Consider the following 72,089-nt stretch of genomic DNA (forward strand, 5'->3'; position numbering starts at 1 on the left):
ATCAACTTGAAAATTCCTCTTAACCCACCAGTTTATTTCTAACACTAGGTGATTAAATTTATTATCTTGATTATCTATCACAGATTTATCTTGATTATCTATCATAGATTTTTACCTCTCAGTTCTTCAATCTAAGATTAAAAATAAAACCCAAAGGGTATCAATAATGGTTATGTAAATAAGCAAATAATATAAGAATCAAAACTTCTATACATTAAAATCTAGTTAAAACTAGTCTAAATTCACAAATAAAACTTAAACTATTATACTCAACTCTGAAATCTTAAGTATATACTCACTCATGTTTGTGTTTACAAATAGAAAATATGAAATAGAGCAAGAAAACATAAAAAAAAGGCTAAAAATAAAAGAAGCTGAAAGAAGATAATCTTAATCTCTGAAAATGGAAGCTAGAAATGTTACTGTGCAGGTGGCCTTCCTCCAAAGATGGTGTGGTTCATTCTTTCCTCCTCTTATTCATTTTTCTCTTTCTTTCTCTTTATGGTAAAAATGAGAATATGATGCTTATATATCCCTTAAAGTTTTGCCCTAAAAGTGGTTTTTAAAGGGATAAAGACAAAAGGTGTAAAATATATGAAATGAGAAAACCCTTCCATGTCAGCAAATCTGCCAGCATCATCCAACATGCCTCACGTTGATTTTAGTCATTTTCAACATGCCTTATGTTGATTCAGAAAAGGGGCTTTATGATTCTACATGACTAGCTACACGAGGCATGTTACAGTCCCTGAAACTTTGGGTGAGTTTAGTTCCAAAAATTCTGTCTACACAATCCAGTATTGCATCTACATGCCTCATGTTGATTTCTACTGGCTGACTCTTATCTTCACACGCCTTTCAACATGGGGCATGTTGGGATCCTTGAAAATCTTGGCCGGTCTTCTTCCTTCGGCAGATTTTCTTCATTTTTCTCACCACTTTAAATTTCCAAATTACCTTGAATTTCTTTCATATGTACTTTTTTTGCCTTTAAATCATATTAAAAACTATCAAAAACATCAAAAATCCAAAAATCAAATATAATAAAACTAAAATTAACAAATTAACTAAAATAAGATAGAAACTATAAAAATACTAAATTAAAAAGGAAAAAATTGATGCAAAACTACCCTAAAATACCTATATAAAATGAGTTTATCAATTTTTTATATAACAATAATAGTATAATAAAGTAATTAACTTTTAAGATAATTTGCTTTGTATATATCTAAGATTTTCAAATCTAAACCAACTGGTCAACCACAACCATATATATTTGTGAATGCGCACTTGAGACTTTTTTCCTAACATTTGAAGATACAGATGCATCAATTAAGAAAAAGTTTTATCTTGTTTTACCTGTGGACATAGACTTTATATTTAAATCACGTTAAATCTTGTGTTTTTTTTTTTTCTCTTTTCTATACTATGTGATTATGCAATTTATATATGTACCTTATATTTGCATGCTTGTCATAACAGTAGTGCTAGCTGTGTTGGCTTACACTAGTGCCTTGTAAACAATACAATTAATTGTCTTAATAAAGGACCAATCTCAAAAGCATATGATTTAGAATTTAGCATTTGGAAAGTCTAAATTAATAAAAAGATAAGCTGAATAAAACACCTTTGTGAGGTGGAGATTATATCATAACCTTTGTCGGAAAATTATCCACTAGAATATATATATATGGTGGGTTTCTTGTTTTTATTTGTTTTTTTTTTAATTTGTAAGATTTAAACTCTTACATTTTTTATGACGCTTTGTTTGAATATATATTTATATTACTAGCTAAAATAATTTATATTACTTTAAATTTTTGGCATGCTGTTATTTCATTATTTTTTAAATGCAAACAGTGTAAATTAATAAAATTAATTTACTTTTAACTAAAATCAATGACCATTATTAGAGTAAAAAAAAAAAGTTAGGTATCTCACCACATATTAGCAGTGGATTTTTTCCATTGCTAATCTACCGATTTCTAGTTGTTGTAACAAGTTTCATTATTAATTCATTTAGCGAATGAGCAACAGTTCCATTGGTAACAGTAACGAACAATAATTTTCATTTCTAACTAAAGTAATTTAAATATATATATATATATATATATATATTGACAAAAAATAATATGTTGATATTTGCAACCGATTTAGTAATAGATTTTCATTGTTAATTACAATCAATTTATAATTCCTTCATAACTTTAATATTATATAGTTTTAATTTAAATATTATGAACTGATTTATAAATTTTAACTGCAATGTAAATTTTCACTAATAGCTATTATAAATACATTATAATGAGAGTAAAAAGTATTATTTAAAAAAAATATATGGTGAAGAAATGAATAGAGGAAAAATTATATTAATGAAAATAAAAAATAAAAGATCAATGATAAATTGAAGAAAATATGAAATTAAAATTATATTAATATATAGTGATTTTCTTTTAAGATTTTCCATGGTAGATAAAGTTTTTAATAGTTAAATTGATTGGGTTAAAATTGTAAAGAATAAGTTATAGGTTTAATCAAATTTTAAGGATTACATTGTAGTTAGTCTAAATATTAAAATGATGATTGGACATTAAGAATGATTCTCTTCTCAATAATGTTATTACATAAAATTTAAACATTATAAATATTTTTATGTATATCTTAAACCTTTTATAGATTATTGAAAATATTAAAAATAAAATTATATATATATGATTGATCCATACATGATTTGTTTGGTATTACTGTTAAAACTATTTATCACGATCCAACCTATGGGCTGGCATAAAGCTCCCGAGGCCCGTAGTAAGCCTTACTGTTCCCAAATCCATAACCCAAAACTCAAAAACTTAGGCCCAATATGTAAATAAAATAAAAATAAAATAAAATAAAATATTTTTATTCGGGTCAACCCAACTTGATAATCATCAAAAACTGAAATCATGGGAGCCCCGCTCAACCTTGATACTATTATTTACAAATTGTTCAAATATCATACAAATCTTCATTTATTAACCTTAAGAATTTAAATTAATACAGTTCCTAACAGGGTTCATACTACTGCTAAACATACGGAGTTCTAAATTTCAATTTTTAGAAAATATTAAAACAATTAAATAACTGATGTTAAACCTGCGAGAAAGAAAGCAGGTTACTCTGAAAAAGAACTTCTCCTGTAGCCTGAAAAAAAAAATAGGGTGAACAGGAGTAAGCGCTCGACATAGAGAGTAAAATACTAATTTTAAGTACAATTTCTATAGCTATTTAAAGCTAATGCATCATAAAGAGTGGAATGCAATACCTTCATAGTTTTTATACAAATCACATCATAAATAACAAAAGGGTAATGCATGGACATACTCATATAATATTCAAACAGTACATATATGAGAGCTGATCCCCTATAAGTGATGCATGGACATACCTGAACATATAATAATATTGAAGTTATAATTAAAATCAATATTTTACTCATAGACGTAAACCGAGGTCACTGTGGTGGCTGGATGGAGGCGAAATGTTGTCCCAGCTCATCTGACAATTACATTATAATTATTTAATATAATTGACTCAATACAAACTTAAAAAGAACTAAAGATACCTTAAGTTATGCCAAAAATCTAGCAAAGTTCCCATTATACCTAGGATTTACCCAATCTGTAAAAAGATCCAAATAACGCTTCTAATTCACTAATTTCCACAATCACATCTTATCAATATCATATGGCTCCTCCTGGGCCCTCCAAATCAGACAACAGTCATAAACTTAAAAAATTATATTTTAGTTCCTATAATTGACATTTTGTAAAAATCCACTCAAACAAGCTCTAAAAATTCTAAAATTTTGCCCCGCAGTCCTTAATAAAGTTATAAAGCTATCGCAAAAAGAATTGTAATTCACCCGTGAATATTTAATGAATTTTTATTCAATAATATTACTCAATTCCATAAGTTTTCAACAGCTAATATATTCTTAATTCAACCCAATTCAATATTCACATATTTAACTCTTCATTCTCAAGCTTCAACCAATCATATAAAATTTAAATACTATAAATTTAGATAATCTTATATGCCCATGTGCTAAAATCTAACCAAAACCCATATATACTCTTTCAAAAATATTTCACAATCGCTCAAAAATTCAACAAGCACCATAGAATATCTCCAAATAATTTTTCTTTCATCACACATTTTTCTTAGAATTTTTTTCTGCAATTTTTCCTGTTTAAGAAACATTACATTTAAGCACCACAAACTAAGAAATAAGAAAAATAATCTTACCCAAAGCTTATATGTGTCTCAAAAATTCTAAAAATTCATTAGGAAGTCTCTAGAAGTCGAATCATTCCCAAAGCTCGCCAAAGCCACCGCCGGAACCACCGCACACGGTGGCCGACTGCCGGTCGCCAGCAACATCTGTCGAATCTGATCATACCAAAATGTTCCTCTCCTATTCCTGAGTTCATAGGTGGTCTCAGATCGTCGATCCAATAGTCAGATCATCCTAGATCTGACCAAAAATCTTGAAAAACTCGAAACTTCTCTCCTTCATATCTCACTCATCCGACCACCAAATGTTGCAAAATGGGTATCAAAAGAAAGCTCTTGAAACAAGCTTCCCAACGCCACCTGAATCACCTCGATCGGACATCGGATGAAATCAAAATTACGCCTAGAAGTTGGCTGCCTTGCGCACTCATTTTTCTCTCTCCTCCATCACTTGCTACCGCTTCTGGTGCCTCTCCGGCTAGCTAGTGGAGTGCCGACATCGTGGGGTGGTGGGAGAACTCCTTGCCGGCAATGGTAGTGGGTGGTTGCCAGAAAAATGGAGGAAATGGGTAGGGAGAAAGAGGGTGACGAAAGAGGAAGAAGAAAAGAAAGGGGGGGGGGGGTGGATTGTCTGGAAATTGTTTTTTTTTTTTCAATCTGGAAAAGAATCTGGACATACATGTTGTCTACATTCATTCCTAGAAATAAAATTATAATATACAATAAATAGAAATAATAACAATAATAATTAAATTAATAACCATAATTAAATATTAGTGATGGCTGTCGAATCCACCAGAAATTAAATTAACTAAAATTACCAGTTATTAAATATTTTATGTAGTAAGTAGTAAATCCAGGTCGAACCCTAGAGACTGAATTATTAAATTTCGTGCACTTGTGTAATGGAAAATGAAACAAAGGTTGGGGGGGGGGGAATAATTCGCAATCCAAAGAAGAAATAAAAAATCAAAAATTAAGATCTAAAATTAAATATGAAACTCTCAAATTAAACAAACTTCAATCCAAGGTAATTCGCATTCCAATGCATTGATTTGATCATAGACAAAAGAAATACAATTATATCTTATTGAATATGTAACGTAGATTTACCAAACAGCAAGGTACAATCCCTAACTTCCCTATACTCATCAATTCGAGCCCCAACACTCTTATTGACTCTAATTATTAACTGAATTGGTATTAAGCAATCTTCATCAAATTAATAACTGCTTTAAGAAAATGAAGTAGTTAAGCTGAACAACAATTTATAAAGTATAAATCATTTAATTCACCCTATTGTTTCCTTAGGTTATTATCGAAAACTTGGATCATAATCAATAAAACATAATTCCTACTCACGTTCAATCTTACACAACAATTACGGATTATGAAGATGAACTAGCAATTGATCACATCAAACAATTAACTACTAGGCCTTTTTAGCAAATAATTCAATAGATCAAAGACAATAAAATCAGAAAATAATAGATATTCAAAAGACATAAATTAAATTAAGAACTTGGTCTCACAAATCACGCAAAAGAACTTGAATCTCTTGAACTGAATTAAAAACTTAGCTACTCATGTTCATGGCTTATAGAAAATTGAAGAAGAAAATTGAAGAAATCTAGAATGTGAATGGAGAACGAAGGTCTGATTCTTTGTGACAACTGCTGCCTCTTCTATTTATAATAAATGGCCTACAGTTAGGTTTTTAGAGTCCCTGAGGTGTTAGGAATCTTTCTCTCTATCAAAAACTGCAACTGGAGCAAAATCAGGAAATTGATTGTCGATGGATACACGGCCCATGTATCACTACCCAGCTCAGGGCTATGTAACTTACTGGAGCTAAATGGGTATGTCTTGCATTGGCACAGAAGGTTACACGGGTCTCCAAGATTTACACGGGTCAAGTTACATGGCCCGTGTACTTTGTTTCTTCTTCGGTTCTCTGAATTTCTTCTGGCAGAATGTTACACGGGTCTTTGGTTGTGCTCACACGACCCATGTACTTTGTATCGATAACGCTTCTCAATCCTTTGACCTTTCCAAGCTTCCTTCCACACTTCTATGCTCTGTAACTTACCAAAACCCTGAAAAATGCAGCAAGAGTCAAATTAATGCACATGCTAAAAATTTCTCCATTTAACACATTTATTTCAACAACTCTCTAAACATATGCTTAATAGATAATTATACTTTAATCAACTGAATTAGGTATAAAGATACCCTAGAAACACTAAATGCGATGGAAGTAAAATTAATAAATTATGCACTTATTAATTAGAAACAAGTTTAACAATAATAAATAATATATTTTATTAATTGATTTAATATTAATATTTAAAATTGATCATTTAAATAAAAAAAATATATTGTTAAATAATTTTACATAATATGTTTAGAAACAATTATTAAAAATATATGTATAAATAAAAATATTACAAAGTTATAATTTAGTTAGATAATGTTAAAATAATATTTAAATACAACATAGAAGTGTAAAATTTATAAATTTAAAAATTTTAGTTATTACAATCTTCCTCCCTTAAGAAAAATTCATCCTCTAATTTTCAAATAAACTGGAGATAAAGAAAAAAATATTATTAGAACAAGTGCGAGCATTACTCCTCCAGCTATGTAGAGATGATTAAAACACCTTGCTTGCAACTGCCCCTACTGTAGCACGCTCGCTACCATCCTTCATCTGAAACTAAGCCATTATATTTGAGTATTTGTTGATCTTTTCCTAACACACGATGCTCCCACTGTACTCAGATATGGCATGTAGCAATACTAGTCTTGGTTCCTTTCCATTACCAATTTCTGGGGCAAGTATGTAACTCTGCCTACTCTACAAAGTCTCATAAAGTGCCCATCTGAAATAACTTCTTTTACACATACCTTACTCGAGATTATTACTAATTTTGTTGGCCCTTGAAGCTTTACCTAGATCCCTTCAATATTCAAAACGTCCGCACCGTCTTAACTTCATGATACTACAAGCTTCCAATTTACTTCACATCACTAATGAGGTCCTTGTACTAACTCCTTCCTATCTCATAGGTCATCAGCTATGTAGAGTTTTATCCTAGTGTTAAACATCCATATTCTATCTATCAAACTAGAAAATAAACTGGGTCTCTTCTCTGACCTGTCAAAAGTCTATGTATCCCTAAGCTACCCAGTCAATATATATAATCATATCCTACTTCCTTTTTGAAAAGAGAGTCCTTGGACTTCTACTTGAAACTTCTTACTATCTAACATACTTCCTGACACATTGGCACATAAATCGAGGCTCCACTATTCCTTTAATCTATCATCTCACCATTATACCTTTCCAACTTTACCATCAGAACATTATCATTCCCTACTACCCTTTGTAGGAAATTGCTCATTCTGGTTAGATAGGAGCCCTAGAAACTATAAGTTCCATTTGATTAACATAGTTGTAGGAATTATGTGCTATGCCTTAATTCCAGACAAGATACTTCATGTGTTAATATAACCATATATACTGCCCATAGCTTTCCAAACTTTAACCTTAAATTTACCCATTAGCAACAATTTCATCAACTGGAATTCATCCATAACTAACACTTCCTCTAGCTTATAGTTCAAAAGGGTTGTAAGCCCTGGTAAGCAACTCGATTTAACTCCTGCCACTAATCTAATCGTCCTTTCTTACTTGGCATTAGGCACACACTTATCGTCATTTTCTTTTTAAGGGGAATATGGATGGACTAATGCTTACTAAATTCTTAAATACTGGGTCACCACAATATAATTTCCTTCACTCATGTAGTATTCAAGAGCCAAAAGTATGAGCTAAACTTGAAGAGAAGGAGAAGTATTCTCCTACAGTCATCAACACACTATTGTCTGCAGAATAAAGCTTAACCCATGTCTCTTGGTCTTCTTCTTGAAATTTCATCATCTCTTTTTATAAGATATCAGCTGTAACAATCCTTTTGTTATACCATTGATTTTCCTGACATATTATCTTGAAGTTTACTATCTCTACTTGTACTCTATTTCAACCTTTTTATGCCTACCCTCACTCCTTGCATCCCTACATCTTACTATATTCTAAAAGATACCCCTCACTAACTGACTCTTCCAAAATTGATTCCAATCATACTTGCTACCACAACTCTTATCATTGAACTTCTCAGTGACTTGTGACTACCACTCATACGTATCTCTTCTTGTTCTATCTCCTACTGTCGTTCTGTCACTTATTTTCATTCATGTTTTCTTATAAAGTGACCTTATTAGTCATACTGAAAATGCTTACCTAACCCTTAATCAGAGACCCCATAATTTGTAACACCCCTATTTGTACAGCCTGGTATATTTTACTGTTCCGGTGACCAGTGTCAGTCCGGACAATTAAGGGGATTAGAACCATACTTAAGACAACTAGAGAAGTCATAAACACAAATAATTAGTAATGTCCAATTAGTTAAGTATAAACAAAAAAAAAAAACAGAACATAAGAAGTTAAACGAGCTGAGAGTCACAGTGATGGGTGACCTTCTCGGGAACGACTGCAAAGTCGAATTTAAACTCGAATTTCAAACCATAAAATGTGACGCCGCGGTCCTTAGGACCCTTATGAACATAGTGGAAAAGAGAAAATCATGAAAAAGAATTGTTAGGTCAGTCAAATAATTAAGTCAGGGAGCCGGAAGAAATATTGAATTATTTGCAAACCGGGTTGAACCGGCGAGGGGGAATTTGGTCAATTGACCCCGAGAGCCGACTCCTGACCTAACTGTCAAATAAAATCAGGGAAAAGAAAATTTCAGAATCGAGAATTAAATTAAAGAACTAATAGATAAATGAAAAAAAAAGAAAAGAAAAGAAAAAGTTAATTACATCACTTTATGACATCAAAATGATGTCAAAAATTGATTTTTAATTCCTACCAAGTTTAACTAAGTTAAATATCTATTAAGGAAGACAAAAATACAATAAAAAAAAAAGCTACCCTCATTTTCTTCCCCAAACCAGCCGGCCTCTCTCTCCCTTAGCTCTCTCTCTTAAATACTCCATTAGAGCTCTTAAGTCAAGCTTCATACACCCTAAATTAACCATGAATTCCCCTTAAGTCCTTAAGTAAATCTTAACCTAGACCTTTGATTTAGCTATTTCATACAAAAAGAATAAAGGAGGAGAAATAAGAAGAGGAAAAAGACACCTAACAAGGTTAGTGATTTAAGATGCAAAATTAGTTTATTTGTTGTGTTTATAACTTGATTTACTTAGAAATAAACTTAAAATGAAGTGAAATCAATTGTTGAGGGACCAAGTTGATTTTCGGCCAGCATGTGTATGAGGGTATGGTTGCATGGTTTGATTGATTTAAATGAGTATATGAACCTCAATTAGTTGAATGATTATAGTTAAAAGCATTGAATTGGTTAAATATAACAAGTAGTGTGAATTAGGGTTTTGGACATTAGGGTTTAGAGACCAAAAATGTGAGAAACTTGTAAATGATGTCTTTGACCTAGTTTGAAGTGAGAAATGGTCATTTGTGACCAAATGAAGTGTGTTGGAATGGTTGGAGTTAAGGCCAAATTAGGATTGAGTGTGGTCATGCTGCTGGCAGCATGACCAAGTTACCTTTGAGGGACCAAAATGAAATTTTACAAGTCCAATTGGTATGAGACCAATTGAGAATGAAAATAGACACTAAATGACACAATTTTCATTTAGGAAGCATGCCCAAAAAGTGACCAAAACCTAGTGAACAAATTGACCAAACTTGAAAAATCACAGTCTGTCCTGTACAAATTGACCAAATGAACAGTGTTTGTTCATTTAGCCATAACTTGAGCTAGGTAGGTCTAAATGACCTGAAATTTTAGCAGTGGTTAGATGAAATATAGAGCTAAAACTTTCATGAAGAACACAAACCCAAATTATGCCATTAACCAAGTCATTTGGCCACCCTAAGTTGGTGACCTAAAACTGCTAGCACCAAAAATTGCCCAGAAAATCTGGGTTAAGTCCAATTCGGTAGCCATGGTTCAAATGGCTATAACTTGAGCTACAAAATTCCAATTGGAGTGATTCAAAAAGGAGAATAAACTTAAGACAATAGAGAACATTTTCTGTGAAAAAAGTTTTACCAAATTCCAACAGAAAAGTGACCAATGGAACAGTGCAACCTTAGACACCAAAACTGAAAATTTATCAAATTTGCCTAAAAGACTTAGAATTTGAATAAACAACCAAAACCAACAAATTTAGTGACCAAACTGTGGTATGTGGGTGAAGTTGGAATTCCCATACCTATTAAGCCTTAGAAAGTCAACAATTTGACTTGAATAGTGTAGTGAATAGTAACACTGAAACACAAAATTTAAAGAACGCCAAATTTAGCACATTAGAGCAAGGTAAAAGTGAAGTTAAATTTATTTTTGGATTTATGCTAAGTTATGGTACTGAAACACTGTGAAATTGTGTGTTTCAGTTGAAAAGAATACCGAGAAAGAACCCGAGGAACCGAGTCAAGGCCAAGAGGCGACTCGCTTGAGGTTTGTGCACAACATCAATATGCTTTAAAATTCATTTACAAGTGCATGAAATGTATATAATGCTTTTGCTTTGAATTGTTGAAAGTTTGTTGTGAATGTTTGAAATGACAATGTTTAGCAAATTGTTAAGATAAGTTTTGAAACCACAGTTTCATGACCATATATTTGAACACCTCACTAGCATGACTAGTGGGGGTAATTAGTTTCGAATTTTGATTCCTTCTCTGGAGAAGTGTTGAGGTGTGCCAGTAGAAGAGGATTTGAATGGATATCCATATATTTGAGCTAGCTAGCCTTGTGATGTGACTTCTCCTTAACCTCTGGCTATTGAGATTATATTTGTTTCGAATGGCATGATCTAACTGTGGGTTTTATGAAATGTATTTGATACTTCAAAATGAAATTGTTTGGAATAAAATCTCATAATTCACGTTTTGTGTTTAACTTGCATGCTCAGTTCAATTTTTGAATAAATGTGATTTAAATTCCGCATAAAGATTATTTTAGTATGTTGTGCACCACTGAGTCTTAGTACTCAGCGATAGCTTTTATTGCTGTCGTAGATTTAGAGACTAGAGGAGCAGCAGACTGAGCTACTGAGGATTGAGGATTTATCAGCTTGAAGTTATCGGGTATATTTTATACCCTGACTGTAAATATTTCTTTTGATGTATGTATTGCACATAAATATATGGACATGTAAATTCGGTCTTGAGCAGCTTGTACAAAGTTTGTATAAAATTGTAATAAAATTTAGTTTGAATTTTCCCAATGTAGATTTTAGTATGATGTATATATAAATTGTTTATCTTGAATGAAATATGAATGAATGATATTGATTGACAGTATTTTGAGAATTGTTGAACTTATGAATTTGAGAAATTGGTTGAGATTGAGTATGAATTTGAAGCAGTGGTTGGAAAATTATTGGAAGTGCTTTTATTTCAGGTATTTGAAGAACTGTTTTCTAAAAATACAAACGGAACTCTGCCAAAATTTTTATAAAATTTGCGAAAAAATAAAATGGACAAAAAATATTAACTAGTTTTAATTTAATTTAAATGTTTTAAATACCTATTAGAAAATGCTCACCACTTATCAAAAATAAGAAAATTATTTTAAAATCCCTTGTAGGGTACTTAATGAATTATCGGTAGGTGAAGTTCGGTAGTTTATTAGGTATTTTACGGGATCATGTTATGCCTTACAGAGGGATAAGGTGTGACATAATTGCTATTTCACCATCTCTACTCACGACCTAAGCTTGTGTACCATTTGCTATCATCCCTTTGGCTTGTTATGCCTAGTTATACCATTAGATTTACTTTTATTTAACTTATTACTTATTAATTCGCTCATCTGCTTGATAGGACAGTTCAAGACACTATTGTACACCTATAACTTTTACTTGCTCTGGTTGCATTCCTCAACTAACTTTTCTCATATTGTTAGAAGTTTAAATGGTTCTCATCCTATTGCTATCTACTCCATCTTGGAAATGAGAGTAGACAGAGTTTGATGCTGTAACTATGAACTCCATGTTTTGGCTTCTAACACTGCCCGAATTATGACCTGCTCTGAGTCCTACACTTCTAGATTCTAAATCTTGACAACTATCCTTACTCATGTAATCTCATTCTTGGCTTTCTAATATTGCCTCTTAGTTCATCCTATTTACCTTGCCCAGGATAGCAGTTTATGTGCTTCATGCCTCTCTTTGATCTCCTTAGCCTTATCCTATTCTTGGCTACTTGGTTTGTTCTTTAATTCATCTCTTTTATCTTATCCAAAATGAACCCTTGATTACTTTATTTCTTATCTCCATTCTTTTTGACTAACAGTTATGCTAGATAATTAAACTTTTAGTATCTCTGCTACATCATCTTCACCTCTATACTACTCAGAAATTGGTCTTTCGACCACTCAATTAGTCAAAACTTAAGATACTGAACACCATAACCTGTCATTCAATTCACAGGATTTTTATCCATCAGAATCTAATCACCTATGGCTCCTATAATGAAATTTATACCCTGTCTGACATACCCTAGGCAATTGTTCTCTGCCACACTCCCCAGTCCCGTTTAGGACATCATTCTATAGATCATTATATTAATGGTACTCTTCTGTCTCCCTTGAGAAGACATCACTAAACTCTACAGGATCATTGACTGTAAGAGAGGTACCACATCTACCATATTACCATAACTGTATAAGGCTATCTGCTCTCCTTTATATTATAAACTTTCCTAGAATGCCATTTGTCATGCTACATATATTATTCATAACCTCCAGTCTCCTTTAGGGAGTATAGTCGTACTTATGCTCCATTATCACATAAAGGAGATGTTATCTTCATTAAACTTTAAACAATACGTCCACCATAATGCCAACACTAACAATGATCTCATACTGGAGACTAGATGATCCCACTAAGTACGTGTCATCACTACACTGCAATCGTGATAAAAACCTCTAGTCTTGTGCCACTTATGTTATAACTTTGTGCTTAAGTTAAGATAACCGAGTCACTGACTCTAGTTATCACCCAACTGCGAGCTTTGATATTCTATCTCTAGGGTCTTAAACTGTTACCTAAGAGTCCCAAACTCTTCTACATAAACAAAACTCTGTTCTGGCATAACTATACCAAAACAGATGTTGCCTGCAAACACCCTCATCATTGTGCACCACTAGGAAGCATGCAACTTTACACAATAATCCCATGTCAATATTGTAATATGCAGCTTACAGAACAAATATCAAGAACATTGTATAGTTACTATGATACATCCCAACCTCTTACCTCTCTTAAATCCACTGACACTATACACTTACTCTTACTGGGCTATACACTGATGACTGCTAGTAGTGGTACCCTCACTCTCATCAAGGGCAGCTATGCTGCCAAAAATCACCTTTAGGTCCTCGTGCCTTACACTAGATAGGCACACCAATTGGACCCTTACTGATGAAAACATAATATTTCTTAGAGTAAATATTTTCATGGCAGACCTCAACACATCTGCTAACTCTAGTTTACATTGCCATGTACTATACGAAAAATAAGATGCCAATCTGAAGCACTTTTACACTGCCCAAGAAATAATGTAGAATCTAAAAATAAAGAATTACAGAAAAAGATGAAACAGAATCTTATACTCTGTATGTGACTCCTAACCAAACTCTCTTTTAAAACCTTAGACACATGTTTCCCATGAATTTGGAGCCTAAGCTCTGATACCATAATTTATCACAACCCAATCTATGGGCCGAACTAGCACTAGGACCTGGATCGGTATAAAGCCCCCGAGGCCTGTAGTGAGCCTTACTGTTCCCAAATCTATAACCTAAGGCCCAAAAATTGAGGCCCAACATGTAAATAAAATTAAATAAAATATTTTTATTCGAGTCAACCCAACCCAATAACCATAAAAAACTAAAGTCAGGGGAGCCCTGCTTAACCCTGATACCATTATTTACAAATTGTTCAAATATCATATAAATCTTTATTTATTAATCTCAAGAATTTAAATTAACACAGTTCCTAACAAGGTCTATACTACTACTAACACATGCAGAGCTTTAGATTTCAATTTTTAGAAAATAATAAAATAATTAAATAACTGATGTTAAACCTGTGAGAAAGAAAGTAGATTACTCTGAAAAAAGAACTCCTCTTGTAGCCTGAAAAAAAAAGGGTGAACAAGAGTGAGCGTTCGACTTAAAGAATAAAATACCAATTTTAAGTACAATTTCTATAGCTATCTAAAGCTAATGCATCCTAAAGAGTGGAATGCAACACCTTCATTGTTTTCATAGAAATCACATCATAAACAATAAAAAGGTAATTTGGAGTACTCACATACCCATATAATATTCAAACAGTATATATATGGGAGCTGATCCCCTATACAATTCTCTTAATTCAACCTCTGCCAGTAAGTACATCTCAAGCTAGACTTTCTCTTAATAGACCAAAAGCAGGGGCTAGTGAGATCATCTTGAGTCGTGCCTACCCTGAATTATCCATAAAAGGATTGAGTCCCAGCGAGTCAAGCTCCAACCACGTCTACCCGTCCTGTCCATATCCAATATCACACACCACATGCACGTCAACACACGCACATTGCTCCGAATTATCATAAAACAACATCCGTAACATTTCATCAAGTAAAGATGCAATATAAAATATGCCTAGTATTTAACTACATAAATATATATTTATAAGTGATGCATGGGCATGTCTAAACATATAATAATATTGAAATTATAACTAAAATCAATATTTTACTCACAGATCTAAACCGAAGTCACTGTGGTGGCTGTGTCACACCTTACCCCTCTATAAGGCATAACATGTTCCCATAGAATACCTAATGAACTACTGCACTTCACCTACCGATAACTCATTAAGTACCCTACAAGGGATTTTAAAACAATTTTCTTATTTTTGATAAGTGGTGAGCATTTCTAATAAGTATTTAAAACATGTAATTAAGTTGAAAGCTAGTTGGAAATTTTGGCCCATTTTATTTTTCCACAAACTTTATAAAAATTTTGACAGAGTTCCCTCTGTATTTTGAGAAAACAGTTCTTCAAATGCCTGTAAAAAGCACTTCTAAAAATTTTTCTCAACAACTGCTTCAATTTCATACTCAATCTCAATCAATTTCTCAACACATTTATCAACTTTCAAATTTCAAATCCACTATCCAATGATCATCAAAATACTAGCAATCCATCTCATTCAAATTAAATAAAATAGTTCCATTCATATTTCATTAGAGATAAAACAATTTAGATACATCATTACAAAATTTACATTAAGAGAATTTCAAACTACAATATATATTACAACTTTATACAAATTTTATACAAACTGCTCAAGACCCATTTTTACATGTCCATACATTTATGTGCAATTTATACATCAAAAGAAATATTTACAGTCAGGGTATAAATTATACTCGAAGACTTCAAGCTGAATGATCCTCAATCTTTAGCAGCTCAGTCTGCTGCTCCTCTAGTCTCTAAATCTGCGACAGCAATAAAAGCTATCGCTGAGTACTAGGACTCAGTGGTGCACAACATACTAAAATAATCTTTATGCAAAACTTAAATCACATTTATTCAAAAAATTTGACTAAACATGAGCACTAAACACAAAACATGAATTATGAGATTTTAATGCAAACCAAGTTCATTTCAAAGTATCAAAACACATTTCATAAAACCCACAGTTAGATCATGCCATTCGAAACAAATAGAATCTCAATAGCCAGAGGCTAAAGAGAAATCACATCACAAGGCTAGCTAGCTCAAATATATGGATATCCATTCACATCCTCTTCTACTGGCACACCTCAACACTTCTCCAGAGAAGGAATCAAAATTCGAAACTAATTACCCCCACTAGTCATGCTAGTGAGGTGTTCAAATATATGGTCATGACACTGTGGTTTCAAAACTTATCTTAACAATTTGCTAAACATTGTCATTTCAAATATACACAATAACTTTCAACAATTTAAGTCAAAACATCATAACTAATGTCACAAATAAATTTTCAATAATTCAAAGCAAATGTAAAATACATATTTCATTCACTTTATCACTACATTTTAAAGCATAGTGATGTTGTGCACAAACCTCAAGCGAGTCGCCCCTTAGCCTCGACTCGGTTCCTCGGGTTCCTTCCCGATATTCTTTTCAACTGAAACACACAATTTTACAATGTTTCAGTACTAGAACTTAACATAAATCCAAAATAAATTTAGCCTCATTTTTATCTAGCTCTAACGTGCTAAACTCAACGTTCTTGAAATTTTGTGCTTCGGGTTACTATTCACTACACTATTCAAGTCAATTTGTTGACTGTCTAAGGCTTAATAGGTATGGGAATTCCAACTTCACCCACATACCACATTTTGGTCATTAAATTTGTTAGTTTTGGTTATTTTCTTAAAGCTTAAGTCCTTTTGGCAAAATTGTCAAATTTTCAGTTTTGGTGCTCCTAGTTGCACTGTTCCATTGGAAATTTTACTGTTGGAATTTGGCAAAACTTCCTTCATAGAAAATGTTCCTTATTGTCTTAAGTTTATTCTCATTTTTGGATCACCCCAATTAGAGTTTTGTAGCTCAAGTTATGGCAATTTGAACCATGGCTGCCGGATTGGAAACAACCCAGATTTTCTGAGCAAATTTGGTGCTGGCAGTTTTAGGTCACCAACTTGGGGTGGCCAAATGACTTGGTTGCTGGCAGAATTTGGGTTTGTGTTCTTCATGAAAGTTTTAGATCTATATCTCATCTAGCCAGTGGTAAAATTTCAGGCCATTTGGACCTGCCTAACTCGAGTTATGACCAAATGAATAAACACTGTTCATTTGGTCAGTTTGTACAGGGCAGCCTGCACTTATCCAACTTTGGTCAATTTGTTCACTAGGTTTTGGTCACTTTTTGGGCATGGTTCCTAAATGAAAATTGTGTCATTTTATGTCTATTTTCATCCTCAATTGGTCTCATATCAATTGGACTTATAAAATTTCATTTTTGGTCCTTCAAAGCTGACTTGGTCATGCTGCCAGCAGCATGACCACACTCCCTCCGAATTTAGCTTTCACTCCAACCATTCCAACATAACTCATTTGGTCACAAATGATCATTTTTCACTTCACAATAGGTCCAAGACACCATTTACTCATTTCTTACATTTTTGGTTCATAAACCCTAAGTCCCAAAACCCTAACTTACTAAATTGTTGTATTTAACCACATTTAATGCTTTTAATCCTAACCATTCAACTAAATAAAGTTTCTAAACTCATTTAAATCCATCAAACCATGCAAATCATACTCCCATCACCTGCTGGCCAAAATTTCAGTAATGGTCCCTCACTATTTTTTTTTTTTTATTTTAAGCATATTTCAAGCTAATTCAAACTAAAAACACAACAAATAATTACAAACTTTCAAATTGATGTGCTTACCTCAACTTTAATATCCAATCTTCAATTTTTCTCTTCTTTTCTTCTTTCTTTCTTGTTCTTAAGTTGAGATAACAAGCTCTTGTAAGGTTTTTATGGGAATTATTAAGATTAAGTGAAGAAATTAAAGCTTGAGTGCAAGCTTTAATGGAGGGCCATTCATGGAGATGAGAGGGAAAGGGTGAGGCGGCAATAATGGGAAAAAGATGACCAAAATGATATTTTTTTTCTTTTTATTTCTTTTATGTATTTTAGCTTATGGAAGACCCAAAAAAAAATCAATTTAATTAATTATTACTCTTATGACATCATGCATGATGTCATGCATGATGTCATCTCCCTACACTTTTTCTTTTTCCTTTTTTTTTAATTTATTTTTCTATTAGTTCTTTAATTTAATTCCCAACTCCGAAATTTTCTTTTCTCTTATTTTATTTGACAGTTAGGTCAGGAGTCAGCTCTCGGGGTCAATTGACCAAATTGCCCTTCGCCAGTTCAACCCGGTCTGCAAATAATTCCATATTTCTTCCGGCTCCCTGACCTAATTATTTGACTGGCTTAACAGTTCTTTTTCATGATTTTCTCTTTTTCACTGTGTTTATAAGGGTCCTAAGGACCGCAGCGTCACTTTTTACAGTTCGAAATTTTAGTTTAAAATGACTTCGCAATCATTCCCGAGAAGGTCACCCATCGCTGTGACTCTAGGCTCGTTTAACTTCTTATGTTCTGTTTTTCTTACTTATACTTAACTAATTGGCAATTACTAATTATTTGTATTTATGGCTTCTCTAGTTGTCTTAAGTGTGGCTCTAATCCCCTTAATTGTCCGGACTGACTCCGGTCACCGGAACAGTGAAATATACCAGACTATGCAAACGGGGGTGTTACAATTCTCCCCCCCTTAAAATAAATTTTGTCTCTAAATTTTACCTGGTACTAATCTCTGAATAGCTGTGGGTGCTGTCTCCTCATGTCCTCTTCTCGTTCCCAAGTAGCGTCCTGGCCCGAATGATGGTTCCACAGCACTTTTACCAACGGTATTTGCTTGTTCCGTAGCTGCTTCACCTCATAAGCCAGAATCTCTATGGGTTCTTCTTCATATGTGAGGTCTGGATTCACTTCAATTTCCTCTACTGATAGTACATGAGATGGGTCTGATCAATACCTCCTCAACATAGACACATGGAAGACATTATGTATCTTCTCCAACTCTGGAGATAGTGCCAAACGATATGCCAAAGGACCCACTCTTTCCAGAACCTCATATGGCCCAATGAAACGAGGACTCAGTTTTCCCTTTTTGCCGAATCTCATAATTCTCTTCCAAGGAGAAACTTTGAGGAAAACTTTCTCACCCACTGCATACTCAATATCTCTTCTCTTCAAATCAATGTAGGACTTCTGACGGTCTGATGCAGTCTTAAGTCGATCTCGGATCACCCTGATTTTCTCCTCAGTTTGCTAAACAATTTCGGGTCCAATCATCTTTCTTTCACCCACGTCATCCCAACACAACGGGGTTCTACATTTTCTGCCATACAAAGCTTCATATGGAGGCATTCCAATGCTTGATTGGTAGCCGTTGTTGTAAGCAAACTCAATCAAAGGCAAGTGTGTATCCCAATTGCCCTCAAATTCAATCACATATGCCCGTAGCATGTCCTCCAAGATCTGAATTACCCTCTCGTGGCCATCATGCGTGGGTGGAATCTGATCTTGAAGTTCAATCTAGTTCCTAGGGCTCTCTGAAGACTACCCCAGAATCTAGAAGTGAACTTAGGATCTCTGTCTGACACGATGGATACTGGCACTCCATGCAGTCTCACAATCTCATCGATGTATAACTTAGCCAATCTTTCTAAACTGTAATCCATCCGGACTGGCAAAAAATGAGCAGACTTAGTTAGTCTGTCGACAATGACCCATACTGCATTATGACTCTTCTGTGTCCTCGGAAGTCCCATCACAAAATCCATTGTTATTATTTCCCATTTCCATTCTGGTACTGGTAGTGGATGTAACAACCCACTGGGTACTTGATGCTCTGCCTTCACTTGCTGACAAGTTAGGCATTTGGATACAAACTTCGCCACATCTCTTTTCATACCCATCCACCAGTAATGCTCCTTTAGCCCCCTATACATTTTTGTGCCACCAGGGTGCATGGCAAAAGGAGACTCATGTGTTTCCTTCAAAATGATCTTCCTCAATTCAACATCATTAGGAACACACATTCTGCCCTGGTGTAGCAATAGACCATCATCTCTGATTGAGAATTCTGGTTTCTTGCCCTGTCGGACTTCTTCCTTCAGCTTCTGATACTTCTGATCATTCTGAGTAGCCATTCTAATCTGATCAATCAACACTGGCTGTACATGCCATGCAACTGCTGTCTGCCCATCATCATTAATCTCTAAGCTGGCATGCAATGATCTCAACTCATGTACCAAAGACAAAGGAGTAACCCGTAGACTTGCCATAGTCTTGCGACTTAAGGCGTCAGCCACAACATTAGCTTTCCCTGGCTGATCGTCTATCAGACAATCATAGTCTTTTATCAACTCTAACCATCTCCTCTGTCTCAAATTCAGCTCTTTCTGGGTGCCCAAATACTTTAAACTCTTATGATCTGTGTAGATGTAACACTTTTCCCCATACAAATAATGTCTCCAGATCTTAAGAGCAAACACTATAGCTGCAAGCTCCAAGTCCTGTGTCGGATAATTCCTCTCATGCAGTTTTAGCTAGCGTGATGCATAGGCAATAACATTTCGATCTTGCATCAATACACAGCCTAACCCATTGTTAGAAGTATCACTATAAACTGTATATTCTTTACCTGGTGTAGGTAAAGTCAGGACTGGAGCTTCAGTCAAACATCTTTTCAATTCATCAAAACTCTGTTGGCATTTATCTGTCCACTGAAATTTTACATATTTTCTAAGCAGCTTGGTCAATGGAGATGCCAACATAGAGAATCCCTTCACAAATCTACGGTAGTATCCAGCTAAACCCAGAAAACTACGAATTTCTGTGACATTTCTGGGTGGCCTCCAATGGCGACTTCAATCTTACTTGGATCTGCCTTGATGCCCTCTTCTGATACTACATGCCCCAAGAAAGATATTTCTTTCAGCCAAAATTCACACTTCGACAATTTGGCATATAGTTGTTTCTCCCTCAAAGTCTGTAGTACAATCCGCAGATGTCTATCATGCTCTTCTGCATTCCTCGAATAGACCAATATATCATCTATGAATACCACAACAAACTGGTCAAGGTATGGTCTGAAGATAGTATTCATCAGATCCATAAAAGCAGCCGAAGCATTAGTTAACCCGAATGGCATAACCAAAAACTCATAATGGCCATAGCGGGTTCTGAAGGCAGTTTTAGGAATCCTCTGCTCTTGTACTTTCAGCTGATAATAACCTGATCTCAGGTCAATTTTAGAGAACACAGTTGCACCCCTCAACTGTTCAAACAAGTCATCAATACGAGGCAATGGATATCTATTCTTTATTGTCACCTTATTCAACTGCCGGTAGTTAATACATAAGCGGAGAGTGCCATCCTTCTTCTTAACAAACAACACTGGCGCTCCCCAAAGTGACACACTAGGGCGGATAAAGCCCTTGTCAAGTAATTCTTGCAACTGCACTTTCAACTCTTTCAATTCTGCAGGTGCCATTCTATATGGTGTTATAGAGATTGGGTCCACACCAGGCATAACATCAATTTCAAACTGCACCTCTCTTTCTGGAGGTAATCCTGGCAATTCATCAGGAAACACATCCGAAAAGTCACATACAGTAGGGATGTCCCTTAGTGCTGGACTCCCCACTTGGGTGTCTATCACATGTGCCAAGTATGCTTCACACCCCTTTCTGATCATCCTTCTGGCTAGTGCAGCCGAAATGATGTTTGATGGCAGTAAATGCCTCTCCCCGTGTATTACCACATCACCGTACAAAGGGAGACCAAAAGTGACTGTCTTTAGTCTACAGTCAATCATGGCGTGATGCCTGGCTAACCAATCCATGCCCAAGATGATATCATACTCTTTGAAGGGCATTTCAATCAAGTCTGATAGGAAAACATGTCCTTGGATCACCAAAGGACAGTCTCTATAAATTCTATTGACCCGAACCTCTTGTCCTAATGGACTAGTTACTAGCACTTCAAAACCCATTTGGACACATGGAACAGCAAGTGAACTGACTATGCTAGCACTAACATATGAATGGGTTGAACTCGGATCAAACAATACAAATACTTCTTGATCAGAGATAGAGAATGTACCAGCTACCACATTGGAAGTCTCAGCCTCTTCTCGCTGTCTCATCATGTAGACTCTGGCTGAAGCACTCCCTTGTGCTGATTGACCAACTGTGCTCGATCGCAAGCGGTGCCTCTACCTCTGCCTCTTCCTCGCTAACCGATCGTGAACCTCTGGGAGCAGGACTCTGAATAGATCCCTCGGCAGTAGTAGGAGATGGACCATATCTCGAAGACGGAGCACTAGTGCAGTCTCTTGCTAAATGACCCTTGCCTCCGCAGTTAAAGCAAGCTCCAGTGACCCAATAGCATTACTCCCCATGAATCTTGCCACAAGTCTCACAGGGGCGGGCAGAATGTGAACCCCTGCTCGACTGCTGACCAAACCTAGGGGGTCTCTGTCCAGAAAATCTGCCCCTACTAAATCCTCCACCTCGACCCCTGCTGGGTCCACTAAATTTCTTCTTCTTCCCAGAAGTCCCACCAGAACTCGGCTCTACTGACTTTTCCCCTTTATCTTTTTCTGATTTCTCAATTTTCTCTGATTTTTCTTTCACTGGGGTTGCTTCTGATTCTATTCTTTCCAACTCAAGTGCTTGAGACATGAGCTCTGAGAAGTTGCTGTGTCGGAATCCCACAACTTGCATCCTTATGCTGGGCTTCAAACCCGTCTCAAATCTCTTGCACCTTGCCTTGCTGGTAGTAAGGAGACTCCCTGCATAGTGACTTAAGCGGGAGAACTTCCTCTCATACTCTGCCATTGTTCTATTGCCTTGTTTTAGACTCAGAAACTCTTGTAACTTCTGATCAACATATGCATCTGGAATGTATTTCTGTCTGAACTCTCTGATGAAGTTATCCCAAGTCAGCACTGGTGGTTCAGCCAAGCTGTGGGGGATGGTCTTCCACCAATCATACGCATCCCCTTGCAGTAGAGACACAGAATACTCAAACTTCAGTTCATCTTGGCAGTGCAGCTTCTTAAATACTCTGTCCATTCTTTCAAGCCATTGCTCTGCCTCTAAAGGGTCCACTGTACCCTTAAATTCTGCAGCCCCATGCTTTAATAATTTATCATACTGCCTGGCTGGAGGCAGTGGTTGTGTCACAGGTGTCTGGGGTGGAGTTTGAGCAGGCATACCCCTAGCCATTTGTTGAAACATCGCAGCCATCTGCTGTGCAAACTGTGCAGGAAACTGCGGCATTTGTGGGGCTGGTGCTACAGATCCACTGACATTCGGTAAAGCTGGGGCTTCCCCTTGTGCCTCAGCTTCAACAGATTGCTCGACTGAGCAATCCCCTTCTTCCATTTCAATCTGAAGTTAGGGTATCTCCTGAATAAGTAACACATGGAGATTTCCCTCCGTTAGTTCATATTATGATGTAATGCACTGTATGTAACAATTATGGACATTGAGCAGTTGTACTTAACAAGAAAGACACAAATTCTCAAGTTAAAACATACTTCAAAAATTTTTTGCTCTGATACCACTAAAACATGTCACACCTTACCCCTCTGTAAGGCATAACATGATCCCGTAGAATACCTAATGAACTACCGCACTTCACCTACCGATAACTCATTAAGTACCCTACAAGGGATTTTAAAACAATTTTCTTATTTTTGATAAGTGGTGAGCATTTCTAATAAGTATTTAAAACATGTAATTAAGTTGAAAGCTAGTTGGAAATTTTGGCCCATTTTATTTTTTCGCAAACTTTATAAAAATTTTGACAGAGTTCCCTCTGTATTTTGAGAAAACAGTTCTTCAAATGCCTGTAAAAAGCACTTCTAAAAATTTTTCTCAACAACTGCTTCAATTTCATACTCAATCTCAATCAATTTCTCAACACATTTATCAACTTTCAAATTTCAAATCCACTATCCAATGATCATCAAAATACTAGCAATCCATTTCATTCAAATTAAATAAAATAGTTCCATTCATATTTCGTTAGAGACAAAACAATTTAGATACATCATTACAAAATTTACATTAAGAGAATTTCAAACTACAATATATATTACAACTTTATACAAATTTTATACAAACTGCTCAAGACCCATTTTTACATGTCCATACATTTATGTGCAATATATACATCAAAAGAAATATTTATAGTTAGGGTATAAATTATACCCAAAGACTTCAAGCTGAATGATCCTCAATCTTTAGCAGCTCAATATGCCGCTCCTCTAGTCTCTAAATCTGCGACAGCAATAAAAGCTATCGCTGAGTACTAGGACTCAGTGGTGCACAACATACTAAAATAATGTTTATGCAAAACTTAAATCACATTTATTCAAAAAATTTGACTAAACATGAGCACTAAACACAAAACATGAATTATGAGATTTTAATGCAAACCAAGTTCATTTCAAAGTATCAAAACACATTTCATAAAACCCACAGTTAGATCATGCCATTCGAAACAAATAGAATCTCAATAGCCAGAGGCTAAAGAGAAATCACATCACAAGGCTAACGAGCTCAAATATATGGATATCCATTCACATCCTCTTCTACTGGCACACCTCAATACTTCTCCAGAGAAGGAATCAAAATTCGAAATTAATTACCCCCACTAGTCATGCTAGTGAGGTGTTCAAATATATGGTCATGACACTGTGGTTTCAAAACTTATCTTAACAATTTGCTAAACATTGTCATTTCAAATATACACAATAACTTTCGACAATTTAAGTCAAAACATCATAACTAATGTCACAAATAAATTTTCAATAATTCAAAACAAATGTAAAATACATATTTCATTCACTTTATCACTACATTTTAAAGCATAATGATGTTGTGCACAAACCTCAAGCGAGTCAATTTGTTCACTAGGTTTTGGTCACTTTTTGGACATGGTTCCTAAATGAAAATTGTATCATTTTATGTCTATTTTCATCCCCAATTGGTCCCATATCAATTGGACTTGTAAAATTTCATTTTTGATCCTTCAAAGCTGACTTGGTCATCTGCCGCCAAAGATGACCACACTCCCTCCGAATTTAGCTTTCACTCCAACCATTCCAACATAACTCATTTGGTCACAAATGACCATTTTTCACTTCACAATAGGTCCAAGACACCATTTACTCATTTCTTACATTTTTTGTTCATAAACCCTAAGTCCCAAAACCCTAACTTACTAAATTGTTGTATTTAACCACATTTAATGCTTTTAATCCTAACCATTCAACTAAATAAAGTTTCTAAACTCATTTAAATCCATCAAACCATGCAAATCATACTCCCATCACCTGCTGGCCGAAATTTCAGTAATGGTCCCTCACTATTTTTTTTTTTTATTTTAAGCATATTTCAAGCTAATTCAAACTAAAAAACACAACAAATAATTACAAACTTTCAAATTGATGTGCTTACCTCAACTTTAATATCCAATCTTCAATTTTTCTCTTCTTTTCTTCTTTCTTTCTTGTTCTTAAGTTGAGATAACAAGCTCTTGTAAGGTTTTTATGGGAGTTATTAAGATTAAGTGAAGAAATTAAAGCTTGAGAGCAAGCTTTAATGGAGGGCCATTCATGGAGATGAGAGGGAAAGGGTGAGTCGGCAACAATGGGAAAAAGATGACCAAAATGATATTTCTTTTCTTTTTATTTCTTTTATGTATTTTAGCTTATGGAAGACCCAAAAAAAAATCAATTTAATTAATTATTACTCTTATGACATCATGCATGATGTCATGCATGATGTCATCTCCCTACACTTTTTCTTTTTCCTTTTTTTTTATTTATTTTTCTATTAGTTCTTTAATTTAATTTCCGACTGCGAAATTTTCTTTTCTCCGATTTTATTTTACAGTTAGGTTAGGAGTCAGCTCTCGGGGTCAATTGACCAAATTGCCCTTCGCCGGTTCAACCCGATCTGCAAATAATTCCATATTTCTTTTGGCTCCCTGACCTAATTATTTGACTGGCTTAACAGTTCTTTTTCGTGATTTTCTCTTTTCCACTGTGTTTATAAGGGTCCTAAGGACCGCAGCGTTACTTTTTACGGTTCGAAATTTGAGTTTAAAACGACTTCGCAGTCATTCCCGAGAAGGTCACCCATCACTGTGACTCTAGGCTCGTTTAACTTCTTATGTTCTGTTTTTCTTACTTATACTTAACTAATTGGCAATTACTAATTATTTGTATTTATGGCTTCTCTAGTTGTCTTAAGTGTGGCTCTAATCCCCTTAATTGTCCGGACCAACTCCGGTCACCGGAACAGTGAAATATACCAGGCTATGCAAACGGGGGTGTTACAGGCTGGGCAGAGAAGAAAGGTTGTCCCAGCTCACTTGATAATTACATTACAATTATTTAATATAATTGACTCAATACAAGCTTAAAAAGAATCAAAGACACCTTAAGTTGTGTCAAAAATCTAGTAGAGTTCTTCCTATAGCTAGGACCTACACAACCTGTAAAAAGATCTAAATAACGCTTCCAATTCACCAATTTCTACAATCACATCTCATTAGCATCATATGGCCCCTTTTGGGCCCTCCAAATCAGACACTAGTCATAAACTTGAAAAATTACATTTTAGTCCCTATAATTGACATTTTGTAAAAATCCACTCAAACAAGATCTAAAAATTCTAAAATTTTTCCCTGTAGTCCTTAATAAGGTTATAAAGCTATCACAAAAGGAATTGTAATTTTCTAATCACCCATAAATATTTTATGAATTTTTATTCAAGAATATTACTCAATTCTATAAGTTTCCAATAACTAATATATTCTTAATTCAACCTAATTCAATATTCACATATTTAACTCTCCATTATCAAGCTTCAACCAATCATATAAAATTTAAATACCATAAATTCAGATAATCTTATATGCCCATGTGCTAAAAATCAAACTAAAACCCATATATATTCTTTCAAAAATATTTCACAATTGCTAAAAAAATCAACAAGCACCGTAGAATATCTCCAAATAATTTTTCTTTCATCACACATTTTTCTTAGAATTTTTTCTCTAATTTTTCCTGTTTAAGAAACATTACATTTAAGCACCACAGACTGAGAAATAAGGAAAATAATCTTACTCAAAGCTTATCTATCTCAAAAATTCCAAAAATTTATGAGGAAGTCTCTGGAAGTTGAATCATCCCCAAAGCTCGCCGGAACCAATGCTGGAACCACCACGCATGGTGGCCAGCCACCGGTCGCCGGTGATATTTATCGGATCTGATCATATCAAAATGTTCCTCTCCTCTTTCTGACTTCATAGGTGGTCTCGGATCGTCGATCCAATGATCGGATCGTCCTAGATCTGACAAAAAATCTTAAAAAATCTGAAATTTCTCTCTCCCATATCTCACTCATTCGACCACCAAAAATTGCAAAATGGGCATCAAAAGAAAGCTCTTAGAACAAGCTTTTCAATGCCACCTGAATCATCTCGATCGGACGTCAGATGAAACCAGAATCGTGCCTAGAAGTTAGCTGCCCTATGCGCACATTTTTCTCTCTCCTCCATCACTTACCGCCGCTTCTGATGCTTTTCTGGCTAGCTAGTGGTGCACCGATGTCATGGGGTGGTGGGGGAACTCCTTACTGGTGGTGGTAGTGGGTGGTTGCCAGAAAAATGGAGGAAATAGGTGGAAAAGGGTAGGGAGAAAGAGGGTGGAAAAGGGGGAGGGGGGGGGGGGAGGAGACTACTTAAATTTTATTTTATTTTTTTTCAATATGGAAATGAATCTGGACATACATGTTGTCTAGATTTATTCTTAGAAATAAAATTATAATATACAATAAATAAAAATAATAACAATAATAATTAAATTAATAACCATAATTAAATATTAGAAATAGGGTTAAAAATAATAAATAATATATTTTATTAATTGATTTAATATTAATATTTAAAACTAATCATTTAAATAAAAAAAATAATTAGATTGTTAAATAATTTTACATAAACAATCATTAAAAATATATGTGTAAATAAAAGTATTACAAAGTTATAATTTGGTTAGATAATGTTAAAATAATATTTAAATACCATATAGAAGTATAAAATTTATAAATTTATAAATTTTGGTTATTACACTATTGTTAAGAATATATATATATATATATATATATATATATAGTATTAAAAGATAATTTAAAATTAAATTTGATAAGTTTTAGTTATAAGAATAATAAAATAACAAAAATAATTTTTTTCAAACTATTTTTTTTAACATTATTTAATATGGTGCTCTATTACTAAAAAGCAGTTTTGGCGACTAATTTTTGCCATCAGTCCCTCAATTTTTAAAGTTATTACACTTTCATCCTCTATTTTTGGTTTGTTACAATAAAATCTTTTAACTTTGAGATTTGTTACACTTCAATCTCTTAACTTTTGAAGTTATTACACTTCCATTCTCCATCTTCAATTTGTTATCATAAAACCTGTCAATTTCAAAATTCGTTACACTTCAGCCCCTCATGCCAGAAACCCCTCATATCTCTGGCTAACTTTATATGTGGCAGTGCTATATTGTAAAATAAAGGAAAAAAAAAATTCCCACATATAAAATTCATATCACCCTCTCTCCTTACACACTATCTCTCTTTCTACTCTCTCTCTAATCCTCTTAGCGCTCTTTTTTATCATTTTCCCTCTCTGTCTTTTTTCTCGATGAAAACAAAAAGTAACTCACTCTCTACTCCTCTCTTTTCAAACTAAAAAGAAAATCCCTAAAACAATTTTTTAGGGTTCCTTTTCTAGTCAATTGTAGGTTAAAAGAATTCCTTATTTGTTTCTTATCCTTTAACATGATTTTCTGTTGCTTTTCAAATTTACTGTTGACAATGCCTAATTATAGAAATAATAGAAAATTATGTTGGAAGACTAACAAACAAATGAGAATTTCTTTTTACCTGTAATAAATTGGAAAGGAACCCTAAATTATTGTTTTTGGGATTTTCCTTTTCAATTTGAAAAGTTAGGAGATTTTATGGTAATAAAATGAAGATGAATGATAGAAGTGTAACAACATTAAAAGTTGAGGGACTAAAGTGTAATAATTTCAAAATTGAAAGATTTTATGATAATAAACTAAAAGTAAGGAACAGAAATAAAACAATGTCAAAAACTGAGAGATGACTAATATAAATTAACTCAATTTTATTCTCCAACCACAATTACAAAAAGGGCTCTCAATTGAATGTGGCTTCTCCACCACCACCAATCCAACGAGCTCACATCTTTTCCTCTCTAGTTTTTTTCTGAATTGAACTGAGGAGTACGGATTAGATGAACAGAGTTTGATTTAAAAAGTAATTGATCAATAGTTTTAATTTAAAAACTTTGTTTGTTATTATTTTTTTATTTTAAGAAATTTGATTTATTTTGTTCCGATTAATTTTTGAGGAAAAAAATTGATAGAACTAAATCTAATATTTTTTTTTTACTTAATTAGTATTAGATCTGAAATCAAAATTAAAAATATAAAATATAAAAAAGATTACGTTCGAAATGAGTCTAAGATAAGCTCAAGATATAGTCCAAATCAATAAATCGAATCGAATTGATTTAATTCAGTTTTTTTTTTCTTCCTAATTTGCTTCATTTCATTGTTTTCTACTATAAAGTTTGATTTATTTGATTTTTCGATTTTTCAAACCGAATCTATTGATACTCACCCATAGTATAAACATAGGTCTTCCATTTTTCTCAACATTAGACCTGGCCAAAAGACTGGCTTAGAATCGGAATTGGACCAATTCAATCCAAAATTGAGACCAATTAAAATCAAATTGAAACAAAACATCTTTGAATTAGATCAATATTAGCTGGTTTGATTCCAAGCAAAACTGAATTAAAAAAAAAAAAAGATACAAAGTTTTAAAAATATCAAATTGAAATCAAACTGTATCAAAATCTTTGGGAAGTCCTGCGATTTGACTTCGCCAAAACTTTGAATCAACGTTTGACCGCTCTAGCAGCTTTTTTTTCAAGGATAAGCCTGAGAGAATGTAAACTTGGGTGTCAATCTCCCATTTTTGAGATATTGGGCTTACACTCTCTTTAGGCTCCGGCTTTTATGTCAAAATGGCTAACGTTGATTTTAGCTGGGCCCCTATTGTTTTGCCCATGTCTTTGCCACGTTCCCACCTGATGTGAAACAACACATTCCAACATTATCCCATGTGAGATGAAATAATCTTACTGTCAAGCTAGTAATTCATTTATAAGAAATTTGTTTTCACTTCCTTTTCTAAGGGAATGAAATTTTTGTCTTCACCAACAACATAATCACAAACAAAAGAAATAACACACTTGGTGACAGTTGTTGATTTGCACATTCTGATTTTAAATTTAGTTGAAAGAAGCGATTAGAAAAGCCTCGCAGACAGTTCACGAGGTAGAACTTGAGGTTTATCTGCTGAAGATTGATGTTCATAGAACATTTATTGTTGAAATTGAGTGAGATCCAAAAGCTCAGGTTAGTGGGGGCCTGGATGCCTGAATGCCACAGCGTATTCCTGCAATATCCAAATGATCAGAGTAGTCTTTGGGCTAAGTAAATATGAAGATAATATAAGATTCATCAATCAGAATGTGTGTTAAAAAAAAAAAAAAAAACTCATACCTAATAGTGGTTTACAATTTGTTGTTCTCTATGAGTCCTTGCACGAAGGAAAGCCTCTGTGATAATGTTTAATTTTCTTGTAGCATCGATCATATTCATTCGATCTCCTGATAGTTCTGCCGAGCATGCGAGTCCTATTTTGAGGACTGATCCAGCACATTTTTGCACATTGCTTCCTTGTAATTTCATATTTTCCATATTGACATTATTTTCTTGGATTTCTGTTTGATCATCATCAGTCTCATTGTCTTCAACAAATTCTTCTACTCCCACTTCTCCTGTTGCAATAAGCTTGGGATCGAGAACCTGCATTACTTGTCCCGGTAGCTTAGAAGTTAGACCTAACAAAGTTGTGGAGCAAACCATCTCTGAACACTTCATCAATTGGTCTCCGTCCTGTGAATATCTCCAACAAAATTATTCCAAAGCTATACACATCCCCATATGTTGTTGGCTCGCCAACTATTCCATATCCTGCAAGGCAGACATATCCAATTCCATTCTTATTTTATACTTGACCATTGTGGATATTTGATAAATAAAAGCATAGGGGGTTTTACCTGGAGGCATATAGCCGATTATTCCCTTTATCCCAATAGAGCTTGTTTGGTCTTGAGAAGAGTTGCTTGAGGTTTTGGAAAGAAGCCTTGCTAATCCGAAATCACCAAAATGAGCAGTCATGTCATGTCAAGCAGAATATTGCTTGGCTTCAGGTCGCAGTGAATGATTGGTGTTTCACAAAGGTCATGAAGGTAATGCAAAGCAGATGACAAATCAGTGGCAACCCGAAGCCTTTGAAGAAGTTTTAAATTCCTTGGCTGGCTACTACCATCTTCATTTGGATGCAACCACATTTCTAAACTTCCGTTCACCATGAAATCAAGCACTAGAGCTTTGAAGTCATTGCCTTTAAAATCAATGCTTGAGCAGTATGTCAAGATCTTCACCAGATTTTGGTGCCTGATGTTCCGCAATGCTCTGCATTCAGCAATGAAGCTCTTGGATGCTCCACGTTGTCGAAGGTTGAGTACCATCACAGCAACTATCCTTTCACCATGTAGATCAAGACTTCCTCTATATACAGAGGAAAACTACCTTGTCCAATTAAGTTTTCTGAAGAGAATCCCTGAGTTGCTTGGTGAAGCTCCTTATAGAAAATTCGAAGGAGCTTATCCAAACAAAAAGGATTGGATGATGGATTCTTTCTTGATTTTCACCAGCGGAAAACCCTTAAAGATGTTATCGCCATGAAAAGCACAATTGAACTGATAACTGTTGCAAGGATAATGGCAAGAGGAGAATTTTTGTGTTTCTTTCGCTTGATGGGGCATGCTGGTAGCTGCAGTTCCGAGATACCTCCACAAAGATTTTTTTTTTCCAACAAGTGAAACTGCCGTTATATTGCTGAACACTCCTTCTCTTGGCACTTCACCCTCAAGATTATTGAAGGAAAGATTCACATATTGCAAAAAGGGGAGCTTCGGTAGCTCCTTCAGAATGTTTCCGGACAAATTGTTTCTTGATAGGTCTAAATGTTGGAGACCTCTCAATGAAGCCAAGGATGAGGGAATTGATCCTTGGAGAAAGTTGCCCTGCATGTTAAGGTTTTCTGGCATCAAGCAATCCCGTATTGTCTCAGGAATTTCCCCATACAGTTTGTTTTGTGACACATCTAGCGCATTAATATTTTTCAGTTTATGGATTTCTCGGGGTAGGGGACCTGTCAATGTATTGTGTGATAAGTTAAGAATTGTTGATAAAGAGGAAAGACCAGTGATCTCCTGGGGTAAGAAGCCAATAAGGAAATTGTTTGCAATATCTAGAGGTTGCAGGTTTTGGCAGTTTGCAATGCTACTTGTTATGTTTCCTTGTAATTTGTTTTCACCTAAATGTAGTTCATATAGCTGGCTGAGGTTGCCTAAGGATGGCGGGATTTGTCCAGACAATAGGTTTGTATGCAAATGCAGTTTTTGTAACTTTCTAAGCTTCCCAAAAGAAATTGGTATGGTACCAGAAAAATGGTTTTCCTCCAAGCCTAATGCATACAAATTCACAAGATTCCCAACCTCCGATGGAAGTCTTCCATACATTCGATTGCCTCCGGCCCCTAATAGGCTCAGTTTGGTTGACAAATTGGCTATGGCTGCAGGTAATACACCGCCAAAATTATTTTTAGCAAAAGATAGAATTTCTAGATTGCTGCAATTTGACAAAGATGTTATAAAACTCAAATCTTGACTTGTGTTACCAGAAAATTGACTTCGAAATTCACCTGCTGCAGATCCTTAAATCTCCTAAACTGTTTGGAACTTGTCCTGTGAAAAAGTTGGCAGAGATGTCAAATATTTCAAGCTGAGAAGCATTGGTGAATGAACTTGGAATAGTTCCATAAAATTGGTTTCTACCACTGTAGAAATCTTGCAGATTTCGAAGAGTGAGGCCTATGTTCGCTGAAAGACTCCCTTTCAACTGATTATCTGGCTCCGAAAAGACATTGATAGATGAGATATTGTATAGGGCGCCAGGGATTGTGCCTATCAGATTATTTACTCCAACCGAGACGAAAGTTAAGCCTGTCAATTGCTCCAACTTGTTTGGAATATTTCCAGCCAAATTATTGACAACTACAGATAAATGTTTGAAGGACGAAAGGTTTCCAAATGAATGTGGGATCTCTCCTGTGAGATTATTTCCGTAGAGGTCAAGTGACACAAGCTTTTTTAAAGAGCCAAGTTCATTGAGAATTTTACCCACAAATCTATTTCTAGCCAATATAAGGATTCGGAGCTCTGAGCAGTAGGTGATGTTGAGTGGAATTTCACCTCCCAATCTGTTATCTGTCAGGTTGAGGTGTCTCAGTCGGGACAAGCTGCCAACTTCTTGAGGAATTTCACCGTGGAAGCTGTTGTTGCGAAGATTGAGGAACCTTAAGAATGTGAGGTTCCCTATAAACGGAGAAATGGTTCCAGACAAGCTTAGCCCGTACAGGTTTAGAGATGCAACTCTGTGGTGTTTTCGGCCACAAGTAATCCCCTGCCATTTGCAGAAGTTGACAGAATCATTCCAGGAGCTGAAGAAGACATGTGGATCATTGCCTATCTTGGATTTGAATTCCAGGAGTGCAAGTCGATCAGTTTCATTTCCCAAATTCCTGAGACAATCGGTAGGTGGTTGCAAGCATAGTAAACTGGTACAGAATAACAAAATGACCTGAAAATGATGGATTGAAGGCCAAAGGGTCGTTAAGCTTGTAATTCGAAGTTCCATTTCTATTGGGTTTGTGCAAATTCATGTGCTTACTAGGTGAACCAGTATTCTTTTGTAGTATATATATTAGTCTTTCCATCAACCAATTCTATGGAAGTATTCCAGTTTCATTGACGGTAGATTGGAATTAGAACGTGGAATTGCAATTTCCATCATAAAAAAAAAAAAAAAAAAAAAAAAAAAAAAAAAAAAAAATCTCTGCTCAACAAAAAACGAATAATCAAACAAAGACAACAATAAAAAAACACATAAATAAAAACAAATAAAATAATAAAAATTAAAAAGTTATTATACTTCTTGTCAATAGCGCTGAAAGGAACAATGCGACCAATGTCTGCATAGTAAAGGAAGACCAGCCACTTGAGGGGTTAATTATTAAAATAATTTACCATAAATAAGTTGTTAAGAAAACGCCAATATACTACAATAAATTATTTTAATAAATTGGAAAAGGCCATTTTGCTTGGTGTTACAAAGTAATAGCATTGGTCAATTGCACCTACTGCTTGGAAATTCTAGATATATGTTTGAGGAATTATTCATATACATTTATTTTTTTATAAATTTAAAACATATTTTATATTTAATTGAATTTCAGATATTTCACTACAAATTTACAATTAAAATTAAATTTTAAAAATTAATTACAAAAAAAAAAACTAAAATAATATTTGTGAATAAAGGTGGCAAATTTTGACATGACTTAGTACATAGTGAAACAATTTTGATTTTAATATAAATAGGTTTAAATTACAAACGGCTCAATCCATTTATAACATACTAAAAATAAGAATTTAATTAGGAATTTACGTAATCCGATAAGGCATATAATGGACGAATAGATTAAACTATTTTGTTTTAATATATTTAAAACTATTGTGATGCATTTTATATAATAAAAATACAATTTTACATTTAATATCCTACAATATATATATATATATATATTTTTAAATTTTTATAGCATACTTGATACTAAAATAAAATATGAGTTCTTATCAATATCATAATTATCTCTAAAAAATAATTATATTAAATAAACGAGTTATTTTATGTCTTATTAAATTAAGCGAGAATATCTAATTTAACTCTTATTTTTAATGTGTCGTAAATGAACTAGCCCTTTATTAAGAAATATTTAAGTCTTGGGAGTAATTTCATTTGACAGAATGCTGCATTTCTTTCTATGATGTTTTAACAGTAATACATACTTAAATTTGATTTGAGGTTATGCAACATACACCCATATATATATATTTTGCAATTGATCATTTTTTTTTTCCTTCAGGATTGTTTGTGTGTCAATATAATCTCAATTACATGTTGGATATTTTCATTTCACGGATGCATCAAATCAAAAAACAACAGTTACTTTGACATATTTTTCCCATGTGTGTGTGTGCGTCTTTGTGTGTCTTGCCAATTGGTGGTAATTGGATAAAAAAGAATGCAAAATTTTACCAGGAGCCATGTACCCAATTGTTCCTTTCATCCCAATGGAACTAGTTTGGCCTTCAGAAGAGCAGCTGGTTGTTTTGGTAAGGAACCTTGCTAATCCAAAATCACCAACATGAGCTGTCATGCCACTATCAAGAAGAATATTACTTGGTTTTAAGTCACAATGAATGATTGGCACTTCACAATGTTCATGAAGATAATTCAGTGCAGAAGCCACATTAATTGCAATATGAAGTCGTTGGAGAAGATTCAGAGTCCGTGAATGATCAATACCACTTTCTTCTGGATGCAACCACATTTCCAAACTTCCATTTTCTATGAAATCAAACACTAGAGCTTTGAAATCATTGCCTTTGAAATCAATACTAGAGCAGCATGTCAAGATCTTTACCAGATTTCGATGTCGAAGAAGCTCTTGGAAGCTCCATGTTGTTGAAGATTGAGAACCTTTATAGCAACTAACTTGTCTCCATGCTGAAGTAAACTTCCTCTATAGACTGAGCCAAAACTACCTTGTCCAATTAAGTTTTCTGGAGAGAATCCTGCAGTTGCTTGGAAGAGTTCCTTGTATGAAATTTGAAACAGCTTATCTGCAATAAAAGGCATGGAAGGAGGATTCTTTCTCGACTTTCACGGATAGAAAACACAGAGGCAGGTTATTGTCATGAAGAACACAATTGAACTGACGGTTGTGACAAGGATTATGATTGTGGAAGTCTTTTTCTGTTTCTTTTTTTGGATAGGACATGGTGGCAGCTGCAGTTCAGGGATCCCCCCACAAAGCTTACTGTTTCCAACAACTGAAAATGCCATTGCATTTCCAAAACCTCCTTTTTTTGGCACTTCACCTTCAAAGTTGTTGAAAGAGAGATTGAAATATTATAAAACTGAAAGGCTCTCCAGATCTTCTGGAATCTTTCCTGACAAGTTGTTTCTTGACAGGTCTAAGTGTTGGAGACCTCTCAAGGAAGCAAAAGATGAAGGAATAGGTCCTTGAAGAGAGTTACTCTGCAAATTAAGGATTTCTCAACTCAAACAATCACCTATTGTCTCAGGAATTTTGCCAGATAACTTGTTCTCTGAAACATCTAATGCATGAATATTTTTCAGGACGCCAACTTGGGCGGGCAAGGAACCTGTCAATGAGTACTGTGATAAGTCGAGAAGTTCTGATGGAGAGAAGAGACCAAAGATCTGTTGGGGTATGATACCAATCAGCTTATTTTGTGAAATATCCAACCGTTTCAGGAATTGGATGTTCCCAATACTAGAAGGTATTTTTCCTTCTAATTTGTTTTCATCTAAATGAAGCTGATATAGCTGGGTGATATTACCTAGGGATGTTGGGATTTCACCAGACAGTAGGTTTCCTCCTAAATCCAATAACTGCAGCTTTCCAAGCTTCCCAAAAGAAAAAGGAATAACACCAGAAAAAGGTTTATCTCCATGGCTAATTCGTACAAATTGACAAGATTCTCAACCCCTATTAGGATTTTACCTGATAAATGATTCCTTCCCATGCCTAATACATAAAGTGTAGACAAATTGGCTATAGAGGTAGGTAACAAGCTAACAAAATTATTTGCACTAAAAAATAGAATTTTTAGATTGCTGCAGTTTGACAAAGATGTTATGAAATTAAAATCTTGACTCGTGCTATTTCCCAGAAAGTTGTGCCCCAAACTAAACCGCTGAAGATCATTCAAATTTCCCAGATTGGTAGGAACTTGTCCTGTGAGAAAGTTGAGAGAGATGTCTAGATCTTGAAGCTGAGAAGCGTTGGCCAATGAAACAGGAGCGCTTCCATGAAACTGGTTGCCACCCATGGTAAGTTGTTGCAGGTTATGAAGAGTGAGGCCTAGGTTCACTGGGAGACTACCACTCAGTTGGTTTGACGAAGTATAAAAGAGACTGATAGATGAGTTATTATAAAGGGTGGGAGGGATTGTACCACTTAGATTGTTGAAGTTGATCACAAAGATGGTTAAACTTGTTAATTGTCCCAATTCGCTTGGAATATTTCCATGCAGATTATTAAAGCCTACAGAAAAGACCTTGAGAGAGGAAAGGTTTCCAAGGGATTGTGGGATCTCTCCTGTGAGATAATTTGTTCCAAGCCTAAGTGTTACAAGCTTCTTTAAAGAGCCCAGCTCAGCAGGAATTTTTCCCTCCAGCCTGTTTCTTGTTAAATTCAAAACCTTGAGCTCTGAGGAGTAGGTGATTTTGAGTGGAATTTCTCCGCCTAGTGTGTTGTTTGACAGGTCAATAATTCTCAATCTGAATAGGCGACCAACTTCCGGGGGAATTTCACCATAGAACTTGCTGTCAACGAGGTTGAGGCACCTTAAGAAAGTGATATTTCCCATATATGGAGATATGGTCCCAGACAAACTAAGCCCCTGCATATTTAGTGACACAAATCTCTGATGTTTGTGACCACAAGCAACCCCTCGCCATGAGCAGAAGTTGACAGAGTCGTTCCAGGAGCTCAAGATTGCATATGGATCATTGCCAATCTTGGCTTTGAACTGCAGAAGTGCAAGTATGTCAGTCTCATTTCCCATTTTACTGAGAGAATTGGCAGGTTGCAACAATTGTATGCTAATAGAGATCAAGAAACTGAAATGAACATGAAGAATTGAAGGCCAAAGGTTTGCTAAATGTATGGTGGGAAGTTCCATTTCTATTGGATTGATTGTGCACGGATGAAATGTCAAGTATTATGGGTAAGCAGTGTTTTATATGTCTGAATGAGCAATGGTAAACATTTGTTAATGATCCATCGGTGCATTATCTTTCATACAAGGTAAAATGCGGTTAGTGCAAGATATAATGATTATAGGCTATAATGAAATTAGTCTTGACATATGAACCAGGGCCAGAATTAGTGCTCTTATCAGTTTGTTGATTAACTAGGGCGTTCCTGTAAAATTAAATGAAAAGAAAAAACCCACCTTCACTATTAAAACATTTACTTTGGAATTCCCAACAGATTTGGTTGTAAATTATGTTTCTCTCTCCCTCTCTCTCTCTCTCTTTTACTGAAATTCCATTTCTATTGGATGGATATATTATGATAAATGAGATGCGAGAATAAGTTAATAGAAAACTAGAGCTTTGGAGAAGTACCCTAGAGTCAAAGGGCTTTAAGTTAGGTAGAACGAAAACATAATACATGCATTGCAAGTTCAATGAAAGCCGAACTGATGATAGGGAAGGAGTTAGCTTGGATGGAGTGGTACTGTCCAAAGTAATCACTTTAAATATCTCTGCTCAATCCTTCAATGAGGATGTTAGTCATAGGATTAAAGCCGGATGGTTGAAGTGGAGACGTGCCACGGGAGTTTTATGTGATCGCAAGATTCTCAATAAGTTGGAAGAAAAATTTTATTGTACAGCCATACGGCCGGCCATATTATATGGTAGTGAGTGTTGGGCACTGAACGAGTCATATATGTCTAAGATGAGAGTTGCGGAGATGAGAATGCTAAGGTGGATGAGTGGTCATACTAGACTAGATAAAGCCCATAATGAAAGTATTTGAGAAAAGATAAGAGTGGTGCCAATTGAGGATAAGTTGAGAGAAGGGAGATTGATGTGGCTTGGTCATGTGAAGTGCAGACATATGAAGGCTCCAGTTAGACAAGTAGAGCACATTAGATTAGAGGATAGAAAGAAAAGAAGGGGTAGACCTAAACTAACTTGGAGGAGAGTAGCACAGTATGACCTAGAAGCATTACACATTTCCGAGGATTTAACCCAAAATTATTTAGAGTGGAGAAAGAAAATCTATATAACCGACTCCAAATTTTTTGGATAAAGGCTTAGTTGAATTGAGTTTGATGTATTATGATAAACAAAATGAAATTTCTTGTGCTGAATTAAGCGTGAGAAGTGGGTTATATATCTATAGAATTAATTTCTTATACCTGTATAATGTTCTATTATACAAGTGCTATTATACACTTGGTGTGTGCTATAATTAATTAATTACTTGACTTAATGCTGACTATAGTGGCATTATGTAATTATATATAACTATAACAAATAATAAGGATATAATATCTGAAAAGTGGAATAAAAATATTAAAAAAAATGTAGAAAAAATATGTTAAATTTTAATAACATATCTTGTTTATATTTATGGAAAATCTTGTTCATCGTCTCTGAATACATTTTGGCTATAACTTTCGAGATGTGATGAGGGATGTTTATAATGGTTTTAGATTTATATATAGGCTTTTTCTCTTCAATTGAGATTATTTTTCCCATAGTAATTTGTTTGGTATTCATGATTATATGCTTGTAACCGTAGCTTTTTATATGCCACTATTATGTTCATTAATTATTTTTTTATTTTGCTTGTCATTAGGCCTAATAATTTCCTATTTGTCCATCATTAGAACGTGTGCATTTTGGAATTGCAAAAAGATTTGGTTATAAATTGTATTTCTCTTTTTCTTTGAACTGAATTTCCATTTCTATTGGATGGAGATATTATGATGAGCAGATGAAATTTTTTGTGCTGAATTATGGGTGAGAAGTGTGGTATATATCTGTAGAAGTCATTTCGTAGAACTGCATAATGTTCTGTTATAGAAGAGCTATTATACACATAGTGCCTGCTATAGTAACTTGACTTAATGCTGGCCATAGTGGCATTAGGTAATTATATTTAATTAGCATAGTTAGTAGTCATTAGTTGGTTGATTAACTAGCAAAATTCTTTGAGAATCATATAAATAAGAAGTAATAGGGTGTAGAAAGATTATGAAGTTAAGCATTCTTTAATTATTTTTCGGTGAAATGGAAAAACTGCTATTTTCTGAGTCTCTACATCTCATTGCAGAAGCTGTGCTTCTGCAATATATCAAATCCATACTAAACTTGTTTGTGGTCTCTATGAAGGAAAGCATCCTTGATGGCATTTAGTTTGCTTGTTACGTCTTTCATATTCATTCGCTCTTTTGGCACTTCTGCAGAGCATGCGAGTCCAATTTGAAGGACTGATACAATACATTCTTGTATACCATCTTCAATACTTTCATCATCATCCATATTTTCTGCTGCTGTAGCTGCCCCCAATTTTCCTGGAGTGAATAACGTGGGATCCACAACCTGCATGACTTGTCCTGGGACCTTAGCCTTAACAAAGTTGTGGAGATCTAAGCCATTTGTAAACATATCATGAGTTGGTCTCTTTCCTGTGAGCATCTCTAGCAAGAGGATTCCAAAGCTATACACATCTCCGTAAGTTGTTACACTGCTGCCTACTCCATATTCTGCATTTCATACATCTCCAATTCTATTAAAATATGATCAAGACTATACAGTTACAATTCTATCTGTAAAAGAATCTGGGATCCATCTTAAATATTTTGTGCGAATTTGAATAAAAGCTTGAGGGCTTTATGTAAAGCAATGAAAGTTCAGGGGCTTAATCCTGCATATGTCATGCTGATAAATGTAGTAATTTAACAAAGAAGTTTGGCAAGCGTTACCTGGTGCCATGTAGCCAATTGTTCCCTTTATCCCAGTTGAGAAACTTTGGCTTTGAGAAGGATTTTTGTTGCTTTGAGAAAGGAGCCTCGCCAATCCAAAGTCACCAACATGAGCAGTCGTGTCACTGTCAAGAAGAATATTACTGGGCTTCAAGTCACAATGAACGATTGGTGTTTCACAATGGTCATGAAGATAATGCAAGGCAGAAGCCACATCAATGGCAATGCATAGTCTTTGAAGAAAGTTTAATTTCCTTGTCTGACTATAACCATTTTCCTCTGGATGCAACCACATTTCCAAACTACCATTTTCCATGAATGTAAACACTAGAGCTTTGAAATCATTGCCTTTAAAATCAATGCTGGAGCAGTACGTCAAGATTTTAACAAGATTCCTGTGCCGGATGTTTTTCAATGCTTTGCACTCGGCAGTGAAACTCTTGGAAGCTCCATGTTGCTGAAGGTTGAGCACCTTTACCGCAACAAAACATTTCCCCTGGTGATCAAGACTTCCTTTATATACTGAGCCAAAACTTCCTTGTCCAATTAAGTTTTCTGAAGAGAATCCGCCAGTTGCTTCTAAGAGTTCCTTGAATGAAATTTGAGGAAGCGTATCCACTGTAAAAGGTAATAAAATTGGACTTTTTTTCCACTTTCGCCTGTAGAAAAAACACAAGGACGTCCATATCATGAGAAGGAGAAATGAACTGATGATTGTGGTGAGGATTATGACAATGGAAGGCCTTCTGTGTTTTTCTTCTTTGACAGGGCATGCTGGCAGCTGCAATTCAGGGATACCTCCACAAAGATTCCTATTTCCAATGATTGAAAATGCACTTGCGTTGCTGAAAACTCCCATTTTTGGTACCTCACCCTCAAAATTATTGTTTGAAAGATTCAAATATAGCAAGAAGATAAGCTTCTCTAACTCACTAGGAATATTTCCTGACAAGTTGTTTCTGGACAGATCTATTCGTTGGAGACCTCTCAAAGAAGTAAAAGATGAGGGAATGGGTCCTTGCAGGAAGTTACCCTGCATGTTAAGGATTTCTAGCCTAGAACAATCACCTATTGTCCGAGGAATTTCCCCATAGAATTTGTTCTCTGAGACATCTAATGCATTGATACTTTTCAAGTTGCCAACTTCTAAGGGTAAGGGACCTGTCAATGAGTTCTGTGATAGGTTAAGAGTTTCTGATAGAGAAGAAAGGCCAAAGATTTGTTTGGGTATGATGTCCGTGAGTTTATTTCTTGATGCATCCAGGAAACGAAGATTTTTGCAGCTTCCAAGACTTGGGGTTATATTTCCATCTAATTTGTTTCCTGCTAAATTAAGCCAATACATTTTGGTGATGTTACCCAGGGATACTGGGATTTTTCCAGAAAGTAGATTGTCATTTAAGGTTAGCCTTTCCAGCTTTTGAATCTTTCCAAGAGAAATGGGAATGCTACCTGCCAAAAGGTTTCCATCCATATCTAATCGAAACAAATTCACAAGATTCCCTACCTCTTCTGGGATTGTTCCTGATATTGGATTTCGTCCTAGGCCTAGTTGAACAAGGGTAGAGAGATTGCCAATGGAGCTAGATATTATACCACCAATATTGTTTCCATCAAAATATAGCTGTTGTAGACCGCTGCAGTTGGCCAGAGATGGTAAAAAACTCAAATCTTGACTCGTGTTGCTGCCGAAGAAATTGAACTCCACGTGAAGCTGTTCAAGACCCTTGAGATTTCCCAGATTAATCGGAATTGGTCCCGTGAAACTGTTGGTAGACATGTCAATAAACCAAAGCTGAGAAGCGTTGGCCAATGATTCTGGAATAGTTCCATAAAATCCATTTTCGGCCAAGAGCAGTTGTTGCAGGTTAGGAAGAGTAAGGCCTATGTTTGCTGGGAGACTCCCACTTAATTGATTATATGTAGTTTCAATGGTAGTGATAGATGAGATATTGTAAAGGGCAGGAGGTATTGGACCACTCAGATTATTAACTCCGAGAGCAAATAAAGTTAAGCTTGTTAAGTGTCCCAATTCAGTTGGAATCTTTCCCTGCAAATTATTATAAGTTAGGAGAATCTGTTGGAGGGATGAAAGATTTCCAAACGAATACGGGATCTCTCCTGTGAGACTATTTTTGCGAAAGGAAAGAATCTCAAGCTTCTTTAAAGAGCCTAGCACTGCTGGGATTTTTCCCACTAAGTTGTTATTCATCAAACTTACAACCCTGAGCTCCGAGCAATTGCTGATGCCACCTGGAATTTCACCACTCAACTGGTTATTCGTCAGGTTAAGAAATCTCAATCTGAAGAGGTGACCAACTTCTCGAGGAATTTCTCCATGGAATCTGTTGTCTCCAAGGCTGAGAAACCTTAAGAAGGTGAGATTCCCTGCATGTGGAGATATGTTCCCTGACAAGCTAAACCCCTGCAGATTTAGAGACGTAACTCTCTGATGTTTGGGGCCACAAGTAACACCTTGCCATTTGCAGAAGTGGACAGAGTCATTCCATGAGCTGAAGAGGCCATTTGGATCATTGCTTATCTTGGCTTTGAATTCCAAAAGAGCAAGCCTATCAGTCTCATTTCCCAATTTAGTGATACAAACAGCAGGTTGGAAGCATAGCATGATTACAGAAATTAAGAATAACACAGGAAAATGCTGGGTTGAAGAAAGCCATACTGCTGCTAAGCTTGTGCCTGTAAGTTCCATATTTTTTTTTTCTTTTATGAGGATGAAAATGTGGTATGAAAATCTGTGATAGATAAGAGAATTAATAATAGCCATTGTTATAAGAAGCCAACTCATGGTGGTAGCTACAAGAACATTTATAAACGAAAAGGACTTTTGAGAAAGAGAAAAAAAAAAAAAAAAGACAAATTACTTATTCTTGGGGTTCGCTCTTCAAATACACTTTATGGAGTTACTAACATTACTGAGATTGCACAATACATGTGTGCCTCAAAACGTAAAGAAGACAAATCAGGATATTAGTGAATTTTTATTTATCTAATTATAAAAAATATAAATACAAAAACATTTTAATAAACAAAATATTTTAGTGCACGATTTTACTTATTTATAAGAAGATAATAAAATATATTTAATTTTATAATTTAATAAAAAAATTATAGAATTTAATGAAAAACTATATAATTGATTAATTTATATAATTTTTCATTGAAATAAGTAACTTTTTCTTTATTTACTTTAAATATGTGATTTAATATAATAATTAAGTGTATTATTTATAAATTTTTTTATTTAAATTAAATTTATTAAATATTTAAAATAAAAAATATATAATATAATTTACCTATCAAATAAATAAATTTCACTTATTTATATATTATTCAAAAATTTCCCACACAGCGCCTCTAAGGTGAAAGGCAGCGCGGTGGATGAGCAACCATAAAGATTGTTACAAGAAGACAATGACTACTGCAAGGGCAGTTAATGCTACGCGGCTACGTAAAAGACTTGAGTATTGACTTTGACTTTGTGACGGCCACAAAGGAAGATATTATTATTAGCTAAGAGAATTTTTACTTTTATGATATGGCTTGTATTAGGATATTATTTTGTCAGCCAGAGTTATAATGTGAATATGAAGAATTTATGACCTTATTTAAATTAAATATTTTTGTAAAATTTTTAATATATAAAAATCGAATAAATATTATAAATTTTATTTGCAGTAGTGGTGTGAGATTTGAAAAACCTAATGAGATTGGAGTTTAGAGAATTTAGGGAGATCATAATATATTTTTCATCATAATTATTATAAAGTGAATTAAATTTTATATTATTTTTTATGAATTTAAATTATAACATAATTTAAAAAAAATGATCTGAATAAAATATTTTATAAGATTTATTATAGAAGCGAAGGGCACATATTCATAGGGCTAGTGGTACAAACTACTATAAATATTGTAAATTTATGGGCTAATACAAAAAGTTAGGAGAGAAGTCTCTTATCCTATGCAAATATTTGTGAGCAAATGTTGACAAAATGTTTATGTAATATCCCATGTTGATGGAATGGAATTGTTGGTGTTTATATTCTCTACACCCAACTACTAAAAATAATTTCAATTAATGATTTTATGCAAAATGATTTGAGATTGAAAATTATTTGTTTCAAATTGAATGGGGTAACACCTAATTCAAATAATTTTCAAAACCTAAATTTTTGGGTCCAGAAAAGTTAAAACCGAAGTATAACTTAGTAATTGGGCTAAGGTTATATAAACCCATTAATTTATCTATTTCATACATTGTCTCAAGTTTGGATATTACAATCTCTCACACTTAATTTTGCATAGTCTCTATCCAACTTATACTGGTGTTGTGCAAAACGCTTAATTTTGCAATGTCTCTATCCAACTTATACTGGTGTTGTGCAAAATTTGTTGCGCAATGTCGGGCATAATTGCTAAGCAAAGACTGGACCTTTAGCTATTGTAGTTGGCAAGTGTCTTGAGCAACTCCACCTCGTCTCTTACCATGTGTAGCATTTTCCTCACAATCTACTAGCTTCACAAAATTTTCTGATCCAGAATGGCTTTGGTACAAATTGCAACGCCCCTACTTTAATCCACTCTAATAACTTTCAGACCATAAACCATTGAGCCCAAAATGATTAATCCAAATTATATTTGATATTTGGGCTAAAATTAACTATTAACTTTTTTTTATTTCTCATGGATGTGGGAATTATCCCAGGTGTAGGATGTTACAGTACATAACTGTTAAATTTCATTCCTATCATGAATTTTTTGGTTCCTGTCTGGGTTGCATTCATGCGTATGGAAGATGCATGGTCATATGTGACAAGAAGAGGAAAGGCATCTCTGCATACTTTTGCAATAATCAAAGATCATTTACACACTACTCACCAAAAACTTGCTCCATATGATAGAGAGGTAGCTACAAAATCTAATTCATTCCAATAATGTGCCCACTTGCTCAAAGTATTGTATAGTATAAAGAAACAGATTCAACATTCAAATCTTACAATGAAATGATTGAATTCCCATGAAATCAGCCATGCCTAAATCATTGAAATAGTTTCTTAGACCTGCATATTGTTCTGTTATACAAGTGTTATTATACACTTAGTGTCTGCTAATTAAACTTGATCACTTAATGCTAGCTTTAGTGGCATTAGGTAATTTTATAAATAATTAGCATAGTTATTTGTCATTATTCATTTTTTTATTTATTGCATATATAGGGAGTTCAACTTAGGTCTCCCTGGTTTAACATATAGGTATCGGCCCAGACCTATCTTGATCAGAGCGTCGTTTCCTTCAAGATAGGTATGGGCTGCCCTCCAAATTCAACCAAAAATCTATCGATGAATAGTAACACCGTAATTTTTTTTTTCAAAAACCTAAAAATAGCAACACTTCACAAAATTAATAACAAATTACCCTAACAAAAAAAAAAACACAAAATCAAATAAATTTTAGTCCCCAGCAATGGCGCCAAAATTTTTGATGGTTGTCGAATCCACCGGAAACTTAATTAAGTGAAATTACCAGTTGTGAAATAATTTCTGCAATAAATGGTAAGTCCAGGTCGAACCCTAGAGACTGAATTATTAAATTTCGTACACTTGTGTAATGGAAAAAGAAACAAAGGTTGGGAGAGGGGAGGGGAGGGGGGGGGATAATTTGCAATCCAAAGAAAAAATCAAAAATAAAAAATTAAGATCTAAAATTAAATAAGAAACTCTCAAATTAAACAAACTTCAGTTCAAGGTAATTCTCATTCCAATGCATTAATTCGATCATAGACAAAAGAAATACAATTATATCTTATTGAATACTTAACGTAGATTTACCAAACAGCGAGGTAAACCCCTAACTTCCCTATACTCATCAATTTGAGTCCAGCACTCTTATTGACTCTAATTATTAACTGTGTTGGTATTAAGCAATCCTCATCAAATTAATAATTGCTTTAAGAAAAGGAAGTAGTTAAGCTGAACAACAATTTATGAAGTATAAATTATTTAATCCACCCTATTGTTTCCTTAGGTTATTATCGAAAACTTGGATCATAATCAATAAAACCTAATTGCTACTCATGTTCAATCTTACACAATAATTACGAATTATGAAGATGAACTAGCAATTGATCAAATCAAATAATTAACTAATAGACCTTTTTAGCAAATCATTCAACAGATCAAAACAATTAAATCAGAAAACAATAGATATTCAAAAAGATATAAATTAAATTAAGAATCTGGTCTCACAAATCACACATAAGAACTTGAATCCCTTGAACTGAATTAAAAACTTAGCCACTCATGTTCATGGCTTACAGAAAAATAAAGAAAAATAAAGAAGAAATCTAAAAAGAGAATGGAGAATGAAGGTCTTCTATGGAGAACGAAGGTCTGAATTAGGATGCCCTTAGCTGCTGCCCAAAGACGTATTTATAATCAAAAACCTAATCCCAAAGATAGGAACCAAATTAGGAAAAGTTTTGAAATTCAAAAGACAGATTTTCAGCCTGCATTCACGTCTCTAAAATCAAGGCCGATTTTTAGCGACTTTCTTTCCGAATCTGCCTCTGCTCTCTTCAGGAAAGTTGTAGCCCTATTTCTTAGCTTTCCAACAGGTACTCATTTTCCCAAATCCGAGATCTATAGCCCAAGTTATGGCTCAAAAACCGGGACTGATTCAAACAGATGGTCCGGCCCATAGTGATGACTTAATTGCCATTTTTTACAATTAAAATGACCTTATCTCGCGTCCAGCCCTTCATAGAAGTTGTAGAGGTGGCTCTTAAGGTTCAATTAGGCTTGGGCTTGCTTCATTTGGACATCTGAAATTTCAAATACAAAATAAATACCGAAACTGGTCGTGACACATCAAGTCTAGGCTTTTGTAATAGATCCATAGCTCATTTTGTCAACCTTGGAGACTGATTTGAGTTTTGGTCCCTCTTTATCATTTGAAGTGCTTTATCTTAGTTTTTCAATAGATTAAACAGCACTCAATTTGGAGACCAACAACTTTAGAAACACCTAAAAAATATAGCAAGTGTCAAATGTTGAAAATTTCTCATTTAATACAATTATTCCAAAACTATCTAAAAATATGTCTAAATAATAAATATATTTTAACCAACTGAATTAAACATAAAAACACACTAAATATGATGAGAGTAAAATTAATAAATTATGCACTTATTAATTACAGAAATTAAGAATAACATAGGAAAATGCTGGATTGAAGAAAGCCATAGTGCTGCTAAGATTGTGCCTGTAAGTTCCATTTTTTTTTTCTTTTATGAGGATGAAAATTTGGTATGAAAATCTGTGATAGATAAGAGAATTAATAATAGCCATTGTTAGAAGAAGCCAACTCATGGTAGTAGCTACAAGAACATTTATAAACGAAATGGACTTTTGAGAAAGAAAAAAAAAAAAAAAAAAAAGACAAATTACTTATTCTTGGGGTTCGCTCTTCAAATACACTTTATGGAGTTACTAACATTACTGAGATTGCACAATACATATGTGCCTCAATAATATAAAGAAGACAAATCAGGATATTAGTGAATTTTTATTTATCTAATTATAAAAAAATATAAATACAAAAACATTTTAATAAACAAAATATTTTAGTGCACGATTTTACCTATTTATAAGAAGATAATAAAATATTTTTATTTTATAATTTAATTAAAAAATTATAAAATTTAATGAAAAATTATATAATTGATTAATTTATATAATTTTTCATTGAAATAAGTAACTTCTTCTTTATTTACTTTAAATATGTGATTTAATATAATAATTAAGTGTATTATTTACAAATTTTTTCTATTTAAATTAAATTTATTAAATATTTAAAATAAAAAATATATAATATAATTTACTTACCAAATATATAAATTTCACTTATTTATATATTATCCAAAAATTTCCCACACGGCACCTCTATGGAGAAAGGTGGCGCCGTGGATGAGCAACCATAAAGATTGTTACAAGAAGACAGTGACTACTGCAAGGGCAATTAATGCTACGTTGCTAACGTAAAAAACTTGAGTATTGACTTTGACTTTGTGACGGCCACAAAGGAAGATATTATTATTAGCTGAGAGAATTTTTTACTTTTATGATATGGCTTGTATTAAGATATTATTTTGTCAGCCAGAGTTATAATGTGAATGTAAAGAATTTATGACCTTATTTAAATTAAATATTTTTGTAAAATTTTCAATATATAAAAATTGAATAAATATTATAAATTTTATTTATAGTAGTGGTGTGAGATTTGAAAAATCTAGTGATATTGGAGTTTAGAGAATTTAGGGAGATCATAATATATTTTTCACCATAATTATTATAAAGTGATTTAAATTTTACATTAATTTTTATGAATTTAAAGTATAACATAATTTAAAAAAAAAATAATCTGAATAAAATATTTTATAAGATTTATTATAAAAGCAAAGGGCACATATTCATAGGGCTAGTGGTACAAACTACTATAAATATTGTAAATTTATGGGCTAATACAAAAAGTTAGGAGAGAAGTCTCTTATCCGATGCAAATATTTGTGAGCAAATGTTGACAAAATGTTTATGTAATATCCCATGTTGATGGAATGGAATTGTTGGTGTTTATATTCTATACACCCAACTACTAAAAATAATTTCAATTAATGATTTTATGCAAAACGATTTGAGATTGAAAATTATTTGTTTCAAATTGAATGGGGTAACACCTGATTCAAATAATTTTCAGAACCGAAGTATAACTTAGTAATTGGGCTAAGGTTATATAAACCCATTAATTTATCTATTTCATACATTGTCTCAAGTTTGGATATTACATTCTCTCACACTTAATTTTGAATAGTCTCTATCCAACTTATACTGGTGTTGTACAAAATTTACTGCGCAATGTCGGGCATAATTGCTAAGCAAATACTGGACATTTAGCTATTGTAGTTGGCAAGTTTCTTGAGCAACTCCACCTCGTCTCGTACCATGTGTAGCATTTTCCTCACAATCCACTAGCTTCACAAAATTTTCTGATCCATAATGGCTTTGGTACAAATTGCAACGCTCCGACTTTAATCGACTTAAATAACTTTCAGACCATAAACCATTGAGCCCAAAATGATTAATCCAAATTATATTTGATATTTGGGCTAAAATTAACTATTAACTTTTTTTTATTTCTCATGGATGTGAGAATTGTCCCAGGTGTAGGATGTTACAGTAATCGCGCTTGTTCTTAAGACACGAACCACCATACATAGGGCTTGAAAGTTATTTAGATCTGTTTAGCATAACTGTTAAATTTCATTCCTATCATGAATTTTTTGGTTCCTGTCTGGGTTGCATTCATGCGTATGGAAGATGCATGGTCATATGTGACAAGAAGAGGAAAGGCATCTCTGCATACTTTTGCAATAATCAAAGATCATTTACACACTACTCACCAAAAACTTGCTCCATATGATAGAGAGGTAGCTACAAAATCTAATTCATTCCAATAATGTGCCCACTTGCTCAAAGTATTGTATAGTATAAAGAAACAGATTCAACATTCAAATCTTACAATGAAATGATTGAATTCCCATGAAATCAGCCATGCCTAAATCATTGAAATAGTTTCTTAGACCTGCATAATGTTCTGTTATACAAGTGCTATTATACACTTAGTGTCTGCTAATTAAACTTGATCACTTAATGCTAGCTTTAGTGGCATTAGGTAATTATATAAATAATTAGCATAGTTATTTGTCATTATTCATTTTTTTATTTATTGCATATATGGGGAGTTCAACTTAGGTCTCCCTGGTTTAACATATATGCAAGTACCACTGAGCTAGTATAGTTATTAGTCATTAGTTGATTGATTAACTGATCACATTCTTTGAGGAGCACATAAATAAGATGTAACAGGGTGTAGAAAGATTATGAAGTTCAACTCCATTATCCCAAGTTCCTGATGGCTGTTGTATTAATCAAATCAAGCATTCCCATTTCTGAGCTTGAGTTTAAAAGAGAAGAATAATTAGAGTGTCAATGCGAAAGTTCACAAATGAGATGAACAATTATGAAAAAAAAAAGGAAAAAGCTTGAATTATTTTTTTGTGAACTAGAAAAAAGGCTACTTTCTGAGTCTCTATAACTCATTTTTCTGAAAGCTGTGCTTCTGAAATATATCAAATCCTTATTAACCTAGTCCCTGGACCCTGTGAAAGAAACCTTGATGGCATTTAGTTTGCTTGTTACATCCCTCATATTCATTCGATCTTGTGGCACTTTTGCGGAGCATGCAACTCCAATTTGAAGGACTGATACAACACACTCTTGTACACTCTCTTCAATACTTTCATCATCATCCATATTTTCTGCTGCCCCCACTTCTCTTGGAGTGAATAAAGTGGGATCCACAACCTGCATGACTTGTCCTGGGAGCTTAGCCTTAACAAAATTGTGGAGATCTAAACCATCTATAAAAACATCATGAGTTGGTCTCCTTCCTGTGAACATCTCTAGCAAAAGTATTCCAAAGCTATACACGTCTCCATAAGTTGTCACATTGCTGCCTACTCCATATTCTGCAATTCATATATCTCCCATTCTATTAAAATGTGATCAAGACTATAACTTTACAATTCTATATATCTATAAAAGAACCTGCTGGGATTCATCTTTAATATTTGCAATGAATTTTAAAAAAAGCTTGGGGGCTTAATGTAGAGCAACAAAAGATCAGGGGCTTAATGCAAGCAAAGTGCAGGGGTCACAGAATGTTTTTCCCCCTTATCCTGCATATGCCTCGCCATGCTGATTCATGTAGTAATTTAACTAGGAGAAAGTAGTGTGGAGAATATTACCTGGAGCCATGTAGCCAATTGTTCCCTTTATCCCCGTTGAGAAATTTTGGGTTTGAGAAGGATTGCTGGTGCTTTCAGAAATGAGCCTTGCTAATCCAAAGTCACTAACATGAGCAGTCATGTCATTGTCAAGGAGAATATTGCTTGGCTTCAAGTCACAATGAATGATTTGCGTTTCACAATGGTTATGAAGATAATGCAATGCAGAAGCTACATCCATGGCAATGCATAGTCTTTGGAGAAAGTTTAATCTCTTCATCTGACTATAACCATTTTCCTCTGGATGCAACCACATTTCCAAACTGCCATTTTCCATGAATGTAAACACTAGAGCTTTGAAATCATTTCCTTTAAAATCAATGCTGGAGCAGTACGTCAAGATTTTAACAAGATTCCGGTGCCGGATGTTTTTCAGTGCTTTGCACTCAGCAATGAAGCTCTTGGAAGCTCCATGTTGCTGAAGGTTGAGTACCTTTACAGCAACGAAACATTCACCCTGCAGATCAAGACTTCCTTTATATACCGAGCCAAAACTGCCTTGTCCAATTAAGTTTTCTGAAGAGAATCCACCAGTTGCTTTCAAGAGTTCCCTGAATGAAATTTGAGGAACCTTATCCACTGTAAAGGGTGAGAAAATTGGACTCTTTCTTGACTTTCGCCGATAGAAAAGACATAAGGAGGTCACTATCACGACTAAAAGAAATGAACTGATGGTTGTGGTGAGGATTATGACAGTGGAAGGTCTACTGTGTTTTTCTTCATTGACAATGCATGCTGGTAGCTGCAATTCGGGGATACCTCCACAAATATTTCTATTTCCAACAAGCGAAAATGAACTTGCGTTGCTGAAAACTCCTGTTTTTGGTACCTCACCCTCAAAATTATTGAAAGAAAGATTCAAATATTGCAAGAAGATAAGTTTCTCTAACTCATTTGGAATATTTCCTGACAAGTTGTTTCTGGATAGATCTATTCGTTGGAGACCTCTCAAAGAATCAAAAGATGAGGGAATGGGTCCTTGCAGGAAGTTACCCTGCATTTTAAGGATTTCTAGCCTAGAACAATCACCTATTGTCTTAGGAATTTCCCCATAGAGTTTGTTCTCTGAGACATCTAATGCCCTAATACTTCTCAAGTTGCCAACTTCTAAGGGTAAGGGACCTGTCAATGAGTTATGCGATAAGTTAAGAGTTTCTGATAGAGAAGAAAGGCCAAGGATTTGTTTAGGTATGATGCCCGTGAGTTTATTTCTTGAGACATCTAGGAAACGAAGATTTTGGCAGCTTCCAAGACTTGGAGTTATATTTCCTTGGAGTTTGTTTCCTTCTAACTGAAGCCAATATAGCTTGGTGATGTTTCCTAGGAACACTGGGATTTCTCCAGAAAGTAGATTTTCATTTAAGGTTAGCCTTTCCAGCTTTTTTAGCTTTCCCAAAGAAATGGGGATACTACCAGAAAAAAGATTTCCATCCATGTCTAGTCGATACAAATTGACAAGATTCCCTACCTCTTCTGGGATTGTCCCAGATATTGGATTTCGTCCTAGACCCAGTTGGACAAGGTTGGACAGATTGCCAATGGAGCTAGGTAATACACCACCAAAATTGTTTCCATCAAAGTATAGTTGTTGCAGATTGCTGCAGTTGGCCAGAGATGGTACAAAACTCAAATCTTGACTTGTGTTACTGCCAAAGAAATTGAGCTCCAAATGAAGCCCTTGAAGACCCTTGAGATTTCCCATATTGGTTGGAAATTGCCCCGTGAACCTGTTGAAAGAGATGTCAATAAGCCGAAGCTGAGAAGCATTGGCCAATGATTCTGGAATAGTTCCAAAAAATCCATTTTCAGCCAAGAACAGTTGTTGCAGGTTCGGAAGAGTAAAGCCTATGTTTGCTGGGAGACTCCCACTTAATTGATTGTATGTAGTTTCAAAGGTAGTGATAGATGAGATATTGTAAAGGGCAGGAGGTATTGTACCACTCAGATTATTAGCTCCGACGGCAAGGGCAGTTAAGTTTGTTAAGTGTCCCAATTCTGTTGGAATCTTTCCCTGCAAATGATTGTATGATAAATATAGATCAGTGAGGGATGAAAGATTTCCGAGCGAATGTGGGATCTCTCCTGAGAGATTATTGCTGCCAACGTAAAGAATCTCAAGCTTCTTTAAAGAGCCAAGCTCAGCAGGAATTTTTCCCGCTAAATTGTTGTAAAGCAAACTTATAATCCTGAGCTCTGAGCAATTGCTGATGTGGCCAGGAATTTCACCACTCAATGAGTTATTCCGCATTTCGATAGTTCTCAACCGGAATAGTTTACCTACTTCTTGAGGAATTTCTCCATGGAATTTGTTGTCAGCAAGACCCAGGTACCTCAAGAAAGTGAGATTCCCTGCATGAGGAGATATGGTCCCTGACAAGCTCAATCCGATGAGACTTAGAGACCTAACTCTCTGATGTTTGCGGCCACAAGTAACTCCTTGCCATTTGCAGAAATGGACAGAATCATTCCATAAGCTAAAGAATCCATTTGGATCATTGCTTATCTTGGCTTTGAATTCCAGTAGAGAAAGCCTATCAGTCTCATTTCCCAATTTGGTGAGACAATCAGCAGGTTGGAACCATAGTATGGTTACAGAAATTAAGAAAAACACATGAAGATGAAGGATAGAAGAAGGCCAAAATGCAGCCAAGCTTGTTCCTGTAAGTTCCATTTTTTTGTGAGGATGAAGATGGAGTGTGAATCTGTGATGGATGAGGGAATCAACGATAGAGATTGTCATATAAAGAAGCCAACTTGTGCGTGGCCAACTTGCACGTGGTGGCTGCAAGGAAGCAACGATAAGTATTTGAGTCTTGACTTTAACACGACAATAATTGAGGACATTATTATTAACTGAGATGTCATTCAACAAACTTTATTGAAAATGATTATTTTTTCTTCTTTTGGAAAGTTCAACATGAGGTTTTTTTTAGGAGTTAGGAGAGTAGAGATTCGAACTAAAATAATATATCTCTAATTACTAGGCTAAATCAGGCTACTAGGCTATGAAGTTAATTTATTTAGAAGTGTGCATCAGAATATAAAAATCTAAAATAATAATTTTTTTTAAGAAATATATAGATGATTTATTTATTTTTATAAGAACGCTAATTAGCTTTGTTAAAGTTTGATTTTGGTTTATTAAAAAAAAAGTTTGATTTTGGTTATTGCATAGGGAGTATAAGAAATTTAAGCTCAATCTCAAAGCACTGTAACAGAATAATTTAAGTATATGTATAATAACAATTAAGTTTAATTTTAAATTAATTTAAATTAATTATGTAAATTTTTTTTATCATTCAGCCTTATTTTAAATTAATTTGTATCAATATTTAAAAATTATAACTATTTTCATATTAATTCTCTTTGCATTATTTTAGAATTTTTTTTTTCTCACTTCTTTCACTATTAATTATTACAATTTCATATATTGGACACTATTACCAAATTATCTTAAATGTACTCAAATAAATGTGCACTTAAAATTAATCAATTTAAAATTATCTTAAGAGTTGAAATCACTATTTTTGTCTACTTGTACATGTATATATAAATAAGATAATTAAAATTATTAGGTTGATTTATATTTAATTTTTAAATAATTATTAAATAAAATTTAATTTATAAATATAAAAATTTTAATTTTAATTAAAAAAATTAAATTTTAACACGTTAAAAATTTCTGGAGAGCCCCCCTCCCCCATCCGCCGCTGGTATTTTTTATGTCAAAAAGAAAGGAAAAGCAGAGTCTACGGCGTAGGAAAATTCCAAGAAGTCAATAGGGGAGAATGGTATAGTTTCGTTCCGTGTGTGCTTTCCTTGATTTTCATCGTTCAAGAAGAAGTTATCTTGAAGAAACTCGGATCATTCACTATTTATTATTTTAATTTTTTATTTTATTATATACATATATATTAAAAATATATAAAACATATAATTATTAGTACGAATTTATATAAAATAATTTCTCCTTATTTAAAGTATTAATGATAAATATATCGTAACATTGAATTTGTGTTAAATAACTTTTTATTGTAAAAAATATTAAAGACAAATAAGTTATCGCTAATTACAATTAGCGATGAATAATATGAATTAACGATAAATTTTTTATTATTATTTTTTATTATCATCTATATATATATATATATATATGAAAGTGTGGATGATAGTTGGGAGCATTATTATTTTTTATATCAAAAGGAATGGGAAAATTATAGCCTATGAAAGTTCCAACAAGTCAGAGAAAAAAAAATGTCTAATATGGAGAAGTCTTGGGCAATAGCAAGAAAATTCCATTACCAAAGAGTAGGGATGGCCGCCGGTTTGATTTAGGTTTTTTTCTCGTTGGAATTAACAACCTTGATTCAGTGATTCAAATAATTCAAACTGGATGATAGAGTTTTATTCAATTTCAATTTTGATTTGAATTCGATTCGATTTGATTAAATTTATTTTTATAATTTTTTATTTATTTTAAAAATTATAAAATTAGATTGAACTAATTTGACTGAATTTCTACCTAACTTTTATTCTAAATTAGATGGATTTGATTTTAAATTTGAATCAAATCCAATCATGACCAGGCTTACCATAGAGTGTAGACGCTAACACATTTGTTTTGAATTTTCAATAACACATGGAGACGATGAAGCATCGAAGAAGGCCAAAAGAAGCAGCTAAGAAATAAGATTGTGCTTGAAATTCTCTTTTTTTATTATTTTGAGAATGAAAAAGCGGTAAAGATAGAGATTGTTATATAATTGAGAAGCCAAGTTGTCAACTTGCAAGTTGAGACTTTGACACAGGCTACAATGGATTCCCCATTAAATTTTGCTAGTATTAATTTTTAAAGAATATAAAATAATATATATATTTTTTTAAATTGTCTTTAATACCAATCAATTACAAATAAGGCATTGTTTGGTTGGAAATAAGTAGATTAAAGAAGTTGAATTTCCTTAAAAGTGTAGAAATAGTTTTGTTTGATTTGTATTATCAAACTAACTTTTAGAGAAGTAGATCACTCTAGTCTTTTTTTATAAGGGAAGTCACTAACCTAACTAAAATTTGGTAAGTTACACTTTCTTAGTTAAGTATAATAAATTTACTAATTTATCCTTTAATTTGTTATATTTTAAATTATTTTATGGGCATTATTGTCTTTTATAATTCAAAAGTAAATTACTTCCTGAAAAATTAATTTGTAGACCAAACGCATTTATATTACGTATCTCAGGTAATAAGTTTCTTACAAATGTATTTATCGAGAAATATACTTTCAAGAAGTAGAGTATTTTGAATCAAATAAGATCTAAGTAAAATTTGGAGGTTATCTTATGAGTTTGTAAAAGGATTATGAAGTCGAAGAATAGAGTGCACAATTCACATATTAATTAAATTACATTAATTTTTTAAATTTTTCTATATTATTTTTTATTAGTAATTAATTTAATTTATAATAAAAATATAATATGTTGTTTTGTACTTATTTTTTCACTCCATATCAAATTAATGAAATATTTTTTTGCCTTTCTATAAAAAATATATCAAATAAAAATTTGGGAAATTATTATTATTATTATTATTATTATTATTATTATTATTATTATTATTATTATTACCCCAACGTGTAGACTCGATAACACAATATTTTTAATAATGTGGAAGATGGTCTAATGAGAAATAATTTCTTTAAATAAATTCAAACTCAACAATAAATTGAAGAATTTCAATGTAAAGAAGGGAGTATATTGAAGAATTTCAATGTAAAGAAGGGAGTATATTTGAAAATTGCATAATTGAAATTTTCCAACAAATTGCAAAATTTTTATAGAAGAATTTTAATTTCCCAACAATAAAAACTTATGAGTAGAGTTCCAAAGCAAGAATTTCAATTAACAAATTGCAAAAAAGAATTTCAATTGCAAAATTCAAAGAATTTGCAATTTCCCAATCGTAGAAACTTCTGGGTAGAATCCCAATGCAACGTCGAAGAAGCATCATGACTGAGCAAATCCACATCTCACAAATTCCAATCTCTAATCCTAGAAAAAAAAAATCCCTTGAAGTTGAAACTCTATATTTTAAATGAGGCATTTCAATAAAAAGCTTTAAAAATGGACATGAGGACCATTTGTATACAAAATATTAGTTTAGGGACTAATTAATATAATTATCAAAATTTAAGGACCAACTATAATGAATAAGAACCCTAGAATAATTCACCCAAAATTATATTATCACTACAAGAAATTAAAAAAATAGCTACAAAAATTACCGACCAAATATACTGAAATTTCGTAAGTAATCAGTGATTACCGACGAATTACCGACGAAATTTTTTCGTCCACAAATACTAGCGTAGGTAATTTTTACCGACGAAAAAAATGTTGTCGCTAAATTTACCGACAAATTATTTAGTAGGTAAATTTAAATTTTTTTGTAGGTAATTTCGTAGGAAATTTTGCTCTTATAAATTACCGACAATTTACCGATAAAATTTTTCATTGGTAATTACCGACGAAAATAAATTTTCGTAGCTAATTTTTATGTAATATTTTTTAATTTAATCATTAATTTTTAATTTAATTTAATTTTTATTTTTTTTAATTTAAATTAACTTTTAAATTTAATTTAATTTAAAATGTAATTTAAATTTTAATTTAATTTAATTTAATTTAAAATTTTCAAATTAATTTTTTAATTTTTAAATTAAATATTAATTATTAATTATTTTAATTTATAATTTTTTAAGATTTAATTGACTTGAAAAAAATTAGTAGTAGAGCCCAACATAGACTCCATATATGTGACTATGCCACAATTGCTCTATGTTGGAGGGTAGTTATCCTTTTATAGACAAACTCACTACCCTCAAATCTATTCTCAAACGATGTGAAAATTTCACATTTTTTGTGATTTACCGACGAATTACCGACTAAATATATTTCGTAGGTATTTTTTTAAAATTTTATTTTCAATTTCTCCTTAATATTACCTACGAAAATCGTTTCGTTGGTAATTACCGACGAAAACAATTCGAAGCTAAAATTTTTTAAGTTTTTTAGAATTTTTTCCCTATTTTCTCCTTAATATTACCTACGAAAAGTATTTCGTTGGTAATTACCGACTAAATACTTTTCGTAGGTAAAATTTTTTTAGTTTTTTAGAATTTTTTTTCTCTATTTTCTCCTAAATATTACCTACGAAAAGCTTTTCGTTGGTAATTACTGACTAAAATTTTTTCGTAGGTAAAATTTTTTTAGTTTTTTAGAATTTTTTCCCTATTTTCTTCTTAATATTACCTACGAAAAGTATTTCGTTGGTAATTACCGACTAAATACTTTTCGTAGGTAAAATTATTTTAGTTTTTTAGAATTTTTTTTCTCTATTTTCTCCTAAATATTACCTACGAAAAGCTTTTCGTTGGTAATTACCGACTAAAATTTTTTCGTAGGTAAATTTTTTTTAGTTTTTTAGATTTTTTTCCCTATTTTCTCATTAATATTACCTACGAAAAGCTTTTCGTTGGTAATTACCGACGAAAAATTTTTCGTAGGTATTTTTTTTAGTTTTTAAGAAATTTTCTTCTCTATTTTGTCTTAATATTACTTACGAAAAATTTTTCGTTGGTAATTACCGACGACAAATTTTTCGTAGGTATTTTTTTAAAATTTTATTTTCAATTTCTCCTTAATATTACCTACGAAAATCATTTCGTTGGTAATTACCGACGAAAACAATTCGAAGCTAAAATTTTTTAAGTTTTTTAGAATTTTTTCCCTATTTTCTCCTTAATATTACCTACGAAAAGTATTTCGTTGGTAATTACCGACTAAATACTTTTTGTAGGTAAAATTTTTTTAGTTTTTTAGAATTTTTTTTCTCTATTTTCTCCTAAATATTACCTACGAAAAGCTTTTCGTTGGTAATTACCGACTAAAATTTTTTCGTAGGTAAAATTTTTTTAGTTTTTTAGAATTTTTTCCCTATTTTCTCCTTAATATTACCTACGAAAAGTATTTCGTTGGTAATTACCGACTAAATACTTTTCGTAGGTAAAATTTTTTTAGTTTTTTAGAATTTTTTTTCTCTATTTTCTCCTAAATATTACCTACGAAAAGCTTTTCGTTGGTAATTACCGACTAAAATTTTTTCGTAGGTAAATTTTTTTTAGTTTTTTAGATTTTTTTCCCTATTTTCTCATTAATATTACCTACGAAAAGCTTTTCGTTGGTAATTACCGACGAAAAATTTTTCGTAGGTATTTTTTTTAGTTTTTAAGAAATTTTCTTCTCTATTTTGTCTTAATATTACCTACGAAAAATTTTTCGTTGGTAATTACCGACGACAAATTTTTCATAGGTATTTTTTAAAAAAAAATTATTTTCTATTTTCTCCTTAATATTACCTACGAAAAGCGTTTCGTTGGTAATTACCGACGAAAAAAATTCGTAGCTAAAATTTTTTCAAGCTTTTTTTATTTTTTCTTCTCTATTTTCTCCTTAATATTACCTACGAAAAACATTTTGTTGGTAATTACCGACAAAAAAAATTCGTAGCTAAAATTTTTTAGCTTTTTAAAAATTTTCTTCTCTATTTTTTTCTTAATATTACAGACGAAAAATTTTTCGTAGGTATTTTTTTTAAAATTTTATTTTCTATTTTTTTCTTACTATTACCTACGAAAAGCATTTCGTTGGTAATTACCGACGAAACATTTGGTCATTATTTTTATTATTTGGTCGCTACTTTTGCCGCTAATGTTAGGCACCACTTTTACCTACGAAATTACATCGTCGGTAAACTTTTAGCCGGTAATTAGTCGGTAAGTTCGTCGGTAAAAATTAATTTAAATTTTATTTCTCTTTTCATCGGTAAAGCGTCGGTAATTCGTCGATAAATTACCCACGAAATTTTGTAGTCGGTAATTTTCGTAGTTATTTTTAACTTTTCTTGTAGTATGACATTTTTGTTCTTTAGCAGTATCGAGAAATGTACAAAGAGAATTAATTTTGATTGTCATATTTAATTTGATTATACGAAAATGATCTTTGTTTTTGTATGAAAACAATTTGATTTCACGAAAATTCATCTTATTAAAAAAAAAAAAAATGTATAATTTATTATTATAAGGTTTTGCACATATTACATATTATGTAAACGGTACCTCAACTTAGGAGTATATAATAGTAAAGTACATAAATTTAATTTGTAATACAAAACTCTTAGATCTTTAATTTAAGTAACACAAAATTAAACCACCCTATAATCTTTAGTAGCTAATTTTTAAATTATTTATACTAACGTGTCATTTATCAAATTTTTTTCTTGAAAAAAAAAGTATATTATAATGGATTGAAAACTTTGGATAAACAAATTTTGGCTTATTTAAGTGTTGATTTGTGCAATTTAGATTGCCAAAACTGTGAGTGGAGAGAAAAATTAAAATTTTTTTTCCATCATAAGTGGCATTAACAGAAAGAAAATATAATTTTTTAATCTTACAAGTGTTAAATATGCAAATATAATTTAAAAACTAACTACTCAAAGTTATAGGGGTTTTAAGTTTTTTAAATTAAACATTATAGAATTTTGTATTACAAACTAAAGTTTAAGTTTCTTACTATTATATACCCCTAAATTAAAGTACTATCTATATAATTTATCCATTACATATATGGATGAAGATTCATTTTATTATAAAGGAAATCAGTAGAAAATAATTTAAAGGTGTTTTTGAAATCTTAATTAAACTTTGAAAAATTAGAAATAAATTTTTTAGTTTTATAAATTTTATTTTTTTATTTTTTTTTTAAATTTACCATAATTTTTCACAAGTAAACAAAGAGTATTAGCATCATCATTTTGATAATCATTGCAGCATGATTTCGTTTTATCATCTTTATGTTTAAAAATTTCACTAAAATACATTAGCTAAAAAGGGACAGTAGCATCTGATGTGCTGCACTTGAAGTAAATAACCATATATGGATACTTATGTTTTCATCTACCAGTTTAAAATCTTTTAGCCAATAAATTAAGTTTCCTTTGATTTTTTTTTTTTTATCCATTCTCATATTTAAAATAAAATAATTTAATTTTTTTAACTTAAAAAATAATATATTTAAAAAAAAATCAATTCAATTGTATGAAAATTCTTTTAAATTCTTTTATCCAAAAAAATCCTATATGATATCTCCAAAATAAATTTTGTTGACTCCAAACAACTCACAATAATTTGTTAATTAAAATTACTAAAATTGTTATCCAATTTTTTCTTGATTAAGAAATTGATGTGCACCACGGAAATATGTATACTGCAAAAAAATAAAACAAATACATAAAATATTAATGTTTATGTAGTTTACCCTTCTTACGTGGGTTTACATTCATAGTTATGCCATTTTTCACTATCAATAAATATAAATCATTAAATTATACTACTCATTAACTTAATTACATTTAAGAGAACCATCACTTATAATAAATACATTAATTAGTCTTCTCTGTCTCATATAACCCAATATATTTATTACTTTAGTTATTACACTACAAATAATATCTTCAACTATAATGGGCAAGAGCTTACAAGAATTCATTCCTCTTGAATTCTATACCCTTTCTCCACTTTAGGTCAAAGTATCTTGACTGCAATTGACAAGAGTCTCTCATCAATGGGCAGAGTTGAATCCTTAGCAATTGACAAACATTTTCTCTACAATGGGGGACAACCCCACTCCATGCTGAGAGCCACTATTCATAGACAAAGCCACCTTCATAGACAAAGCCACCTCAATGGACAAAGCCAAATAACATTCTCATAATAGTGTTAGAGAAATATTTCTCTCACTCAAAATAGAAAAATGTTTCTAACTCAACTAAGATTTTGCATCATAAACCTATAGATATGTTTCTAAACTAAAAACTAAAGATAGTTGAATAAAATGTTATAAAATCATTGCGTAACCATTTTTCAAAACATTTAACATTTAAAGTATGTTGCTGGCTCCTTCAAAAAAAAAAAATCTATTGATGTCCTACATTGTTAATTCTATTTTATAGGATCAAGAAACATTTTTACCACAGAAAATTTTTACCAAATCAGGAGAAAAAAGAAAAAAGAAAATTCTTATCTAACAGCTTGCAGGAACTGAGTTTGCCTTATAGCAAGCACAATCAATAGCCTCTCATTGAATCAACAGATTTGTTGTTTAGTTTATATAAGGTCAAATAATGGATTTCCACTTGACAATATTGTGTTAACCTAATCTCAAACTCAGCTTTATAACATTTATATAGATTAGCATAGTTATTAGTCATTAGTTGGTTGGTTAACTAATAAGAATATTTGAGGAGCATATAAATAAGAAGTAATAGATATTATGAAGTTCAATTTCATTTTCCCAAGTTCCTGATGGCGCTGCTGCAATAATCAAATCTAGCATTCCCATTTTTGTGCTTGAATTTAAACGAGAATAAATTAGTGTCAATGCGAAAGTTCACAATTAATTGAGATAAACAATTATCAAATAAAAAAGGAAAAGCTTCAATTATTTTTGTGAACTGGAAAAAAGGCTATATTCTGAGTCTCTTTAACTCATTATTCTGAAAGCTGTGCCTCTGAAATACATCAAATCCACATTAAACTAGTTTCTGGTCCCTGTGAAAGAAACCCTGATGGCATGTAGTTTGCTTGTTACATCCCTCATATTCATTCGATCTTGTGGCACTTCAACAGAGCATGCGACTCCAATTTGAAGGATTGATACAACACATTCTTGTACACTATCTTCAATACTTTCATCACCATCCATATTTTCTGCTGCTGCTGCTGTAGCTGCCCCCACTTCTCCTGGAGCGAATAATGTAGGATCCACAACCTGCATGACTTGTCCATGGAGTTTAGCCTTAACAAAGTTGTGGAGATCTAAACCATCTGTAAAAACTTCATGAGTTGGTCCCTTTCCTGTGAACATCTCAAGCAAAAGTATTCCAAAGCTATACACGTCTCCATAAGTTGTCACATTGCTGCATAACTCACATTCTGCAATTCATACATCTCCAATTCTATTAAAATGTGATCAAGATTGTACAATTACTATTCTATATATCCATAAAAGAATCTGGGATTCATCTATAATATTTGCTGTGAATTTTAATAAATGCTTGAGGGCTTAATGTGGAGTAACAAAAGTTCAGGTGCTTAATACAAGCAAAGTGCAAGGGTCATTATGTTTTCCCCCTCATCCTGCATATGTCATGCCAAGCTGATTCATGTAGTAATTTAACAAAGAAGAAAGTAGTGTGAAAAATATTACCCGGAGCCATGTAGCCAATTGTCCCCTTTATCCCAGTTGAGAAAATTTGGCTTTGAGAAGGATCGATACTGGTTTCAGAAAGGAGCCTCGCTAATCCAAAGTCATCAACATGAGCAGTCATGTCATTGTCCAGAAGAATATTGCTTGGCTTCAAGTCACAATGAACGATTTGCGTTTCACAATGGTCATGAAGATAATGCAATGCAGTGTTGGAAAAAGTGAATAAAAACAGAGATAAACAGAGCACATAAAGACTAGAAGACTTTATTTCATTTAATGCTGCCTGGAAAACAAGCAAGAAGTGCCTTTATTTATAGGCTTTAATAAAACAAATAAAGCAAAAAATCTGGGCATCAAATCCCACGACTGCTATTTATTCTCAACAGTAAGAAACTCGCTTAAATAAAGGAAACAAACTAACAAATCACAGAAATACTCGGTCAAACTTTGAATCAGATTTTAACACTCCCCCTTGATTCAAAGTTACAAACTCCCATATGTTTTCTGAAGTTCTCATGTTTTTCCAGCGGAAGTGCCTTTGTCGAGATATCGAGAACTTGTTCTTTTGTATTGCAAAACTTCAACACAATGTCTTCACTGGTAACAAGATTCCTAATGAAGTGATAACGAATGTCGATGTGTTTTGTTCTGCTATGATAGGCTTGATTCTTCGTCATTGCAATAGCTGACATGCTATCACAAAAGATCTCTGTAGCTCCAACTTGCTTCTGATTGAAATCTGCAAGAAGTCTCCTTAGCCAAACTGCTTGACTAGCTGATGCTGTTGCAGAAATATATTCTGCCTCTGATGATGATAAAGCTACCACTTCTTGCTTCTTTGAACTCCATGAAATTGCACCTGACCCAAGATTGAACAGAAAACCAGATGTGCTTTTTCTATCATCCATACAACCTGCATGATCACTGTCAGTGTAACCTGTCAGTCTAAAATTTGATACCTTGGAGTACCAAATTCCCAACTCTGCAGTTCCTGCTACATATCTCAAAATTCTCTTTGCAGCTCCAAGATGCAGCTTGCTTGGATTGTGCATAAACCGGGACACAACTCCAACCGAGAAAGCAATATCTGGTCTAGTATGACACAAATAGTTCAAACCTCCAACAAGACTCCTAAAATATGGTGCATTCACAAATTCAGCATTATCATCTCGACTCAACTTTTCATTGACATTCATGGGTGTAGCTTCTACTTTGCAGTTCAACATATTGAATTTTTTTAAAAGATCCATTGCATATTTTCTTTGTGAAATAAAGATCCCATCAAAAACTTGTTTCACTTCAAGACCAAGAAAATAATGCAATAAACCTAAGTCTGTCATTTCAAATTTCTTCATCATGTAAGATTTAAACTCAGCAATAATCAACTCATTAGAACCCATATAGATCATATCATCAACATAAAGACATACCACCAAAAACTCATCTTTACCATTTTCCTTCAAATAAAGTGTTGGCTCATTTTCACTTCTTTTAAATCCACTCTCCTGAAAATAGGAATCAATTTTGAAGTACCATGCTCGTGGTGCTTGCTTTAAGCCATAAAGCGCCTTTTTTAACCTGTACACTTTATCTTCATTGCCATTAGCTACAAAACCTTCAGGTTGTAAGACATAAACTTCTTCCTCCAAGTCACCATTCAAAAAAGCAGATTTAACATCAAATTGGTATATTGGCCAATTTAATTGAGCAGCTAAGGCTAAAAAGGTTCTCACTGTTTCAAAGCGTGCAACTGGAGAAAATGTTTCATAGAAGTCGACATCTTGTTGTTGAGAATAACCCTTTACAACCAGCCTCGCCTTGTGTTTTTGAATGCTCCCATCTGCATGATACTTGGTTTTGAACACCCATTTGAGCCCAATAACATTCTTTCCTTCTGGTAAGTCTACCAAATCCCAAGTCTGATTTTTCTGGATAGCCAACAGCTCCTCTTCCATAGCTTTGCACCATTCTTTCTCTTTTACAGCTTCTTCAAAGCAAATAGGATCTGAAACAAGCAAAGCAAAAGTACAAGAAGCATAAATTTCCTGCAAGGATTTGTACTTCCTTGGAGGAGTTTCACTTGATGAACTTGAAGATGATGATTCATTGCTTGTAGGGACAGATGGATTGCTACTTCCAACAGTATCAAGGCTGGAAATTGCTGGTGTTGGATTCAGTGGTGGTTCAATATTATCTTCTAACACTTGTATATGCCCCTCCTTATTTTCTTCATTCCAAATCCATGTTGCATCTTCATTAAAAACTACATCCCTGCTGATGGTTAGCTTGCCACTAATAGGATTATAAAGCTTAAATGCTTTGGATTGAGAAGAATAGCCAACAAAAATATATTTCTCAGACCTTTCATCAAATTTTCTAGAGTAAGTTTTGACCAAAGCATAAGCTATACAACCAAAAACCTTTAAGTGGCTTACCGTTGGTTTTCTACCTGTCCAAGCCTCAAAGGGTGTTTGATTACGAACAGCTTTTGTAGGAGACAAATTGAGAAGGTACACTGCTGTTGCGACAGCTTCTGCCCAAAAATAAATAGGAAGGCCTTTTGCTTGAATCATGCTTCTGGCCATCTCTACCACAGTTCGGTTCTTTCTTTCAGCTACACCGTTCTGCTCTGGTGTGTATGGTGCTGTAAGTTCCCTGCAAATCCCATTTTCCTCACAAAAAACATTAAACTCAGCTGAAACAAATTCACCTCCTCTGTCTGTTCGCAATGTCTTTATTAACAAACCACTGGCTCTTTCCACAACTGCTTTGAACTTCTTAAATCTATCAAAAACTTCAGACTTGTTTTCTAGAAAATAAACCCAACTCATACGGCTGCAATCATCTGTAAACAATAAAAAATATCGACTACCACCAAGAGACTCTATATTCATAGGCCCACACAAATCTGCATGCACTAACTCAAGACACTTAGAGGCTCTCCAAGCCTTTCCAACAGGAAAAGACTTTCTACTTTGTTTTCCATAAACACATCCTTCACAAAAAACAAGACTCTCAAGTTTGGGCAAGCCAAAAACCATTTCTTTTTCACTCAACAGCTTTAACCCATTAATATTTAAGTGCCCATAACGTAAATGCCACAATTGAGTCTCACTATCAACATTAGCAACCATAGCATAATTCTCAATCATTGAAACTTCCAGTGGAAACATTTTATTTTTAGCCATTGGAACTTTAGCAGTGATTTGCCCTGATTTTTTATCTTTAATAATGCAAAAACCATCATCAAACAAAATTGAATATCCACTAATCATTAATTGCCCAATGCTAAGAAGATTATGAGATAAACCAGGAACAAACATCACATCTTGTAAAATCTTAGCACTACCCTGACTAGTTTTAATGCTAATGGTACCTCTGCCTTCAACTCGAATCTTCTTGCTGTCTCCTAGCATCACATCTGTTTTATCAGACTCATTGAGCTCCTTAAATAATGACTTTGTTCCACACATGTGATTAGAACAACCGCTGTCCAAAAACCAAACATCGTTAGATTGCTCCTTCTCACAAAAAAGGGCCATAAACAGCTTACTTTCTTCATCTGGTTCCTCTGCAAAGCTTGCTTGGTTTTTCTCATCCTTCTGTTTTTTCCAGCAATTAGCCTCTCTATGACCTGGCTTGTCACAGTAGTAACATTTAAAGACCTTATTCTGCCTCTCTTCACTAGATCCGGTTCTGCCTCCACCTCTTCCTCGACCTCTTCCGCGGATACCACCTCTGCCACTACCACGTCCAGCACCGTTTTCGTACGTCTCCCCCTTCACCTGAAAAGCTTTTTCTTCGTTCTTTTCTTGTGACCTGAGCAACCTATCTTCATGAGCTTGCAAAGAACTCATTAGTTCATCAAATGAATAATTTGATAAATCATGGGCTTCCTCAATAGCAGCAACAATATGTTCAAACTTTGGAGTAAGACTCCTTAAAACTTTTGCAACAACAGTTTCTTCAGAAATATCCTCACCATACGACTTCATTTGATTAACAAGAGAAGAAACTCTAGACAAATAAGTTTGAACAGATTCATTGCTTTTCATAGACAAAGTTTCAAAGTCACGGCGGTAAGTCTGCAATTTTACCGTCATTACCTTTGTAGAACCTTGGAACTCCTTCTTCAAAATTTGCCAAGCCTCTAATGATGTTGTTGCTGCTGCAATTCTTGAGAAAATTGTTTCATGGACAGCTTGTTGAATTAGGAATAAAGCTTTGGCATCCTTCCTTTTAGCTTCTTTCAGTCTTTCTTCTGCCTCTTCATCTGGATCTTCTAAATCCACGAAGCCATATTCAACTAGATCCCAAAGGTCTTGAGACCTAAAAAGAGTTTTCATCTTAATACTCCAAAACTCATACTTTTCTCCTGTAAAAATCGGTACGAGTGGTTGTGAAGATGATGAAAAAGCATTTGTTGCCATCTTTGCTCTTCCTCTCACACTCCTCTCGTGTTTCCCTTTTAGTGCCCCAAAGAAAAGTGTTTTGTTTAATACCCAATAGACCCAAACCTCACGTTTCACTTTATTGCCCAAAGGATCAAACCATGCTCTGATACCAAAATTGTTGGAAAAAGTGAATAAAAACAGAGATAAACAGAGCACATAAAGACTAGAAGACTTTATTTCATTTAATGCTGCCTGGAAAACAAGCAAGAAGTGCCTTTATTTATAGGCTTTAATAAAACAAATAAAGCAAAAAATCTGGGCATCAAATCCCACGATTGCTATTTATTCTCAACAGTAAGAAACTCGCTTAAATAAAGGAAACAAACTAACAAATCACAGAAATACTCGGTCAAACTTTGAATCAGATTTTAACAGAAGCCACATCAATGGCAATGCTTAGTCTTTGAAGAAAGTTTAATTTCCTTGTCTGACTATAACCATTTTCCTTTGGATGCAACCAAATTTCCAAACTGCCATTTTCCATGAATGTAAACACTAAAGCTTTGAAATCATTGCCTTTAAAATCAATGCTGGAGCAGTATGTCAAGATTTTTGCCAGATTCCGATGCCGGATGTTTTTCAATGCTTTGCACTCAACAATGAAGCTCTTGGAAGCTCCATGTTGCTGAAGATTGAGTACCTTTACAGCAACAAAACATTCTCCTAGCTGATGAAGAATTCCTTTATATACTGAGCCAAAACTGCCTTGTCCAATTAAGTTTTCTGAAGAGAATCCGCTGGTTGCCTGCAAGAGCTTCTTGTATGAAATTTGAGGAAGCTTATCCACTGTAAAAGGTGAGAAAATTGGACTCTTCCTTGACTTCCGCAGATAGAAAACACTTAAGGACGTCACTATCATGACAAAAAGAATTGAACTGATGGTTGTGGTGAGGATTGTAACAGTGGAAGGCCTTCTGTGTTTTTCTTCTTTGACAGTGCATGCTGGCAGCTGCAATTCTGGGATACCTCCACAAAGATCTGTATTTCCAACAAGCGAAATAGCACCTGCGTTGCTGAAAACTCCTTTTTTTGGTACCTCACCCTCAAAATTATTGAAAGAAAGATTCAAATATTGCAAGAAGATAAGCTTCTCCAACTCATTTGGAATATTTCCTGACAAGTTGTTTCTGGACAGATTTATTTGTTGGAGACCTCTCAAAGAATCAAAAGACGAGGGAATGGGTCCTTGCAAGAAGTTACCCTGCATGTTAAGGATTTCTAGCCTGGAACAATCACCGATTGTCTTAGAATTTCTCCATATAGTTTGTTCTCTGAGACATCCAATGCATTAATACTTCTCAGGTTGCCAACTTCTGAGGGTAAGGGACCTGTCAATGAGTTCTGTGATAAGTTTAGAGTTTCTGATAGAGAAGAAAGGCCAAGGATTTGGTTGGGTATGATGCCCGTCAGTTTATTTCTTGAGAAATCTAGAAAACGAAGATTTTGGCAGTTTCCAAGACTTGGAGTTATATTTCCTTGGAATTTGTTTCCTTCTAACTGAAGCCAATATAGCTTGGTGATGTTACCTAGGAAAAATGGGATTTCTCCAGAAAGTAGATTTTGGTTCAAGGTTAGCCTTTCCAGCTTTTGCAGCTTTCCAAATGAAACGGGGATACTACCCGAAAAAAGGTTTCCATCCATATCTAATCGAAACAATTTGACAAGATTCCCTACCTCTTCTGGGATTGTTCCTGATATTGGATTTCGTCCTAGGCCTAATTGGACAAGGTTAGACAGATTGCCAATGGAGCTAGGTAATACACCACCAAAATTGTTACCATCAAAATATAGTTGTTGTAGATTACTCCTGCAGTTGGCCAGAGATGGTACAAAACTCAAATCTTGACTTGTATTACTGCCCAAGAAATTGAACTCCACATGAAGCTGTTGAAGACCCTTGATATTCCCCAGATTGGCAGGAACTTGTCCCGTGAAACTGTTGTTAGAGATGTCAATAAGCTGAAGCTGTGAAGCATTGGCCAATGATTCTGGAATGGTTCCAAAAAATCCATTTTGAGCCAACAACAGGAGTTGCAGCTTAGGAAGAGTTAGGCCTATGTTAGCTGGGAGACTCCCACTTAATTGATTATATGTAATACCAAAGTAACTGATAGTTGAGATATTGTAAATGGTAGGAGGTATTGAACCACTCAGATTATTAGATCCGAGCCCGAGTGAAGTTAAGCTTGTTAAGTGTCCCAATTCAGTTGGAATCTTTCCCTGCAAATGATTATAAATTAAGCTAAACTCTTTTAGGGATGAAAGATTTCCAAAGGAATGTGGGATCTCTCCTGTGAGATTATTTTTACCGAGGTGAAGAATCACAAGCTTCTTTAAAAAGCCCAGCTCAGCAGGGATGTTTCCCACTATGTTGTTATTCTTCAAACTTACAACCCTGAGCTCTGAGAAATTGCTGATGTTACCTGGAACTTCACCATTCAATTGATTATTCGTCAGGTTGAGATATCTCAATCTGAAGAGGTGACCAACTTCTCGAGGAATTTCACCATGGAATCTGTTGTCACCAAGGCTGAGGAACCTCAAGAAGGTGAGATTCCCTGCATGTGGAGATATGGTCCCAGACAAGCTCAGCCCCTGCAGATTTAAAGACGTAAAACTCTCTGATGCTTGCGGCCACAAGTAACCCCTTCCCATTTGCAGAAGCGGACAGAATGATTCCATGAGCTGAAGATGCCAGTTGGATCATTGCTTATCTTGGCTTTGAATTCCAGAAGTGCAAGCCTGTCAGTCTCATTTCCCAATTTAGTGAGAAAATCAGCGGGTTGGAAGCATAGTGTGCTTACAGAAATTAAGAATAACACATGAAAACGAAGGATTGATGAAGGCCAAAACTCATCTAATCTTGTGCCAACAAGTTCCATTCTTTTTTCTCTTTTCTTTTCTTTTCTCGTGTGGGTGAAAAAGTGCTGTGAACTCACCTGTGCTGTTAACCAAAAAGATTGTTATAAGAAGCAAAATATCAAGAACAGTTAAACGAAAATAACTTGAGTCTCGATTTGACTCCTATAATGGAGAGATTATCATTAGCTGAGATGACTTTTACTTGGGTATTTTGGAGACGGCAAAAGGTTCACATTCAATATTCAACTAACGCCAAACCAACCCTGGCATAGTTCTCATTCATGGGATGACTTTTATTGGTGTTAAAGTCTGGACTTCTGATTTTTTGATGTGTTATACGTATTTATAATTTAATTTTTTTATATATTATCTCGGATTATTACATAATTAACAGATAAAGAAATTCATTAAATATGAAAGTTTTTAAAATTATAATATTTTAAAATTTTAAATTTTATAAATTTTAAAATTAAAAAATGCAAAATTAATTTTTAACTAAAAAATTCTAAATTTATATCATAATAATAAAAATAACAAGAACAATTATTATCTTTGCACAATTTTTTTAGAAAAAAAAAATCATAAATTGGCGGATGATGATC

At 33.6% G+C, this 72,089-nt stretch overlaps 6 protein-coding genes and 1 pseudogene across 6 annotated transcripts; all 7 read right to left on the minus strand.

Annotated features, from left to right (window-relative positions):
• Positions 1–30,550: 30,550 nt before the first annotated feature.
• Positions 30,551–31,382, minus strand: LOC131169173 (putative receptor-like protein kinase At3g47110). The gene is made up of 4 exons (XM_058134742.1): positions 31,262–31,382; positions 31,065–31,175; positions 30,717–30,979; positions 30,551–30,628 (listed from the first exon to the last, which is right to left on the minus strand). The coding sequence occupies exons 1-4, from the start codon at positions 31,380–31,382 to the stop codon at positions 30,551–30,553; spliced, it is 573 nt and encodes a 190-aa protein (XP_057990725.1).
• LOC131173090 (putative receptor-like protein kinase At3g47110) lies at positions 31,379–33,968 on the minus strand. Its single transcript, XM_058134743.1, has 3 exons — positions 32,974–33,968; positions 31,881–32,900; positions 31,379–31,775 (listed from the first exon to the last, which is right to left on the minus strand). The coding sequence occupies exons 1-3, from the start codon at positions 33,966–33,968 to the stop codon at positions 31,379–31,381; spliced, it is 2,412 nt and encodes an 803-aa protein (XP_057990726.1).
• Positions 33,969–35,322: 1,354 nt separating this feature from the next.
• LOC110633301 (probable LRR receptor-like serine/threonine-protein kinase At3g47570) lies at positions 35,323–37,990 on the minus strand (annotated as a pseudogene).
• A 2,265-nt stretch (positions 37,991–40,255) lies between these two features.
• LOC110633302 (putative receptor-like protein kinase At3g47110) lies at positions 40,256–43,637 on the minus strand. The gene is made up of 2 exons (XM_058134744.1): positions 40,928–43,637; positions 40,256–40,708 (listed from the first exon to the last, which is right to left on the minus strand). The coding sequence occupies exons 1-2, from the start codon at positions 43,635–43,637 to the stop codon at positions 40,308–40,310; spliced, it is 3,111 nt and encodes a 1,036-aa protein (XP_057990727.1). The 3' UTR covers positions 40,256–40,307.
• Positions 43,638–50,880: 7,243 nt separating this feature from the next.
• Positions 50,881–54,569, minus strand: LOC110634883 (putative receptor-like protein kinase At3g47110). The gene is made up of 2 exons (XM_021784029.2): positions 51,810–54,569; positions 50,881–51,530 (listed from the first exon to the last, which is right to left on the minus strand). The coding sequence occupies exons 1-2, from the start codon at positions 54,517–54,519 to the stop codon at positions 51,148–51,150; spliced, it is 3,093 nt and encodes a 1,030-aa protein (XP_021639721.2). The 5' UTR covers positions 54,520–54,569; the 3' UTR covers positions 50,881–51,147.
• Positions 54,570–68,986: 14,417 nt separating this feature from the next.
• On the minus strand, positions 68,987–69,832 carry LOC131173091 (probable LRR receptor-like serine/threonine-protein kinase At3g47570). Its single transcript, XM_058134745.1, has one exon. It carries the CDS (start codon positions 69,830–69,832, stop codon positions 68,987–68,989), a length of 846 nt encoding a protein of 281 aa, XP_057990728.1.
• Positions 69,833–69,843: 11 nt separating this feature from the next.
• Positions 69,844–71,307, minus strand: LOC131173092 (LRR receptor-like serine/threonine-protein kinase EFR). Its single transcript, XM_058134746.1, has one exon. It carries the CDS (start codon positions 71,305–71,307, stop codon positions 69,844–69,846), a length of 1,464 nt encoding a protein of 487 aa, XP_057990729.1.
• Positions 71,308–72,089: the final 782 nt, after the last annotated feature.

This window comes from Hevea brasiliensis, chromosome 14 (assembly GCF_030052815.1).
Source record: "Hevea brasiliensis isolate MT/VB/25A 57/8 chromosome 14, ASM3005281v1, whole genome shotgun sequence".
NCBI lineage: Eukaryota > Viridiplantae > Streptophyta > Magnoliopsida > Malpighiales > Euphorbiaceae > Hevea > Hevea brasiliensis.

What these genes read in the sequence shown, in the direction of transcription:
- LOC131173091 (XM_058134745.1), bottom strand. Translation starts at nt 69,832, where the DNA reads ATGCAGGGTAACTTCTTGCAAGGACCCATTCCCTCGTCTTTTGATTCT.
- LOC131173092 (XM_058134746.1), bottom strand. Translation starts at nt 71,307, where the DNA reads ATGGAATCATTCTGTCCGCTTCTGCAAATGGGAAGGGGTTACTTGTGG.
- LOC131173090 (XM_058134743.1), bottom strand. Translation starts at nt 33,968, where the DNA reads ATGGAACTTCGAATTACAAGCTTAACGACCCTTTGGCCTTCAATCCAT. An exon ending in GATTTAAGGATCTGCAGCAG is followed by an intron (nt 32,901 to 32,973) that starts GTGAATTTCGAA and finishes GTCAAATTGCAG; the next exon opens with CAATCTAGAAATTCTATCTT. An exon ending in TCCATCATCCAATCCTTTTT is followed by an intron (nt 31,776 to 31,880) that starts GTTTGGATAAGC and finishes CTCTGTATATAG; the next exon opens with AGGAAGTCTTGATCTACATG.
- LOC131169173 (XM_058134742.1), bottom strand. Translation starts at nt 31,382, where the DNA reads ATGACTGCTCATTTTGGTGATTTCGGATTAGCAAGGCTTCTTTCCAAA. An exon ending in TGATGAAGTGTTCAGAGATG is followed by an intron (nt 30,980 to 31,064) that starts GTTTGCTCCACA and finishes TTATTGCAACAG; the next exon opens with GAGAAGTGGGAGTAGAAGAA. An exon ending in CTCATAGAGAACAACAAATT is followed by an intron (nt 30,629 to 30,716) that starts GTAAACCACTAT and finishes ATATTTACTTAG; the next exon opens with CCCAAAGACTACTCTGATCA.
- LOC110634883 (XM_021784029.2), bottom strand. Translation starts at nt 54,519, where the DNA reads ATGGAACTTACAGGAACAAGCTTGGCTGCATTTTGGCCTTCTTCTATC. An exon ending in AATTGGCTACATGGCTCCAG is followed by an intron (nt 51,531 to 51,809) that starts GTAATATTCTCC and finishes TATGAATTGCAG; the next exon opens with AATATGGAGTAGGCAGCAAT.
- LOC110633302 (XM_058134744.1), bottom strand. Translation starts at nt 43,637, where the DNA reads ATGGAACTTACAGGCACAAGCTTAGCAGCAGTATGGCTTTCTTCAACC. An exon ending in AATTGGCTACATGGCACCAG is followed by an intron (nt 40,709 to 40,927) that starts GTAACGCTTGCC and finishes TATGAAATGCAG; the next exon opens with AATATGGAGTAGGCAGCAGT.